This window comes from Hibiscus syriacus, unplaced genomic scaffold (assembly GCF_006381635.1).
Source record: "Hibiscus syriacus cultivar Baekdansim isolate YM2019G1 unplaced genomic scaffold, ASM638163v2 tig00013960_pilon, whole genome shotgun sequence".
Lineage (NCBI taxonomy): Eukaryota > Viridiplantae > Streptophyta > Magnoliopsida > Malvales > Malvaceae > Hibiscus > Hibiscus syriacus.
In genome coordinates this window covers 2,312,200-2,384,288 of record NW_024062312.1, presented here as the reverse complement: position 1 = coordinate 2,384,288, position 72,089 = coordinate 2,312,200, and the positions used below count along the sequence as shown (strand labels likewise).

Below are 72,089 nucleotides of genomic sequence, written 5' to 3'. Positions count from 1 at the left end.
ATTATATATTATATTATATAAAAAATTCCTTAATTAGTTTCTTAGTTTAAGTTATTAAATATAAAAATGTTAATTAATTTGTTAGTATCTTTAAACGTATATTAGGTTGTTTGTTGAAGTTATATTATAAAAAAAATTAATTAGTGCTTAATTAGTTGTTAGAAAGGAAAGGAAGAAGACACAAATACGCGGGTAATTTATTATTTTTTGTTGTCCATTTTTAGTTGTTGTGTATGTGTAAATTAGTTAGTTAGTAAGTTTATATTAGATAATTTGTGAGAGATAATTTCTGTTTAAAAAAATATTATGTTTAAAAATATTTAGTGTTGTTTTAAAAATATTTTGTTTAATTTATATTATATGTGTAAATTAGTAAGGAGTAAAAATTAATTGAATAAAATAATCCGGTCAACGCATTATCTCACGAAATAATTCTTTCGAGAACATTATCTCGACAGTTCTGCCTAACAAATTTGTTTGATATTTTTAAAAAATAAAAAATATTATCAAACTAATCATTATTATTAGTAATAATTACTAAATGATTAGTATCAAATATAAATCATTAAATATTTATAATAAATAATTATTAGTAGTCATGACTAAATCATATTATTATTAAATCATTAAATATCAAATCATTAGATTAATAATAATTATTATTAAATCATTATTAGTAATATTAGTAATCAATCAATCAAATTAAATAACAAATTTTATTTGATCATTAATATAATATTATATTATATTATATTATATTTAATGATTTATGAAATTATCTTATCTAATTTTTTAATTTAAATTAATTTATTTTTTTATTTGTAGAGAAAATGAGCAACAACTTTTTCACGATTGTCCATTATAATGGACATATTATGGAAAATGAGGTCGGAGTAGTTTTTCAGTCTGAAAAAACAATAAATATGATGTCCAATTTGGATATCAAGTAAAATATGGCAAGGTGTAGAATGCGAAGATGAAGGCAATGAAACTGACGTATGGAGATTGGGATACATCGTACAATGAGCTACCATATTTGCTACAAGCAATGAAGCGATTTATCCCAGGAACCATAGTGAAGTCTCAAACCATGCCCGCATATGACGAACAAGGTCAACTTTTACCAGGGAAGAAAATATTTCATAGTCTATTTTGGGCATTCAATGCATGTATTGAAGGATTTCCATTTTACAAACGTATGATCCAAGTAGATGGTACGTGGTTGTATGGTCAATATAGGCATGTACTTTTGATGGCAGTTGCTCAAGATGGTGAGTGAAATATCTTCCCAATTGCATTCGCCATTGTTGAGGGAGAGACAACAGAGGCTTGGGATTTCTTTTTGACCAATCTACGTCAATATGTCGTTCGTGAAGATGGAGTTTGCTTGATATCCGATAGAGGAACGAGTATTTTGGCGGCAATTGAACGACCAGGAAGTCGCTGGATATCTCCGTATGCATATCCGACATTTTGTATCCGTCATATTGGCAATAATAATATCGACCAATTTCATAACGCACACATTCGTAGCGAGATAGTCAGCATGGGTAAGTTTTATTTTCAATATTTGTGCATTTTTTACATGGTTTTTTTAATTGCGGTTTAACATAGTATATTATGAAACAGGATACGAACTACGTCGACCAAATTTTGACAAGAGATTGGAGAATTTGAAGGTATTTTACGATGATCAGCGTGTTTGGAAGTGTACTTCAAAAATACCGCGGGAAAAATGGTCGCAAGCATACGATGAAGGTCGGAGATACAGACATATGACCATAAACCTTGCTGAGGCCATTAATTCGGTACTAAAAGGTACACGCCATCTCCCAATTACGAGTGTGATGAAAGAGACGTACTTTAGATTGACTAAAGTTTGGTCGGGCAAAGGTAAAGAAATAGAGAGTCTCATAAATAGAGGTAAAACTTGGGCTCCTACAGTGGTGGAATCAATGGAAGCAAATGAGCGATTGGCAACATCAATGGTTGCTCATAATTTCGACCGAGTTGGTCATACTTTTGTCGTGTCGTGCATACGCCGTAACGTCGGAGGAGAAGACCAAACATTTAGAGTTGATTTACGACAGAAATGGTGTGATTGTGGTCGTTTTCAGGCATGGAAATATCCATGTGCTCATGTAGTCGCTGCATGTATGTATGCTGGTGTAAGCGCATACACTTATGTTGATGAGTGCTTTCACCTACGTAGGATATTAAATGTCTACAGCTATGCGTTCAGACAGATACCGAATGAATCATATTGGCCCAGAAAAGATCATGACGAATGGCTACCAAATCCAATGCTTCGCAGAAGTCTAAAGGGTCGACCTGAGTCCACTCGTATTCATACCAGTATGGATTTCCATGCTAGAGAGAGAGATCAAGCAAAGAGATGCGGATTATGTAGGTGTGAAGGTCATTCAAAAAACAATTGTCCTAATTTACCAAGATATAGGTCTCATCATTAGTAATGATATATGTATTTCTATGAATTTCTATGTATTTATAAGATTTAGTAATGATTAGTAATGATGAAATTATTATTAATATTTAATGATTTGATAGTAATGATTTAGTAATGATTAGTAATAATAGAATTATTATTAATATTTAATAATTTGATATTAATAATTTAGTAATGATTAGTAATAATGAAATTATTATTAATTTTTAATGATTTGATAGTAATGATTAGTAATAATAATTTATTATTAAGATTTAATGATTTGATATTAATGATTTAGTAATGATTTGATAGTAATAATTTACGACTTGAACAATGAACAATGTTTGGTTCAATTAACCATATTTTCGTTACATAACTAGTAATGAAATTATAATAATGATTTAGTAATGATTAGTAATAATGAAATTATTATTAATATTTAATGATTTGATATTAATGATTTAGTAATGATTAGTAATAATGAAATTGTTATTAATATTTAATGATTTGATAGTAATGATTAGTAATAATGAAATTGTTATTAATATTTAATGATTTGATAGTAATGATTTAGTAATGATTAGTAATAATGAAATTATTATTAATATTTAATGATTTGATATTAATGATTTAATAATGATTAGTAATAATAAAATTTTTATTAATTTTTAATGATTTGATAGTAATGATTAGTAATAATTAGTAATAATGAAATTATTATTAATATTTAATAATTTGATATTAATGATTTAGTAATGATTAGTAATAATGAAATTGTTATTAATATTTAATGATTTGATAGTAATGATTTAGTAAATGATTAGTAATAATGAAATTATTATTAATATTTAATGATTTGATATTAATGATTTAGTAATGATTAATAATAATAAAATTATTATTAATTTTTAATGATTTGATAGTAATGATTAGTAATAATAATTTATTATTAATATTTAATGATTTGATAGTAATGATTAGTAATAATAATTTATTATTAATATTTAATGATTTTATATTAATGATGTAGTAATGATTTGATAGTAATAATTTACGACTTGAACAATGAACAATGTTTGGTTCAATTAACCATATTTTCGTTACATAACTAGTAATGAAATTATAATAATGATTTGATACTAAAAATCATTATAAATATGTCGAATTTGTTAAGGTTTGAAAAAACTAGTCTAATTTCAATATTAAATTTGTAACAAATAACAAACTAGTTTACAATTATTGCCGATGTCGGGGTGTTGTTGAATGATAATGTTGGGGCGGACGTCTGATGCGTTGTGGCCGTTGCGGTTGCTCAGGAGTATGGTACTCATCCTCCTCATTCGTTGGAGGCATTTGAACTGACATGTGTTCAAAGTCATACGTCGACGAAAACATGGGAGAGTAGATGGATGCATCAGGCTGCACAAACTCTGGTATGTATGCATCGCCGAACGATTGTGCGTGCGCTATTATCCACATCGGTCATTTCCGTTTCAGGTTGTTGAGATGAACTCCCACTCCCACTTGGTAGAGAGTATTCAGCTTTACCAAATCTTTTCTTAAACCTCAAAAATTGTCGCCTCTCTACATTTGTTATCAAGAATGGCTTTCCATTATCCAAAAAAATAAGCAAGGTAAGCCGAAGTCTCAAAATTAAAGTTGTCGTCTTGAATGTCGTCAAGAGTTGGCATGAATGAAGCCCTATTGTTCCAAGCATTAATGTAGGTTGCATGCTTCTCAACCCAATTAACATTTTCTTTACGACGACCATCAAATCTGTGCAGCTGGTCATCCGTCTCAACCCAATTCACCTGACGACGACCATCTAAGATTTGGAGGAGGTCATGATCCCATGGACTCCGCGGAATAGGTTAGTAGAAGTGGAATTGCCTCAACACTTTATCCCCAAATTAGATCTCAACAAAAGCAAAATTGATCAATGGTGTAACATCACACCAATATTGAAACCCATCTAAAATATTGTGCGGTATCAACGCAAGTATTTCTTCATTCATGTATGGTCTCCAATTAAACTGTAAAATTACAAAAACAATAAAATTTATTTAAATCAAATAATATAGTTAATTTAAATAATAATTAAAAATAACAGATTATACATACCTCCTTTTTTGCCTTAATGTCGATCTTCAGCCTGAACTCTTTAATATTGTTGTGCACCAACCCCGTGCCTTCAATTTTATGCCTCCATCTGTATATCAATCAAAACAAAAATATGGTCATTTTTATTTTATAATTAATATTTTATATTAAAATAGAGAATTCATATTACCTTCCGACAAGCGGAAAGTCAACCGCAGTCCGACTAATTGGTGTCAGAAACGGAAGTTTATGCCAAGCCCATGACTGTAGCAACAACAGACATCCACCGATTTCTCCTGTATTATTATCATTCACGACTAATGACGCCTTGCACATCTCACGATACAAGAACGCCAATATCGCCGATCCCCAGCTATATTGCCTACTATTCTCAAAATTTCTTAAAAAAAGAAGATATTGAGTGTGAACATAACTACCGGATTTATCCGGCATTAAAATACCCCCAATTAACTGTAATATATATGCTCGTGTTGTATATATAATTTCGTGCTCTGTACTATTTGGTTGAAGCTGAAATTCATTCTTCAACCATGACAACCTCACACGCCACCCTTTACACTCTGGTGGTACGGGCGTTTTCCCAAGAAACAAGCTACAAAGTTGTGCCACATTATTAAACTCATGTGACATTACCACTGGCATCCCATTTGTTTGGACCCCGAGTTGCAATGCCACATCCTCCAGAGTTATCGTACATTCGCCACACGGCAAATAAAACGTGTGCGTTTCTGGTCTCCAACGCTCAATCAAGGCACTGATCAAACCTGGGACCAACTTGTAATCTCGCATAAATGTTACATACCAAAATCCAACCTCCTGCAAGTTTTCTTCTATCAATATGTGTGGCTTGGGCACTTTATGTAGCCGAAGACGAAGGACTCGCTGCTCGTCCTCCTGCAATTAAATATTTCAAAATATTTATCACAATCATAAAATAATATTCAAATATTTATTAATTATAATTCATTAAACAAATATTTTATTCACCATTATTCCCAAATGACTTGAAATATGTTCATTGTCAAGCCTCAACAGTGGAATTTGGTCAGCAATTGGATGAATCTGTAAAAAAAATTAAACAACAATATTTAAAAAATATTTAATATAATCTAATATAAACTAACTAACTAATTTACAACACTAAACTTTAATATAATAACTTATAATATAATAAACTAATACTAACAAACTAAACTTTTAAAATATAAGTTAAACGTAAACGCTAAACCATTAAACAACTAATAAAATATTCTTTTATATAACTAAAACTAATAAACTATTTTTTCATTGTAATATACTACTAATAAACTTACTAACTAATTTTTTATATAATATAAATTCAACAAACAAATATAACTTAACTATTTAACTACCACAACTAATTAAATAATTTTTTATATAACTAACGATTAACAAAACAAACTAATTAATTTTTTTAACTATATAACTATCAAACATACTAATTAAATAATTTTTTATTTATGTATAATAAAACTTAAACTAACAATCATATAACCCTAAATTAACAAACTAATTAACTGGTTTTTGTTTTACAATAAACCCTAAACTAACAAACTAAACATTTATAATAATAAACTAATTTAAATAAAAAAATTACCTCACAAGAGCCTTATCTCCCTTTCTTCTTCTTCCTTTCCTTTCTCCCTTTCTTTCTTTCTCGGCTGCAATTTCTTCTCCCTTTCTTCTGCTGCAATCTCTTCTCCCTTTCTTTGTTTGATGTTCTCACAATAATGCACACCCCATATATAATTAGGTCACGGCTGCCTCAATTATTTCACCAATAATGTCACCGGCTGCCTCAATTATTTCACCAATAATTGTACAATTGCACCAGCTGATTTCACGCTGCAATGGTTCAATAATTGAACCAATAATTCACGGCTTCACATGCATGCATTGCTGCATGAAGCAGGTGATTTCACGCTGCAGGCATGCAGCGGGAGCAGGAGGGGAGCACGGGAGCAGAGGGGAGCACGTGAAGCTTGGTCGCCGCTGGGAGTGCATGGCGACCTTGTAGGTCGCTGGGAGTGCTTGGCGACCTTGTAGGGGTGTTGGGGAATGCATGGCGACCTGTTGGGGACGTGCATGTGCCATGCAGACGTCCATTATCTCTGTGCAGCTCCCGGAAAGCTAGGCAACGTAGTAGGTCGCCCGGAAGGCATGGCGACCTACGGCCACACTGTTGATTTCGCCCTATTTCAGCAAATAATATAGGGAGTGCATTAGATTGTGAATTATTTATTTTGAGTGCATTATATCGTGAGTTTAGCCAATTCGAACAACTATATCTACATGTTGTGTGTATGTTACAACTTTTTCGACTTCACATGTTTCTTGGTGAGAGTTATTACATGTAGTGATTGATGTCTTTCGAATTCACGTATCTGTCTCCATCGTCATCCCACTTGAATACATCATTATCCCGTCGTAGGGGCAGACCCACGTGGCCCTATAGGTAGCAAATACATACCCATTTTCTTTGAAAAGTTATCAATAGCTAATGTATAATATTAGAAAAGAAAATTTTGCATACCCAATTTTTAGGTGTTGCGTTGTTTAAGGTGCATGAGAGTTTGTATTGATTCAAATATTATTTTCTTTTAAATTTGACATCATCCTTTCTTCAATGATGCACAACTATTTTTTGGGTGTTATGTTGTTTAACGTGAGTGAGAAACTTATAATGATTAAAATATTATTTATTTTTAGCTTTTACATCATCATTTCTTCACCCTTTTAATTTTTCACTTTTCTTATTTTCAATTCCAAAGCTTCTATTTTGTTTTTCTTCAATAAAAATTTACAATCTGCCAAGCTTCTGTTTTATTTCTTCACTTTCTCATTTTGCTTTAGTCTGAACCAACATATCAGCGTTATTCACCGGTGAACTTCCTCTCTAAGTTTCCTGCAAGTTAAATTTATTTTTTAGTTTTTAAAATTTTAAAATTTATTTTTTTAATTTGAGTGAGTTAAATTAAGAGATTAAATTAAATTTTAGATTCAATTTGATAGATTTTGGCCATTTTTGTGAAGAATATTTGAATATTGAATTGTGATACATGAAAATGAAATTATGAATATGTATTTTTGAGGATGAGAAAAAAATTATATTAAATTTGTGTAATTTAAATTATGAATATTTTTCTAATTAATAATTATTGTAATTTGTAAATTGTGTAATTTTAGTAGTGAGAAGATGAATGATGAAGAGATTAAACCTAAACGAAAGAAGAATAATGGAACGTTGGATTGGTTTATTCAAAAGTCTAAAAAGGATTCAAGTTCTTCCCAAGTGTCAATTTGTGTCTCATCACCAAATCAACCTTCAACAACCCAAACCGAGCAAGAATTTGCATCAAGGGAGATGGAGATCGAGAGCCAAGTTGATGCATCAAGGGAGATGTTTTTCTCCAAATCGTCGATGAAGTAATCATGAAACAATTTCAATGAATGAAAGCTTCTCGAGAACAATTGTAATTGTTTTTCAATAATAGTAATTTTTTGTACTTTTTGAATGAATTGTTATTTTGGATTCACTACAGCAAAATGGGTTTATAGCGGCATTTTTAGCGGCGTTTTTAGAACAAAAGCCGCTAAAGACTGTACTTTAGCAGCATTTTTAGAACAAACGCCGCTAAATACTCATACTTTAATGGCATTTTTAAGACAAACGCCGATAAAGACTGTACTTTAGCGACGTTTTTATACAAACGCCGCTATAGACTTGTACTTTAGTGGTATTTTTATACAAACGACGCTAAAGACTCGTTCTTTAGTGGCGTTTTTAATACAAACGCCGCTATATAGTCGTATTTTAGTGGCGTTTTTATACAAACGCCGCTAAAGACTCGTACTTTAGTGGCATTTTTATGTAAACGTCGCTAAAGACTCATACTTTAGTGGCATTTTAATACAAACGCCGCTATAGACTTATCCTTTAGTGGCGTTTTTATACAAACGTCGCTATAGACTCTAACTTTAGTGGATTTTTTTACAAACACCGCTATACACTCATGCTTTAGTGGCGTTTTTATACAAACGCCGTTATAGACTCGTGCTTTAGTTGGAGCCCCTATTGCTAGCAACTTTATGTTGTAAATACATTCTTTAAATTGAGAACACAATTGTCTTTTATTAATTATTTTGATATTTGCAGAATAATGGAATGGATCATGGCATTTTGAAATGAGTGTTTGTTGATTTACATTTGTTCATCTCGTATAATATAAGACATATATATAAATATTAAAAAATTACTACATTATTTTTTTGAACAAAAAGGAAAAGCCAGTGGTTTTATTGAATTAAATAAATACGATCCAGTTGTTCACCACAACCGTTTCGAACAAAGGAAAAATAATAAATGAGTTTTGCTGAAAAATAAATACTGCCTAAAAAATAGAAATTGTGGGAGCTGGCTTTTCATTCCCTTGCTTCCTCTAAAAATAGACGATGAGAGCTCTTCGGCAAAAGAAAAATAGAAAAGAAGATAGATCTGAAATACTAGGAAGAGACCATGTTTGAAAGTTTCTCTACGGTGGATCAATCCAACTTCGGTCTTTGAAGGCTCGAGATTCTACTTACTTAGGGTTTCTTTATCTCTAATTTGTTCTGTCGACCCTAAACTCCAATCAGTTGCTAAAAGATGGGTTATCTTGTTCCCTTCTCGTTGTATAAACCTAAAATAATATGCATGAAAATCCTGTACTCGTTTCTTTATTTCATGTATCATTGCACTAATCACCGAGAAATTGGGATCTGTTGATTGGAGTTTTTGGATTACAGATCTGGAATCACCTTCGATTGGTTGAGAAGGAAAACCAAGAATATGATGAGAGGGAGCGACAAGCTCGCAAGGAGAAGAAACTTGCCAAGGTTCTGTATATATTTCCCATACCTATTATTGAAATGCCAATGACCCTTGCATGCTTGAGCCCCAACATGTTATTCTCTGTATTATTTCTTTGGACGCTTCTGGACATTGTATGGTTACCATGATAATAATTCTGGTTATTTCATCGCTGATTGTTTATAGTATTAATAAAATAAGCCTAATTATTATCTGTTTATTGGATCTATTTGGTGTTCACGATATAGATAATATTTCATTCTAGAAAGGAAGAATAATCGCTTTGAGTTAGAAGACAAATTCTAAATTTTAAACGTGATGAATAATTTCGTATTATTCTGCGGCCAAACACAAGTTGATTTTCAAATTTAGTTTTTATTTTCTCGATTATACCATATAATTTGGAAATGAGATGTTGTTTGGATTGTAAATGCCTGATGTTTGTACTAATTTTTATGTGCTATAGGCAGAGGAAAAGATTCTGAGAGGTCCACACGAGGATCTTCAGAGCTATCTTGAAGCAATTGATCAGCTGAGAAGCAACATTCAGTATTTCACTAACCACAAAAGTTTTAAAAGTACAGCCGGTGTACTTACCCATGCCAATAATTTGCTGACAAAAGCTATCTCAAAATTAAAAGATCAGTTTAGAAATCTATTAACAAACTACAGGTTGGTTTTAAAATTATACTGCATTATGCTAATATGTTTGGTGATTATCTTATAATAAGAAATGTTAAAAGTGTTCTACATGTTGTTTGAACTTCAGTGAGGTGGTGGAACCTGAACGCCTTTTCGATGACCTGCCAGATTCATTGCGACCGTCAGCATCACCTGCGAAGCGAGGTGATAACAAGAAAGATTCTGACACCAAAAGAACTTAGAAAATGTTGTTTACACACCTCCTACTCTTATACCTCCCAGGGTTCTACCTTTGCTGCGTAATTTATCCCAACAAATGGTTCAAGTCGGCCACCAGCAACAGTTGTTCAGGATTTACAGGTGACACCTTTTCTTGATCTGATGCTATGATTTATATGTTTCTTCTCTTAGTGATTATAGCTTTCGGAACTTGACTAATTGGCTTTGGAATTCATATTGTAGTGGAATATCTGAAGTATTATATTATTAACTCTTCTCTTCTGGTCCAATTTATGCTTACTCCAAGAAGGGAGTCATCTGTGCAGATCTCAAAGACTGTAGTTTAGGGATCTATTTAAACCATTGATGTTGGTATTTTCAATACATATAACAGATATATCTGCACTTTTAACTTTGCACTAATTTATGCATAAGTTCCCTGTAGAAACTCTAGAACTTGGCTTGATAAAATTAACTTATGAAAAACGTTTCTTATTAGAGTTTTGCACATATGGTGAATCTTCTTTTTTAATTGGAAAGATTTTGAGTTTTTTTGGGTTTCCTTATGCTTCTCTAGAGTCCTGAATAATTGGTGCCAATGATATGATATTTCTAAATGCTAGGGATACTCGTGCTTCAGTATTGGAATAGAGCTTGAGGAAATTGGGTGTAGAGAGACTTAGTAAAGATGATGTCCAGAAAATGCAGTCTGTATGTCTGACAACTATTATTTGCTGCACTAGGATTTCACAACTATTACGATAATATATATATATACATATATATATAATGTAGAGAGAAATATTTACATGTTGGCTCATATTGCTATTAGTGTAGGCTTAACTTGTTATGTGTCACGAATCATGGATTGAAACTAAGATATTTACAGGTAAGGAAAATTTCTCAAATTCAATCATATGCATATTTGAGTTGATGCATGGGGGTATTTTCTTGATCTTATTGCATGTTTGTCTTGCCTGCATCATCTTTGTTTCCCTACACTGCATTTTATTTTATATATCACTTCAGTTCTTCATGATTAGATGATGAGTTTACTGAAAATATTTGTAAAATTATCTTTTGCCAAGACTCAAAAACCCACACTCCATGAACAGTCAAAGTAAAACGGAAAGTCAAATTTATTTACCAAACCAAATACTGTGTCAATTTTTTCTGGATTACTAAAGAAAAAAAAACCTTATTTATGAGGGAAAATAATGAATTGTCTAGCTTCTTAATATAATTTTATGAGATATATATTTAGTTTATCACTGAAACAGGTTGCTTCATTTCAGTGTGAACCTACTGGTGAACTGCTCTTCGAACTCGTATCACATTCAGTTTCCACCTTACCAGGAAATGACATGCAAAACTCTAGGTACTGCTTCGCTCTCCATACAAGAGTTTCTAGTTTCGGTTTCCAAACTTGCAGTACTGTTCGAGTAGGAAAACTGTTTCTCATGATAAAATTCATGACGCAAATAAATGTTTATGGTTTTTGTACTATATGATTTAGTTCATTTGTTTAGGATATTAAATATCTTCTTGTAATATATTGTCTCTGAATCTATTGTTTCATTGTTATTGAATTGAAGGACATTCCTGATGAAAAGAATCAACTGAAGTTGCAGATCAATACAAATTTCCATTAGAAAATTGTTTTTATTTGAGTGAACAATGCTTTTTAATTGAAAGAGAAAGAACTTAGACTAAATTCTAGTGAAATGTTGAACTATGTTACATTTTAATTTAAGTTTATAAAATTGATTTATTTTTCTGCATCATTTGTTTCGTAATTAATTTGTATTTTTATTGTTATTAGATAATGCTATAGAATATAAGTTTGCGTAATATAAAGTAGAATGATATATGCGAAATCAGTTAATTATAGCGGCGTTTGTAAATAAAAGCCACCAGAATTCAGATTCTTTTGCGGCGTTTTGTGAAGAAAACGCCAATATAAACATAGTTAATAGCGGCGTTTTTTTTACCACAAACGCCCCTAAATACCATAACATGTAGTGGCGTTTTAGAAAACAAACACCACTAAAGACAAGGTAATTTGCGGCGTTTTTCAATAACGCCGCTATAGATCTACTCTTTTGCGGTGTTTGTATCCAAAAATGCCACAATAGATCTGTCCTTTTGCGGTGTTTATATCCAAAAACACCACTAAATCTGACCTTTACGCGTTTGTATCCAAAAACGCCGCTATAGATCTCGACCTTTTGCGGCGTTTTTGGAAAAACGCCGCTATAAATCTTGATCTATTGCGGCGTTTTTTGTTCTCAAACGCCGCTAACTTTAGCGGCACTAGTCTCGCCGGCGTTTCTTGCGGCGTTTTTCCTATCGCCGCAAGTTCTTTTAGCGACGCTTAAAAACGCCGCTATAGGACTAAAAAAACGCCACTAAAACTCTATTTTGCTATAGTGATTGTGGATTATGTAGTTTTTTTTATTAATGAATATTATACAATTTATTTTGGACCCCCATTTTTTAATTTCTAGATCCGCCACTATTCCGTCGGAATCTTTCTTTTAACTCGAAACATAAACTTCGATACCTCTATAATCTTTCATCGTATTACGACCCGATGTTCTTCCCAACTCGAAAACATCTTCCTATTCACCCTTACCTCAAGTAAACGTAAACGAAACAACAAGTCGTTAAAAAACTTGCATTATTATCAAATTATTAGTTAAAAAAACTCGAATTCGAACCTTGGAATACCATTTCTTATTAAAATAAGTAAAAGGATAAGAATGAAAGCGATGGAGTGGTTTGAAACTATAATAGTAACGTAGACGACATTGATGAATAAACGATGAAAACAAAGAAACAAAATCTAAGAGTTTCATCGAATAGGGCATGGGTGCACATAGGATGACATATCTACGTGAAAGGAAGGGAGTAGGCCCCCAAAAGGATCCCCATTTGACAGCCTACCGGACTTGTGAAATTGGACCGACGTGTTATAAAATGCAGGGTGGTGATTGTTCTTAGATGGGGGAAGAAGCTCGGCACAGTTCGTTTTGGCCTAATGCTACGAGCCGCATGCAACTTTATTGCTTGTGAATTTTATACGGACGCCGTTGTTGTGTTGCTACGAGCCGAATGTTTGGTCGTCCTTTTGTTATCTATACAAACTATCGTTTCTGCATGAACATGTCAAATGCACAATTATTATTGTTATTGATGGTAATATTTCGTGTTACAATGATCATAGGCCAATCGTTCCTTTTGATTTGGGTAGAAAATCGGGATCACTAATTCATAATGTAATTTTTTAAGGAGAAAAGGGTTTAAGTCGAAGAAGATGAAAGAGGAAAAAAAGAGACCACATCTCTACAATCCTCTATATAAGTGAATATACTACGCATGCGGACTTTTGGGGATGCGAATGTAAGACCCATGTGAACACACCCTTGTAATATCACCAACGATCATGTGATCTCCTAATCCGAGACTTCACTCTCTAAGACGTCTAATCATCATTAGTGACACGACAACATACACCAAACTGACACCAATCCAGTGCATTATAAATACCCATTCAATGGAGAACAGAGGGGGACGAGCACACCTCTCCACATAAGAACCATACCGACATCTCAAAAGGCCACGAAACCATCCCTCTACCACCTTTCGCGATTGTTGATCAGTTTACCAATCAACAACTCTTAGTGTCGGTGTTAGATCTAAGATTATGATGGTTGTGAGATGAATGAATATAACAATTATATATTCTTCCACTTAGTCTACGGGTGTCATGTGAGTGTGCGTGAATGAATGTGACCCCTACTTTTTTTGGCGCTTGAAATGACAATGGCTGTCTCACCAGTTGCCAGGTCTTGCCCCCCCTGGTGTCATTGCCCAACCCAACAACCGAGATACGTAGTCCACTCCGCCCGCACCCTTTGAAATCCAATCCCCTCTGCTCCAAACAACAGGACAACCCACAAAATTCTCCGACACCCCCAAACAAACTTCTAAAATTCAAAATACCAATCAATAATTCCCCCTCTTTAGCTCTTGGCATGCTAATAATATAGTAATAATGGTGTCCATCATTGGATACTCATTACAGTGATCCATCCACAGTTGAGCTTGTCAATCAGGTGTCAAAACGATGTTTCAAAATTGTTTATTGCTAATTTGCTATTGTTTGTAGTAAATCCAGGTATATGTAGATACATATCTTGTGTGTTTTTATTGTAAAATGAAGTTTTAGTCCTTGAACTTCATAATTTTTTCCATTACTTTAGCTCATAAAACTTTTTTTTTATCTATTTTAGTCCATAGAACTGGTACGACATTGAGCATACACGAGCTTAAGAATTATAGTGAATTCATGATTAAAGGTGAAATTTTTTTGGCTGAATAATTTTTAAATGGAGCGGAAATACCCTCGAATAGAAAAAGGAAATAAATTAAAAATAAAATAAATAATAATGATAAGTGTTACAAATAGTGACGATGATCGATGGCGACCAATGGTGACGATGGTGAGTGGCTGTTAGTGATGGGAAACTTTGAATAAGTTCATGGGTGAAATTGATATTTTATATGAAGTTTAATGGTTAAATGATGTTATATCTAAAGTTTAGGGTAAAAAAGTATTGTATATAAAGTTAAAAGGTCAAATTAAAAAGGTATAATGCCAAAATTAACCCCCCAACGTTTACCATAATTAATATTTTGACCCTTATTATTATTTTTTGAAATATTTTGGCCCAAAATGTTTTATTTTAGGATAAAAAGGTTTCTATTATTTGATTAAGAAGTCACTTTGACCCTTTTTTTATTATGGAGCATTTGAACCCTAATGTTTCATTTCAATGTGAAAAACCTTTATTTTAGAGCGTTAACCATTTGCTAACTAATAATTTTCATTTATGGTTGAGTCTTTTACCTCAAAATGAAACGTTAGGAGGGTCAAAGTGCTTCAAAAAACAAATAGGGGACAATGACCGTTTTAGTAAACGTTACGGGCTATTTTTTGTATTACTCCAATTAAAACCCTTTTTAACTAACCTGTCACATTATACAGCTAATATAGGTTAACAGTCCAGTGACCAAGATTTAATAAGTCTATAACATAACTGACTAATACATAATTTTTATAAATCGAGTGAATAAAAATGTACAAATACGAAAGTAAAATGATCGGTCAAATAGTTTACCCTTTTTTAAATTTACCCAAAAGGAAAAGAAGAAGCAATAAGATAGAAGGGCAGAAGGGGGTAAGAAAAAGACTGATGCGGCTGAGATCTTTCATCGCAATCAGAGGGAAAAGTGTGTGTGGAAGAATGTGCAGTCTCACGTGTTGGGGTTGTAGTAGTAGAAAATGGTACAAGTAGTGGGGTTCGGAAGTAAGGACAAATGCCCTTCTTTGTTGGAAAGTTGGAAAATTTTATCGTACGATACCCTTAATATAAGTATAAGTTAAGATGTTATTAATTTTATTATTATTTTTTAATAAAATCGATAAAAAAATATCTAAAACATTATTATTTATATATAAAACATTCATGTTTTTTTAACATTTCTGATAAAGTGTCCAATAATAATAAAATCAGTATAAAAAAAATAAAAACCGATAGCGTTTTACGTATATTAACAAAACCGATAAAGCGCCCAATAATAACAAAACCGATAGAAATAATAATGTTTCCGATAATTTTTTACCGGTTTTATTAAAAATAATAATAAAATCGGTAACGTCTTTACTTTAACCTTATATTAAAGGTGTCGCACGTTAGACTTTCCCTGTCAACCCCATCCCCTCTCCCTCTAAATTATTATTTTAATGTTTCTTTCACTAAAATTGCACCCCCAAAATTTTTTAATTCTCAAAGTAACTCTCATTTTTACCACACACGATGCATGTGTGCCTTTTAAAACTCGAGAAGTTTTACTGTACAACTGTCTAATTTAAAGTTAAGCAGTGGTGAATATAAGAAATTTTTTTGAATAATATTAAAATTAGCCCTCAAAATTTTATTTTTGGGATGAAAAATCTCTCTGTAGATGAAAATTGTTAGTTAATAAACAATCAATGTTCTAAGATAAAATTCATTTTTACCCTAAAATGAAACATTAGAAGCCTAAATACTGTAAAAAAGAAAATAAGGGTTAAAGTGACTATTTAGTCAAACATTAGAGTTTTTTGCCCTAAAATGAAATGTTGGGAGCTAAAATACTAAATAAATAGAATAAAGACCAAAATGATCATTTTGATAAAGCTATAGACTAATTTTGACATTATACCTACAAATTTATCTAATATAATTTGTATATGTTTTTTTTTAATTTGAAAACATAATAATTATATATTTAATGTGAATCTAAAAAGTATATCAATAACCAATATAATTTTTTGACATAATTTATACATATTTTTTAAATTATATATATTTAATAAAAAATTATATATATTTGATATTTGGGACATGGGTGGGCCATGATCTAGGTAGGCCCACCCCTAGATATACCCATGAAGCTAAGGAACGACAAAAAATGATCGCAAACAATTTCGGTTGGACTTAAATTAAAATATTAACTTTTTTTCTAATATTCTCGGTTGCCAATCGAAAATGTTATGAAGAGAGTAACATTTTCGCTTCAACCAAAAATATTTGAGAAAAGTTAACATTTTAGGTTCCACACCAATGAAAAATCTTATAATTTTATCACATTTTTAATTGCTCTAATTTCTCACCGTTCTTTAACCTTAAATCAGACCGTTATTCCTTAAACTTTCCCTTAAAAGTATCTTCCCCAAGATAATGCCTTTGCTTATGTTGTAGGCCTATAATTGATGTCGGTGTTTGAAGAAATAACTTATTTAACCTATCACATAAGTAAATATGATTTCTTAAAGAAAAGTCTTTCAAAAACGTTATCACATAGGCGCTCCATCATCCTATGTGACAAAAATAAAATCATTCTAAGAAACATATTTTTTATATTAATTTAGTAAAAAGGATACGATAAACTATAAGTTTAGTACCTAAATCATTACTTTTGTTCAATTTTAGTACTATTTTTTTTAAAAATCACAGTTAACGTTTAGTTTATATTTTATTTTGGTGCCCATCGTTAAAAACTTAACAGTGATGTTGACGTGTCATCATAAGATAATTACGTATCATCATTGAAAAAAATAAAAAATATCAGCCAATAATTATGTTAATTTTTTAACAATATACTAAAATGAAAATTAAACTAAATATTAAGTATGATTTTGAAAAAAATAAAGTTTAAGTACTAAAATGGTTACTAGATGTGTAGTTACCCAAAAGAATAGAAATATATTGTTTTAATAATTTAAGCCCTTAAGGGTGCGTTTGGTTCACGGAATACAAGATTACCAGTGGAAATAAAAGATTATCAGAGAATATGATTACTGGGAATCTTGTATTTTGTGTTTGGTTAGTTTAGCAGGAATGTAAGATTACCATTTTGGTTAAAGGAATAAAAGATTATTGGAATGTATATTTGATCAAATTGTCCTTATTATATATTTGTTTTTTAACAAGTTGTAAAATATTTATATATTTTAAAAAAATTAAATTCATAAAATTTATATAATTTTTTTACAAAATTAAAAATATAAAAAGATTTAATGAAATGGTAAAATTTTATTTTAATACCTAAACTTCATATAAATTTTTATTTATAGATTTTTTTTTGTAAATCTAAAATAGTTTAAGGATAAATTTATAATTTAACTTTCATAGATTTTTTATTATTCAATGATAAAATAAGAATATTTTTGAAAGAAAAAAATTAAGGACATTTTAATCTAAAATGTCGGTAATCATAATACCTAAGGAAAGTGAAGTAATGACATTCCCGGTAATATACCCAAAAAATTCACTATTGGTAATATAAGATTTCCGGAAATGACATTCCCGACCAATCAAACGGGACAATATGAATTCTAATCTCATGAAAATCTCACATTCCTCTAACCAAACACACCTAAAAGACATGAAACTTTTTCACACCAAACTACCTGCTGCTGCTGCTGGTGGTGGCTGGCTAGCACTGTTGGCCTTTGCCTTTCCAATCCGAATCCAAATCTCCATGCGATGCTCGTATTTTATCTCATTAATGGACGGGTTCTCGTAAAACGTGTAGGCCTTTGTCTTTTGGTTCGTTGGCAGTGTGCAGTCAACTTTACGAGGCTTTGTATCATTCATCGCTATTACCACTGCATCTGCAAATTTTCTCTCAAAAAAGTCTAACCTATATCGCCTACGCCCTACCCTGCCGATGGGGATTGACTTAAACAACGCCGTTTCACTCCACACAAAGCTAAACCATATCACCCTACTTATCAAAATCAACAGAGCTAGTTTAAACGATAAATAATTTAATATTATTTAAGTATATATCTGATTTAAACATTTATATTTATATATATGTATATAATATAAAAAAAATTTGTCCTTTAAAATTAGGTATACGATGCAAGTTGATCTAAATTAATCAAATAAAACCTTATAATCAAAGGAAAATAAAAAAAATTACTTTTTATCCAATCATTAACTATTAAAATTGCAATATAATTCTCGACTATTAGAAGTTATAAAAATAATATTTTGACTAATTGAGAGGGCCGTCATTGTTTTTTTAATACTCGATATAAATTAATCGATCAATAAATTATACACCGATAATTATAAAAAAAAGTGGTGTTTTAAGTTAAATGCAAAATGTCAAACACTAGGGTTAGAGTTTATGGGAAGTGGGGGTTTGAATTGAATGTTGCTTAGCTCTCCCTCGACCACTGTGCTCCGCCCCATGTCCTTTACCTCCTAACCTTGACCTCCTTAAACTCTACTTTTTATTACACATTTCTCTCACAACTATTTGATTTGAATTTGTGTTTTTTGTTGTCTAATACAACGGGTGTTTCTATACCTCACTATTCTTCCCTTCTCTACTTTTCTTTTATATTCCTTTGGGTAAATTATGCGTCCACCATCTAAAATATTAGTTTTGATTTGTTTTAGTATTACATTTTTAATTTTTTTAAAATTATATCTAAAGTTCAGTTTTTGTTTCATTTTAGTACCCATGTTCAAATTCTAAGGTTAGATTTTGATTTTTTTTAAGTCTAGGGGTACTAAAATAGACCAAAATTGATAATTTAGGTATTAAACTTGTTAAGTTTTTTAAAAGTACGATACTAAAGTAAAATAAAAACTAAACATTAGGTATAATTTTGAAAAAAAATAAAAGCTTAGATACTAAGGGTATATTTGTTTGGGGGAAACCGAAATCCTGTGTTTGTTTCAGGTAATTCTTTTTCGGAAAATGTTTTCTAATGTTTGGTTGGAGGAAAATTGGTTGGTCAACGTAAAATATTTTTATGGTCAACAGAATTTCCTTTGTATTTTCTGGAAAATGACTTACGCTCTAATTTTTCGTAAGTCATTTTCTGAACTTTTCACTTCAAAAAATAAATACTCAAAATAATTTTATTTTATGAATTTAATATTAATAAAATATTTTAATATCATTTTAATCAAAATTTTAATTATTAAAATATTTATAATATATTTATTAATATTTATAATAATATAATATAATATTTTTAATATTATAATAAAATAATCAATTATATTATAATAATAAAAGATATTATGTTTTTATTTTAATAATATATAATAAATTATTAATAAAATTTATATTATTTATTAATTTCATAGAAATAATATTATTAAATTATTCTTTAAATTTAAATTTATAGGGATTTCAAATATTATTAGATCAAAAATTTTAGGAGTTGTGATTCTCCTTCCACTTCCATGTTTCAACTTTAACCCAACAATCTCTTCTAAATATACAATTAGACACCAAGTTATGTCAAGATGATAGTTTTAATAATTAAAATTATAAAAATTATAAAATAATGATTAAATATATTGAATTATTATAAAATAGTTATCGTGTGTCATAGAGTAATGATAAATTATGGTAAGTTTGAGAATTATTTTGTAATAATATAATAAATTTAATGATCATCTTATGAAATTTTAATAAAATTTAATAATTATTTTATGATCATTTGTTAAGTTTAACGAATATCTTATAACTTTTAAAACTTCAATTATTAATAATTATACTAACGGGATTTTTTCAAATTATAAACAGTTTGATATCACTTAAGTAAGTTTCGAGTTTAAGTATTTCTATATGCAATAAATCTCCGTTGGGAGACTCAACTACTAAAGTAGATGTATGACGCGAGTCCATCTGAATTAATCTGAGCTAAACCTTAAAACCGAGAGGACAAAAAAAATAATAATTGTGATAATTAAGGGGCAAAGGGGAAGTAAAAAGTTGGCAGGGTACCCTACAGTAATTTAGCCATTTCCCAATAATATGGACAGAGATCTGTGTAAAGTTTCGTTGACTATTTGTGTCTGGTAATGAATTAAACGGAGTTAACCCCCAAATGCAGTAATTAATATTGTCACTCCTTTTATTTTATTTTCTTCCCTAATATGTTTATATATTTAATTATTATGATTTATATTTAGAGTTTATAATTATTTTTAAAATAATATTTTTAAAAAATTTAAGCTTACTTTTTTATATAAAAATACGTTTTATTATTGCATTTAATGTTTAATAATTTGTTTTATTCTTATACACATATAATTATAAAAATCAGTCAAACTTAAAAATTAATTTTTTATTATTTTTTAACAAATATATACTCTAAAATTATAGGAAAGGGAATATTAATTATTACTTTATATATGATGATACCCACGTACATAAATTAGCTGACTCTTATTCTGATATGTAATAGGGTAAAGAAGAGGTAAGATAGTAGGTTGCTCCCAATACCAAGTTGAGAGCAATTTTCGTAGGAGACCTCCGAATTATAAAATGTCATTCGTGAGATTCAATCCCATGATCCTAAGATTAAGAACCTTATGTTCTACCAATTGAGTTTGATAATCATTTTTGATATACATAAATTATGATATTTTCTTTTGGGTAATAAATAATTGCTTGAGAGTGTGTAGGCAGTGAGAATAAATTCAAGTACCCACCCAACCCCATAGCCATTCTCCCTCTTCTTCATTATTTTCTTTCATCCTCTTCGCAGAACTCATAAATATCCAAAACCCCCTACGGCGTTTTGATGCATTAAACTATTCATTCGTTCCCAGTGTTTATCATTGAATGCCGTGCTGCCTATCTTGTTAACCCTGAGTTTAGAGGAATCCCAAGGCCGCTGTCTCTGTTCTCGTACCATTTTCGTCTTGGATATGCCCCCCATTGTTAATCATTAATGTATCTTCTTCTTTACTTAAATCCCATCAAGTGAAAAGCTTCAAGCTTGGATGAAGATTGACGATTGATTCGTTCCCTTGTTAATGGCAGCTTGTGATTTGGTGGGCGGGAATGGGAGCAACAGAAGGAGCAACGAGAACGAAGAAAACCCGGTGAGAAGCAGCGCCATGAGGAAGAGATTGGGTTCTGAGATTTCCGATTACCACTACCGGTTTCCTCGCCGGACTCATCTTGTTCCCGATACCAGCATGGCTTGTTCTTTCATGGCGGCGAATAACCCTAATCCACTCTTCAACTACTCCACTATGAATATGGATAATAATAATAATACTTGTGTTATCGGTTCTCCGTGTTTCTCCGCCTTGACGTCAGCCGGACCACCTGCTTTTTATCTACAACAGCCTCGAGTTTCTCTGGTGTTGGCACCGTGACCTCCACTAATCCTCAGCCCCCCGCCGTGTGTGGGTTCTCGGGTCTGCCTTTGTTTCCACCAACGGATAGGAATCGAAACGGAAACGAAAACGCTTCCATCACCGCCGTTTCCGGTAATAATACCGTTCCTGTTTCTTTAGTTCCCATCTCGAATTCCATGGATGACAATTCGGCCACGGCGTGGATTGACGGCGTTATACGGGACCTTATCCACAGTTCAGCTAATGTTTCCATTCCTCAGCTCATCCATAACGTCCGGGAGATTATTTACCCTTGCGATCCGAACCTCGCTGCTCTACTCGAATACCGGCTCCGTTCTTTAATGGATCCACTTGATCGGAGGAGAGAGGCTCCGCCATTGCATCTGCCGGAAGTGGCGTTGCCGAGGCACCATGGTCAGCAACAAGCCTCGTCTGGACTCACGCTTAACTTGGACTCCGCCGTAGATAATTACTCCACCGATTCCGGTGCCATGAATCAATATTTGAGCTGGGGGATAACACCACTTCCGATCTCTTCTAACAATCAGATTGGCAGTAGCTTTTCGGCGGCCACGACGACCCCGCAGATTCCTTCGTTCAATCAGCACCACCGGTCTGAGGAGCAGCCGTTGGTACAAGAAAATGCTCCTCCAGTCGAGAAGACAACGGCTTCAACGGCGGTGGCGACGGTGACTAATACTACGCCGACGTGCACCGTCCAAACGGTCCAAGCATGCAGTGGTAGAGACAGGAAAGAGGAGCTCCGGCAACAGAAGAGAGACGAAGAAGGGTTGCACCTCTTGACGTTGTTACTCCAATGCGCGGAGGCGGTGTCGGCAAATAACTTCGACGACGCTAATAGGATGCTGTTAGAGCTCTCGCAACTGTCGTCGCCGTTTGGGACATCGGCTCAGCGTGTGGCGGCGTATTTCTCGGAAGCTATATCGGCGAGGCTGGTGAGTTCGTGCTTGGGAATATGCGGAAGTCCGCCGTCGATTCCGCCGAGCCATAATCAGAAGCTGGTCTCGGCTTTTCAGGTGTTCAATGGGATAAGTCCATTCGTAAAGTTCTCTCATTTCACAGCAAATCAAGCCATACAAGAAGCTTTTGAAAGGGAGGAGAGAGTGCACATTATAGATCTTGACATAATGCAAGGCTTGCAATGGCCTGGACTGTTTCACATTCTCGCTTCGAGACCCGGCGGGCCACCGCACGTCCGCCTCTCGGGGCTCGGAACCTCCTTAGAGGCCCTCGAAGCCACCGGGAAACGTTTATCCGATTTCGCGGACAAACTGGGAATACCCTTCGAATTCTGCCCGGTGGCCGATAAAGTTGGTAACTTGGAACCAGAGAGGCTTAACGTAAACAAGACTGAGGCAGTGGCAGTTCATTGGTTGCAGCACTCGCTTTACGACATCACCGGCTCCGATACTAATATGCTGTGGCTGCTTCAAAGGTGACTAACTACGTCCTTATTTGCTTTGTTACTGTTCAATTACTGTTGATTTGAAGATGATTAGTGCATAATTATTGAGATTAATCATCATTATCTAACATGAATTAGGCCAAAGAATATGCATTCACACACTCATGTCGTCTTTTGTTATCACCAACATAAATAGAAGCTGTTTTGTTTGCATGTATTCATTCGTTGTCTGGAAACTCAACTGGCCTCACCATGCCACAAAATATCTGTGATTTTAAGTGGTGATTTGTATTTTATATAGTTGATTTAATCTGTGAGCTTTAAAATTTTAGAATAGTTTGATGCTAATCGAATTAGAACTCAAACAGTTTGTGTATGTATGTTTAGAGTTTATGATTCGAATTTTGTTACGATTCGGCTCGAGAAACCGACTCGAGAAACCGACTCGCGTAATTAAAAAATAAAAAAATTACGAGAAAATAATCAATCTGAGATGAATGTGGAGACTCTCAGGCTGAAGTTTATCACTGATTCCACTGATGGTGCGAGGGATATAGACCTTTAGTATGATATAGTTTTATTCAACTAGAGCGGCTATATATATATATATATTGATCAGAGTTTTAGGGTTTAATATACTCTTACAAGGTTCTCTTGTAGTAATTTTATTATACTACATTGCATTCTTCCCTCGTACGTGGTTTTTCATGTAAATGTGTAAATCTGTATGTTTTCAGAGATGGATCGAGGAGGACGGTTGGGATAGTTGTTCCCCTGAAAATTTTAAATTATCATATATTTTAGATTCTTTTTTTTTATTTTCTATTAATAATTTATTTTCGTCTATTAGAATTTTACAAGTTTGTCCCTTTCAAAAATTTAGAAGTTCGTTTTCTAACATAAAATCTTGAATCCCTCTTATTTGTTTGATATTCATTATTTCGATTATGATAATATATATATGTTCGTAATGTAACATAGCATTTAATCAAGGAATATATATGACCTAACTCGTGCTGTGTGTTTGATGATGAATATAATGATAACAATGTGTGTGTTTGGGATTTAGATTGGCACCCAAAGTGGTGACCGTAGTAGAACAAGACTTGAGCCACGGCGGGTCATTCTTGGGAAGATTTGTGGAGGCCATACACTACTACTCCGCCCTGTTCGATTCCTTGGGAGCCAGCTACGGCGAGGAGAGCGAGGAGCGTCACGTGGTGGAGCAGCAGCTACTTTCCAAAGAGATCCGAAACGTGTTGGCACTAGGCGGCCCCTCGAGAACCAGTGAGGAGGTCAAGTTCCATAACTGGAGGGAGAAGCTTCAGCGGTCGGGGTTCAGGCCCATCTCTCTATCCGGCAACGCCGCCACGCAGGCCACTCTGCTCTTGGGAATGTTCCCGTCCGACGGTTACACCTGGTCGAGGACAACGGTGCCCTCAAACTCGGCTGGAAAGACCTTTGCTTGCTCACTGCCTCTGCTTGGAGACCCTTTCATGCGGCCACTGCCACAACTCTACACCGCTAGCTTATTTTCTATATGTTACCATCCTCTTAATTTGCCATGCCCTTTAGCCATATATATATATATTCATATTTGTATGTCTTTGACTTATTGAGGAAATGGTGGTTGTGCTTCAAGGTATCCCTACTCTGTTGTGCCATTGCCCGTTTACATTTTGTATTATTATGAGATTATCCATAGGGTTTTGTTTTCTCTTTTCTAAATGAATTTGAGGTCATTTTTGGTTTAGTTTAGTAGAAATTATCAATCTTTCAAGCTATTTGGTAGACGGTAACAAATGAAGCATCCCCTACGACATACTAATCATAAGCCGAAGTTAAAATTTCCACTTCATCAAAATGGCAATGTTTTTGAAACTCTATGCTTTTCATTTCCATTTTTTTGGTAGTCATCATAGTATTCTGAATAAACTCGAACCAAACCCGAAATCGAATTTTTTTATCATTCATCTAAATAAATATGATTCATAGGTTAGAAAATGGACACATGATATAAGGGTGAAAGTTTTATAAGGGCAGGGGAACATGTGCACACATTCTCTAAGTTCGAACAGCCTGTATTTTTCCCAATTATGGCACCCTTTTGACTATGATGTGCTTGACAAATTTCACTAGCCCCCTTACTGCTCTTTCAACCTTTCCATCTACAAACCAAAACACACATTTACAACATGATTCTATGTGTGGCAAAACGACAACCATGTTTTTGCCTAAATCCCAGAGCAGTCTCACCAATTTCTCACGTCTTCACATACAAATATCATTGTCGGCCGTCGACTGAGTATTAATTCGATTAATATTGTTATTACCAAACAATCTGAAAATAATTAATTCGAATACATTTAAATATATGTAATCGATCTCCTCCAAAAGTTGTGAAAACTTCCTATTTAGTTACTTCAAAATGTGGACAAGAATAGGTTTCACCATACATGGCTCGTTCAACATGCACAAATATCTCAATAATGATAAAAACCCCAATCCATATTCGTTTCCGAACACGGATAACTTACATACACAAGTATCTCTGAGTATGGTTTATGTTGCAATGTCGCTGCTTTCGAATCGAATTGCAATAACACTAATAAATAAAGGGAAGCAATGAGTAATGCATATCTGGGAAATCAGCCAAAAGATCATTTCCTCGACCAAAACAAAACAAAATTTAATGAAATGGTAAATCCAAAAAATTAGAAGGGCTTAATACCAACCACACTCACCTGCCAGCAACGCTTATGGATGCATGCAGGCATTTTCTGGATTGCGAAAGGCCATTGAAATTGAAAACTCTTGGAACAGATGAAAATCACGCCCTTCTCTGTGTATGGTTATTTGTCAGATGTTTATCACATTAATTCATAAAGCTAGAAGGAAGCAGATAATGAAGCTCTTTCTCTGTGTGCATTCTCTAACAGTCACTTCAATACCCCAAAATCCATCTTCCCCTACCAACTGTAGCCACCTCTAGGGAACTCCATCCTATGGTTTATTTACTGAAAAGTTTCGGAATACACACGCACACATATATACCCATCGAGGTCATTGTAGCTACATTTTTTGTTGCCGTCTAATACCCTTTCAAAGTTCTAGCTCTGTTGTCAAAATTCTCACCATTGGTTCCTTAAGCTCTCAAGTTTTCCAAGGATTCATAGTGTTAAACCCCACCACCGGCTCGTTATGGATTTACATTGCATTCTTTCAGAAAATGATTTTCGCAGTTTAGAAATTTCTTCCAGTACACCTTATACTTGCGAATTCCCAGCTCGAGCCAAGGTTTCATATTTCCATTATAGTGCAAAACTGCAGCTTTCTTGATGCCGTGGATACTAATCCCATAGTCGTGACCAAGGCCCGATACAATCCACTCACTGTCAAGAGCGTAGATTAGGTCCTGAAAAGTAAGCATGCTTGCAAGCACGGTTGATTCCTTCTTTGTGCTCAACTGTTGTCATCATAAGAACTGAAAGTCAAAACTGTGATTTTCCGTAGTTTAATTGTTGCATCTCTGCATCGTTCTATTCAAAGGAGGTGCCGTAGGAAAATATAAATACTTAAAATGGATTTAGGTTCGAGGTTGAATACAGAGTTGTGCAATACTAATGTTGTTTCTAAACAGTGTATTGCACATGTAATTGAACTGATAAGAGAGAGTATCAACGTAGGATCAACTTACCTTTTTCACCAACTTCCAGTAGGTTTCAGAAATGCCTAGCTCTCTCCACCTGACCGGATCAATTTCGTTCAATCCAGACATCCACGAGCATGATCTTTAGTTGAAACTGCTTTCGCCCAAATAATTCTTCAGCTGACCCAATCCCACAGAGCACATTTGGACAGCACCCATCACTTTCTGTCCCATGTTAAGGTTCCAGAGTGTTGACAAGTCTTGCTGGACGACAACATCATCATCCAAAACCATGACTTTTTCCAAGTTTTTGAATATTTCAGGAAGAAGGTAACGGGAATGAGAAAAAATTGATAAGTATTTTGTTCTATTATGCATTGCTGGTGCGTTACCACTGCTGTAAAAGGAAATTCGAAACTCCAGAGGTGAGTTCAGGTGAGGTAGAGTTGTTTTATCGGAGTAATCTTGAATAAGATGATCGATATTCAGCACCTGAACTACAGCATCCCTGAATGTATTCCTGAGGAACCAGTATTTCATTGCATAGTAATTCTGTCCATCAGTCAGCACGTGAAAAACTCGGTTCATACTGTTCTGAAATGTTGCAGGATAACCAGTCAGTCCCACCACTAGAGCTGTGGTAAAGAACAATGAAACGATATCAAAGAAAGACTACGACATACCTTTGCATGCGTAACACTTGAGTTCAGGGTTTCAAATCACGGTCGCGGTCGCGTTTTCGGTTATTTCGGATTTACCGTGATTGCGGCCATCGCGGGCGCTATTGCGGCCGTCGCGGGTAACTCGGACGGCGGCGAAACCGCTATATTGTGGCCGAAATCGCGGTCGCGGACCGTTTTTTAAAACCCTGCTTGAGTTTATTACTACTGATGATGCAATGACGTTACCGGAGAATATAACATAGTGTTGTAATGTGGGATCAGAGTATTTTTCTGTCAGCTCTTTATCAAATGAATCGTCTCTGAAATATTCTACAGTTAATCTCATTGACAGGCAGTGATGGCTCTTAGGCATATTCTGGACTGCAAGTCGGTAGAGGAAGGCACTCTGCTTCATGTGAAAATTAGCTTCATCCTCAGTTAGGTCAAATATTTGTCTCAATTTCTTGTCAACATTATTACAATCTGCAGTGACTGATTTGGCTTTGGCTATGGCAGCTTCCATCCTTACTGACTTCTCTATAATCCTGATACCAACCAGTAAAATAGACTTGGTACTGAAGCAAGAATTATGAACATTCTAGCTATTCAAAAGAACACAAGTTTTCCGCGACTGCTATTTACTCAACCAATCTGCCAAAAGGACAGACTAGGAGAGAGAGAGATGAGAGGGTTTTTTTCTTTTTTTCTCCGCGGGGGGGGGGGGGGGACTGCGGGACCTAAGCACATAATATTACTCACAATGGTGTTGAGGTCACTCTGTGAAATCTTTAAGATTGAGAATTAATGATAACGATTTCAGGTAAACTGCCCACCGTAAAAGCTAGATTCAGAACAAAATAAAAGCTAGACTCTGAAATATTGTTCATGGAATTTTATGAAGTCATGAATAATGCACTATAACTTACCCCGGAGGAAGATCAGCTTTTGTAGTACTTTCATTAAGGACATACTCTAGTTCTTGAATATTTTGTTTCAGTTCCTGAGACAACTTGTTCTGGGCTGGCATTTTTGCGACACTGGGAAAATATGCTCTGGCTACAAAAAGCTGGTCCTTCAATTTTTTCACTGTGGAATCTTTCATGTCTTCCCTATTTTCTTCATGCCAAGTGCAGTAGCTTCCATATTTCAACTCACATAATCCCACATTTTCATCAACACCACGTTTCATTCCTGTTTTAAAAATATCTATACTAATCTGTTAAAGAAAATCAAATTATTTAGAGATGTTACATGGCACTAAAAGAATTTACTAAAGCACATGCAAACTTTCAGCAATATGCGTACATTTCTATTGCCGGATGGCTGCAGCACAACTTGAGGCGGAATTGGAAAATCCTGTTGAATGTTAAAAGAAAAGGTTCAGACTGAAAATTAATAAAAGGGAATGGTTAATTATCCAAGGCACGGTTAAGAAGAGTTCAACCAGACCTTTCATCTGCCGACTTTTACGTGTGGCATTTGTACTGCTGGTTTCATTTCTTTCTTCACGTACAAAGTGTTTAAGAATATCCTAAAGTGAAAAGAAAGAGTTAAAAACATGCATACATATAACCATAGGCTGCTGCAGTATGGTAGTAAAGATCATGATCAAACTACACGCATAACAGGTACTTTTATAAGTCTAAACAGGAGTCACAAGGCACTAGGATAATGTGCACCTTAATAACATAACAGATAAAGGTTCAGCACTAATTATTAAGGTGCTTCACTGCTAACCGTTTAAACAGGTTAAGGTGTTTACATTAGATTGCAAATTAATGGATAAAATGAGATGCTACTACAAACATGTGTTCAGTAGTTAGAGACTAAAATCAAGGGATCAACTACTAAAATGATAGAGACTACAAAATGAGAGTGATTCCCTTCTCTTAGTGTTATTCATGGATTACAGAACACAATATAATAATCAGAGTTATGTCAACTCTAAAAACCAATGTAGAACACAAAAAACCTACAACACACACAAGGGAATGGTCACTTGATCACCATTTTATAATTCCGTTGCAAAAACTCAAGCCTCATCAACACCAATCATAAATGATATAGGGAAAGTGCAAGAAGAAAAGGAAATGAAAGACACAGCATATTTCAGAAACAATACATACATAAAGAAGAGCCATGGAAAAACCAACCTTCGGCGGGGTAGGTCCTAATTTTCTGACAAGGTTATCTACATGTCTTGTACGATCCCCCTATCAAAAAATTGAAAGCACTAATTATTACTACTAAATTAATTTTTTTTCAGAAGATAAAATTTGATCACCTCATTTTCTACTTTAACTTATATGTTTCTTTCTCTTTTGGATAAAATAATACATTTTCCATAGAATCAGGAAAACAAACTGCTTACCGAAGGTGGACTTTGTTGAAGAGGCACAAATCCTGTAGGCATAGGTAAAGCGCAAATGAAAATGATAAGCGATAAGCCAACGAGTAGAGCATACATGAGTACAATGAGAGATCTGCCTCGAATTACTAAAGAAAAAGACCGAGTGAAATCTAGATCTACAAATGCAACTCACGATTGCATACAATGACCTGATCGAAAACAGATCTGAAAGAATAAAAGATTTTATAAGAGGTACCTGGAGAGTGGAATCCATTGTGTAGGCCAAGCAATAATCCAAGGTGAACCAGCATTGATAAAATCACAAGGCAGAGAACGCCAATTGCCAGACCTCTCCATTGCCGCTTCGCGGGACCAACTCCGCCACCACCGCCACCTTTCATTTCCTTCCTTCCCTCGCCTATAATGCCGCGATGGTTATTTCTTTAATTTGGAAAATTGGACCACAATGAAGATATTATTTACGGCTTTCAGAGGAGAAGCACAGAGATGGCAATGGTTTTTCGTTTTTCTTAGTAAATTTTGTTGCCTCCGCTCTTTGACGACTAACGGAAACCACTATTATTGAGATTCCGGTATCTCTGGCGGCTTTTCTCTTGATTTCTGATTGAGATTAAGCCGGCGGTGGTGCGGCTGCTGAATCCTCCTCAGCGTCGTGTACACATCTCGTATTAGTTTAGAACCAAGTGTAATAATAGTCCCAAATATCCTTAAGAGAACGGAAATTTAATTCTCTTAACTAATTGTAATAATAGTCGCCAAATACTCTCATGTACACGTCTCGTATTAGTTTAGAAATGTTATAATATGATTTTTTTAATGGATCTAGTTAAGTTATTTGAGTTTTTGTTTAAATTTAATTATAAATATTTATAATATTATGATATTTAATTTTAATTTAAACGATTTTCTATAATAATATATAATACACATGTTTATTTATATTTTTTCATATGCGATATATGTATATCATACAGAGCCGATGAACTCGACTGAAACCTGAAAATCAATCAACTGATTATTAAAAAATTCAAATCAAGTCGATGAAATTACGACTCAATGTTAATTATAATTGAATCAAATAAGAGAGATCAAATTTTAAGCCGAATCAAATTTTGTTCACCCCTACATAAAAACATCTCTTTATTTAAGTAAAAATTTAAATTTTGATTTTTGGTATTGGCATAATGTAAACAAATACCCCTAAAGTTTAACACTATATGCATTTTTGCCCGTATTATTTTTTTTTGAGCATTTGTACCCACAACGTTTAAATATAAGTCAGAAGTCCCCCGTTGGATGGAAACCGTCAGTCAACTGACGGTCAACGAGTCCATCTGACTAAACATTCACAGGTGGACAACGATGATGACATGACATTTCCACGTCACTATTATATGCTGACGTGGAATTAACACGTGTCAATCTCCTACTGGTACAAACTTTAATTTTAAATTTTATTTTTAAACAAAAAAAATGCTAACATGTCAATTCCTCGTGAACATATAATAGTGACATGGAAACGTCATCACTGTCCACCTGTGAATGCATAGTCAGATGGACCTGTTGATTGTCAGTTGACTGACGGTTTCCATCCAACGGAGGGACTTCTGACTCATATTTAAACGTTATGGGTATAAATACTCCAAAAAAATACGCGTAAAAATGCATATAGTATGAAACGTTAGGGGTATTTGTTTGCGTTATGCCTTTGGTATTTAAACAATTCTTCATTTGATGGCGATATCATCATGCACCATTATCACCTTCTATATAACCAATGTTCTATTTCTTTACACCACTTTGAGAATGGAACTCGACAGTCATTCTCAAAGTGGTGTCTAAGCAATCTGCCCCTTGATTTTCTTTTGTGCAATTTGACCTTGACTTTGACATTGATATACAATTTGACCCAGTCTACATTTTCTTCAGTCTTAAAATAATGATTACAATTTTTATTTCTAAATTACACATGATATAAAGTGTAAAGATTTATATTTTAAATTTTAATTTAATACAAATTTAAACGTTTAATTAAGGATAAATTTGTATTAAAAAATATTACGGGCCAAATTGCATATCAAAGCCAAAGACATGGGTCAAGTTGCCTCTAACAAAAAAGTCAGAGCAAACTGTAGTTTAAAGCCAAAATCAGGGGTCAAATTGCACCCAAAAAAAGAATCAAGGGACAAAGTATAGATCAAAACCAAAGTAATGGGCTAAAAGATACACTAACCCTAAAAAAATAAACAGATATACAGAACGGTAAATTGTGCTATGGTATGCTTTACGTCGCAAGGCCTTAAACTATGTTATTGAATGTGTCGGCTACGGTAAACAGAAACACACCAAACATAAACAGAAAACAGTATTTTCCCTCTCCGCAGATAACATTCATCGGTATCCGTTGTCGAAACAACAACGTTGCGGCCACTAAACGAATAACAGATAGTGTATGAAAAAATGCATCTACACTACGAGTCCGAGCTTCAGGTGTTGTTAACCAGGTCAGCACCAGTAACATAACTAGCGACAAATGATACTAACCGGAATGGAGCACCAATCAGGGGAGCATCGGTGAGTGGCACAGCGTTTTCTTCACCAGCAATACTCCGGGATTCCAAATTCCTTACATCAGTATCATCGAGAGGAATTTGCACGATTTCTTCCGAGACCTCAGGTTCTACATTGCGTGGAAAAGGAGCAGCAGGTTGCACATCCACATTCTCATGTTCGATTCTTCGTTCGTAATTGGAGAAGCTTCTGCAGAATCCAACTCTGGATACAATACAGAGCCATTCTCGAGCGATTGCGGTACAGGATTAAGCATCTCAATGACCTTAGAATGTCCCCCTGCCTTGCTTTGTTGTTCAAGCTTGACGTACAACTCATTCACCTGCAAATGAGTTGCGTAAATTCACAACATGGATATTAGTACTAAAAGGAAAACTAATAGAAAACGGTAAATCAGTCTGTTGCAGGCCAAAAGGCACCTTCTGAACAAGCTCGGCATTCTCCATGACCAGTTTTTCGACAAACACACTTGCTGCTTCAATCTGAGACTTAAGGTCCTCGTAGCCAGAAGCTAGCTACATAAGAGAAAACTGGTAAGCTAGATTGCGCTCTCTGCCTAAATTTCTTCAGATATATAAGCTCCAAACATTATAACCTTTAATTGCTAAGTAATTAATTGCTCAAACGTTTTCATATTTCGAAATTTCGATCAACTTTTGGCAGAACCACAGAGGAAACCTCCCACAACAACAAACATAGAGCCAAATCCAAGTATATATCATGAATCCTCATATATTGCTTCAACTAGAAACAGAATCGCCAAGACGCTAGAGAAAAGGGGAGCAAAATTGAAGTTAAAAAAGGAAGCAAACCTTGTTATTATTGCCTTCAAATGGAGGACTGGAGGTAATGTTCCTCTCGAGGTTTTGTATATGTAACTGCATGCTAGATATATTTTCTGCAAGGTGCTGATTTTCTCGTGAAAGCTCACTTCTGGATTCTTCCAACTCAACCACCTGCGAAGCTTTGTTTTAATATCCACATCAGAATAAAGAGTTGCACTGCAAAAAAGGCCGACTTATCTGCAGCACTTAGTTGTCTATACTAACAATTGAGAATGAATTTATATTAGTAGTGTCAACCAAATACAGGATTAATCGTGCCACCGAGTCCAATAACCAGTAAAAAGAAAACAGAAGCCATTAAAGCATGTGGGTGAAAATACTGTACCTGCATTTTTAGTCTTGTAATATCACGATTGAGGCTAGAAATCGATTGTTTGGTAGAATTCTGTAAACATTGAATGTTTAAAATAAGTACAACCAAATTGACTATTATGGTCTAATGATGCAGATGCAGATGAAGAAAACAAGGAATGGACTTCCGCTGCAAACAAAAGAACCTAAAAAAGGATTCAAAAGGGAAATTGTGTAAAAAAGAGTTTGACACCATTCATACTTCAATCGAATGTTACCACAAGTTGCTTAACACCCAACGAACTATGTATCAGTTACTAGTGTTCCAAATCGCAATTTGCTTGTGATCCAATTAGATTACTTTAGCGATCCTATTTAGTTTTCAAAGACTAGTCAACTGCTCAATTCTAAAGCTCCACACTAAGGGCTGGTCAAACACTTCATGACCAACTTCGATAGTTTAGACAACTTATGCTTTGCCAGTTGGCAGTTGCATGAATAATTTGATGTCATTGTGTTAACATTTATATTAAATATTATTGGTTATTACGTAGTATTTCATTTATTGTTAAATTTATGAAAATTAGATATTTTATCTGTAAATTGCATAAATTTATATTATTTTTAATTAAATTAAAATATATATTATATAATATAAACAATTATTGTGTTTCAATAAGTCATATCTCGTTCCTACTAAACAAACTAAAAACTTGTATTTCATTCCTACTAAACAAACCGAAGGAGACTATCCCTATTGAATTACGTACCAAACAAATAGCGCCTTACTTTCCGGTTTTTGTTCATCATAAGGGACCGATCGCGTTCCAGGTAACATAGGTTCAATCCAATCTCAAGTATAGAATCCAATTAGATCCCAGGAAAATCATATATGCAGATCACACAAAGGCCTTGACACAGTATATAATCTAATTAGATTCCAGGCTCTTACTTCCAACAGATCACCATCTACCAATAAAATGCATTATTGACACTATTATAAGAGTAAAATCTACTACCTCTGTCAGAATCCAAGTGTATTTCTCTTTCTCCAGCTGTCTAACATTTTCTTCCAAGTTTGCCTGCACGTATTAACCAACCGTTTTTAAGATCCCAATCACAAAGTTGTAGGAATGACTATGCCTATACCCATAAAACATTCAAAAACTAAAAGACAGGCATAAAACAACTAATATGAGAAAATTTACCCTTTTCAGATCCAGAGCAGCTTTTTCATCCAGCAAGTGACTGATTTTCTCTTCTAAGCTGGCCTGCAAGTCGCATGACATTGAATTACCAAATACATCACAAAATATCCAAAAATCCTCCAAACAACAACGATAAGGATTCAGAAAAAGAAAGATGCTTTATTGGAAGTTCATTTGTCATTAAAGAACAAAGATGAATAAGGGAAAAAAATTTGAAAGATGTCATCCTTAAGTAATAATCTATCAGCCTAAATTACCTTTTCTTGAAGCCAGGATTCTTTTTCATTTTGAAGTCCAATGACATTCATCCCTAAACCAGCCTGTAAATTGTCTCATGAGCTATAGCAGTTACCAAGAGAGAAAGGATACAAGAAAGGAATAAGAACATTTAAATAAAAGTAGGGAAATTGTTAGCCTTCTACTAAAAAGTATGCAATTTTCAATACATTTTAACTTTATAATGTTCTATATTGTACCCTAAAAAATGAAAAACAGAACTTTAGTATGTTACCATTTCTGCATCAGTGATTCACTTTCATGTTGTAATTGTTGGATTGTCTCCTCTAAAGAAGCCTGCAAGAAGACAAAGGATTACTTTGTGCTTCAAGATAGAGAAGTTTAAACCACAACAGATTTTTTTTTGTATAAAGACATCTATATAGAAAACAGGTAAAGCCATCCTTTATGTATGAAAAGGTCACAGAATTTTAGTGGCTAAAACCTAATTATCTCTTTCCTTAGGTGTGAATCATTTCTATGTTGTAAATTCTGGACGGACTCTTCTAAGGAAACCTAAAAGAATAAAGAGTCACTCGTACTTCACAGAAAGAGGGGGGAAATCACAACAAATATCATAACATAATCAAACTAAACAGCAATTTTCTTTTATACACACACAGAGAGAGATGAGTGCAATTTCAGGGAACAGTTTTCAGTTGATACATACAATTAGATTTGTAACACATTACCTCTTTCTTTAGGTGGGAATCAAATTCATTTCTTAACTTCTTGATTGTCTCTTCTAAGGTAGCCTATACAAAAATAAAAGAGAGGGACTTCATAACACAAATGAAAGAAAAAAGGGAAACTTTTTCAAGTTTAAACAAAACATTTCCTCCGAGATAACATCGAATTAACCTCTTTCTGTCGGTGTGATTCATTTTCATGTCGCAAGTGTTGAATTCTCTCTTGCAAAATAGCCTGTAGAAACGTTAAAGGTTAGCCTGTGTTATGGATGACAATCAAAATCAAGGCAAAGACACAAATGAAACATGCAGTGCAGATGAAAAGAATAGATGCTTGTCTAATGTCTATTACCATAAATATATGACTCAATATTACCTCTTTCTGTACAAGTAGTTCTTCTCTTTTCGTAGCTCATTAATCATCTCGTCCGCAGAACTCTATAAGCAGAAAACAATACATCACCAAAAACATCATCCTATTTTTCTTTAGGATTATGTGAAGATCTATGCTCAATATATTACCACATTACAACTCCTAACGATAAAGAAGATTATGTGATGACAATCAAACATGTGTTCACAATAGAAATGCCACAAAATATCAATATTCTTAGCAAATTTGCAAGCTCAAATTCGAATATAAATTAAATAGCAATAGAAATGAAATTTGGACCATCATTTCCTAATAAGAAAAGGAAAAAAGAATTGAGTATTAACTAATATAAAGAACAAAAAGAGGATTCACTGACGGCAAGAGCGATATTAGGCTGATGAGTATCCAGATCCAGAGCATTGTTGCCGCTGCTCTGGCCGTTGCTGACATTATTACTTTGAATCTGATCTGCTTCTTCTTCGGTGGTTTTGCCCTGCTTGTTCTTCTTCTTTTTGTTTCTCTTCTTCTTCTTCTCTTCTTCCATTTTCCCTTTTAGATACAATCCAACGAAGAGAAAATATTAAGTTTTATTGGGATTTTTTTTAAATAAAATATTACAAAGGATGTTGAAATTCGACAGTGGAAATTCCTCTTGTCTTCTCCCCCTTAGGGGTTTTGTTAGGACCAATAACTCGTTTAGGGATTTCAATCGCGCTTTACAAAAAGTATAAACTACTACGTATCTAATATCCAAACTATCAATTTTAATCCGTTTTAATATATAAACTTTTAATTTTTTAAAATCATATCTAAAGTTTAGTTTTTATTTTATTTTAGTACCTCACCATTAAAAACTTAATGTGTTTAATACTTAAACTATCAATTTTGATATATTTTAGTACCTAAGCTTTCAATTTTCTCCAAAACTTGACGTTAAATTTAAATAGATATTAAAATGAAACAAAAATTAAATTTAGATATGGATTTGAAAGATATCAAAAGTTTAGATACTAAAATAAACCAAAACTAATAGTTTAAGTAATAAATACATAGTTTATCCTCACAATTGTTTTAGTAAAGTACACCCAAATGGTCATTAAATTATGTTTCAATGATCTTTTTATCATTTAAGTTTCATAAATTACAAAATAGTCATTACACTTATCAAATTATTACAAAACTATTACTCTTTATGATAAAATAGTGATTAATTTTGATAAATTTAAAGACTATTTTATAATAATTTGATAAATTTAATGATCATTTTATAACTGTTTGAGAAGTTTAATAATTACTTTATAAATTTAAAATATAATTAAATTCTTATTCATATTAAAAAAATTAATGTTACTTTTAGCTTAAATGCCAAGTGACATATATTAGAGACTACATCATTTAGAAATCTAGAGTCATGTATAATAAAATCAGTATAGCTTGTTTCAAATTTGGAATGCATGGTAGAAATACTAACTCAAGTGCAAACCAGGTTCTACTATGCTATCCATGTGCTCGTCGTTCTGATCCAAACCCTGAATGTAGAAGAACGATCGGGCCAAGTACGAAGCTACCACACGCAGCTGGACCCAGAAGTATTCGATGGGTTGATGACGATTATTGTGTAAGAATGCCTATGCTTTTTGTACGTCGTCGAATGTGTTCTTTGTCTTATATTTTGTTCCGAGAACAACGGGGATGTTTTCCTAAAGGAAATTGTCATGGTGTTTATACTTCAGACACCCGAGATACAGTTTATAGGGCACCTTGCATTCCAAGAAACTTACCATGATTGTACCAGAATCTGATTCTTGAAATTAATCGATTTGCGATTCAATAAGATGATTCGATCCAATTTTAATTGTGAAGCAGTCTTTGACTTGTTTGGTCTGGTCTAATCTGGGGGTCTCAGGATGTGATTCTTGTAGTGGGTCTGACGATCACTCCGATTCTGACCAGCATGTCGAGTTTGTTAGCGAAAATGTGCAGCCTACGACTTCCAAAGAGGATTGGGATCAGAAGTTGTCCGAAGCAAAGAGAGATGGCAAAATTTTAAGTGATTTCTTATCGCTTTCTTTGCAGGCAAGGTATCGGGGCTGTAGGCCTGTAGTAACTCTGGTTTGATGAATCTGACCACCATTTCTCAAATGTCCCTTTGCATTAGGTAATTGCAAACTTCAGTTCAGCGTGGTGTGGACCTTGTCGAACGGTGGCGCCATCTTACCGAGAGATCCCAGAGAAGCATCCTTCTCTGATGTTCTTGTCGGTGGATGTTGATGAACTAACTGTAAGTACAGAAAAGTGTACTGTGACCTCCTATTTGTTACAATTGTGCGTGATTTGTGTATTGCTATTGCATTCTTAGAAGCTTAAGAAGACCTGAAACCGAAATAATTCAATCCTGTAATAATCCGACTCCGAAAACCTGAGCCTCAAATCCGAAATGACATGAATCCAAATCTAAAGCGACTTAAACCCCTACTTGACCTCAGACAGAAATGATTCAATCCTGTAATACAGGAACTCAGCAGTGCATTGGATATAAAAACGACCCCTACTTTCTTCTTTCTTAAAGACGGGGCAACAGATCGACAAGCTCATCGGAGCAAACAAGCCGGAGTTGCAGAAGAAGATCAACGCCATTTTAGATTCTGTAAAGTGAAATTGTGATGCTTCATGTTTAATAGTGCCTGGTTGCATCAATGAGCAATGGGTTGTCTTTGTATGAATAAATAAATGAATAAATGAAGCAGCACTTTCTTTATTTCAAGGCACACCTAACCTAATATATCATTATAAGTTTGGTACCACAACTCATTAGCCGTCTTTCATATATATACACCACACATACAACTGTCTCACTCTGTTTCTCTGTCCCACATTCTGCCAGCTTATTTCGATCTTTGCCATATTTGATTCGGATTAGTAGATAACGGAGCGGAAACTAACCTTATTTAGTAGATGTATAATGAAGAAACGGATATATGGTTTATAAATGAATTGTCAATGCACAATTGCAGGAGACTATCGCTTGAAATGCAACATATACTCTTCAGGAAACACCTGACATTTGATCAAAACAAATATATGCTAACAGATAAAATGAATACAACAAATAAATAAATCGATTCCGATGATGTCGAGTAACAACAACGAGCATATTTGTCGTATCGCCGTTGCCGGCTCTGAATTAATGCCCTTTAGGGTTCATGATCTGTGAGAAAACGGCACTGGGTGTTAACCCGTCGGAGTCTGTACTAGCAAGGCTTTGACCTCCGATGCTCATACTCATTCCACTACTCCGAGTATCCATGATGTTACCATCGAAACCGATGGATGTGTTACAATCTTTCTTGCCTTTACATGTTATGTCGTCGTAGGCCCCTTCCTCCACATCGATTCCACTGATTCCCTTGACACTTTCTTCTGCACTCTCTTGTAGTTGCAAAGCAAACTCCAAGTTCCACAGAACGTCGCCCATCGATGGTCTGTCAATTCCCTGATCGACCACACACTTCATTGCGGTCTCGGTAAACTTTTTGAAGCATTCCGGTGCTATTTTTCCTTTGAGATAAGGGTCCATGATTTGATCAAGGATGCCTTTCTTGTGACAATGAGGAGCCCACTCTGCAAGGCTCACTTGCTCATTTGGCAGTGTGGGGTTCAACGCTGGACGAGCGTAAATGATCTCAAACAGGACGACACCGAACGAGAAAACATCGGACTTAATGGTTAGCTGTTGTCGCCTGAAATACTCAGGATCCAAATAACCGAAGCTAACCTTCACGACGGTGCTCACATGAGTATGATCCAATGTAGGGCCAGTTTTTGACAAGCCGAAATGTAACATCCCAAATCAGGGTCATTGACTAAATTACAAATTTTAAAAACTATGTGCTCGATTTCGAAATAAGTTAAAAGTTCATGGATTTAATTGAAGAAAGTTGATGTTGGATTTAATGGTAAAGTTTGGAAATAACAAGGGTATTATGGTCTTTTCCAAGAGAAGGTTTTTATTCTCTTTTTAAGGGATATAAAAACCTGGGAAAGGAGATAATTTCTCCAGAGTATTCTTCAGTCTTCTTCTTCCTCCTCTCCACCGTGAAGCCTTGTATAAGATTCAGAGCCTAATCAAGTTCCGGAATCATTGACAAGTAAGATCGATCAAGGGGAAAGATAAGAGATTGAAATTGACTAGTGAGGCCAGGTGAGGTCATACAAGTTAGTTTATGATGTTTAATGGAAAAAAGACTTGCGCCAAGCCTATTTCCTATATTAGAAGGCCTGAATGTATGATCATATGCATATGTTTGATTTGGGTATATGTGATATATATATTATAGTATGTATTAAATTATTTGTGTGAATGCATGCAGCGTGATAAGTTATAGGAATTAATATGAATGATCTATATGATTACATGAGAATGTGAAATAGGTTATATGATAGGTGACCATACATATTACATAGTAAATGTGATCAATTATAAGAATCAATATAATAGATTTATATGAATACAGGAGAAGGGTGATGAGTTAAATAAGATTAGACTATAGAGTAATATGAGAATAATATATTAGTGAAGGGAATTGAGTATAAATGATGATGTCAAACTATAAGATAAGTGTTATAGAGAAGAAGTATATTTAAAGATAACTATGGTATATGATTTAAGTAAAATTTAACTAAATAAATAGATTAAACTGATATAAATGGAAAATGAGACAAGTTAGGTAGCATTTACCTAGGAGATAACATAAGATTATATGAATAAGTAGCATAAATGACATAAGAAAAACTTATGTGTTATATGATTTAAGCATTGAAATGAACAAAAGATATATTCAAGTGAAGTTATTCGGTGATATGAGTGTATGCCATTATTATACGGTTTAGATGAAATGCTATACATGAATAAATGTGATTATATGTTATATGAATACAAGAACCTGAGATATGTAACATGTGAATTATATGGAAATAATCTACGTGTAAGTGAACTATGTGACTATGTGATTATATGAAAATGTGATAATGAGCTATGTTCAAAAACTATGAGACTACGTGCCCAGGTAATATGCATATGTGAACATGTGAAATGACATAAATGATAATGCCCATGTTATGTGTCATGAGAGCTAGGGGTATAGTTGGCATGCCAAGAGTCGAGGGTCTATGCAGTCCTTCGGGACATATATATATTCTTTGGAACATGTGTGAAGTCTTGTGAGACACATACTTGATCCCTAGTATATGTATATGATTCTTAAGGAATGATATGTGGTCCTTATGGACATTATTATATGGCACTTCGGTGCATTTCTACGCGGCACTACGGTGCAATTCTACGTGGCACTTTGGTGCATTTATACGAGCTGTGGTGACAGCATTAGTGCACAACCTCTATAGACTCACATATCTATAGTTCTCACATATGCATACGGTTTAGATGAAATACTATACATGAATAAATGTGATTATATGTTATATGAATACAAGAACCTGAGATATGTAACATGTGAATTATATAGAAATGATCTACGTGTAAGTGAACTATGTGACTATGTGATTATATGAAAATGTGATAATGAGCTATGTTCAAAAACTATGAGACTACGTGCCCAGGTAATATGCATATGTGAACATGTGAAATGACATAAATGATAATGCCCATGTTATGTGTCATGAGAGCTAGGGGTATAGTTGGCATGCCAAGAGTCGAGGGTCTACGCGGTCCTTCGGGACATATATATATTCTTTGGAACATGTGTGAAGTCTTGTGAGACACATACTTGATCCCTAGTATATGTATATGATTCTTAAGGAATGATATGTGGTCCTTATGGACATTATTATATGGCACTTCGGTGCATTTCTACGCGACACTACGGTGCAATTCTACGTGGCACTTTGGTGCATTTATACGAGCTGTGGTGACAGCATTAGTGCACAACCTCTATAGACTCACATATCTATAGTTCTCACATGTGTTCATGGGCTAATAAAAATAATAAGATAAATAAACTTGGTATGATTATATGTTTATTTCGTTGTGAACTGATATATGTGCTATGATGTGATAATTAAGGATATTATGGATAAGAGTATAAAATTATAAGGACTAATGTACAAATTGATAATAATAGAAATGATTGTACATAAATATGTATGTTTTGATATAATGATATGCGTGTTTCTCGTGACATGGTACAAGTGCATATATATGTTGATGTATATGTAAATGAGCTATATGATTTGATAGCATAAAATAATCATGCATGATTAGTGCGTATGAATTTCATTAGATGTGTTTTTTATGCCTCACTAAGTCATCGACTTAGCGTGTGATTGTTTCACACGTAGGTTACAGAAGCGAGAAGAGAAGCGAAGAAGAGCAAGACAGGTCAGCACCTCCCTTACAAAATTTCAGATCAAAAAATAGAATATTTAAATGATTTTAGTTATTTTGAGTATAGTTGGCATGTACTAATTGGTTGAATTAGTTATGCTCTAATTGATTTAGGGTATTGTGGTCAATTTATGTAACTAAATCGCTTTTACTTTAATGAAAGATTTAAATTTTCTTTGAATTTTGTTAAGACTCAAAGTTTGAAAAGTCAATGTGACACCTCAGACTCGTATCCGGATAGGGTACGGGTTGGGGGTGTTACATTTAATGGTATCAGAGCTAAGGTTTAGCCGATTCTCGGCATAAACCGAAGTCCAAAGTGTCATAAAATGTGTACATGCCAACATAAGGTGAAAAAATATGATCTGATAGTGTAAGGAGTGTGTTGTCTTGCTAATAGAATTAGATTGCTAAGTTATAATAGAAGTATGATTATAGTAATTTCGAAGTGAAGTAAAAGGCGATATTCCTGATTGTGATAGCAATTCACCTGCCCTGGTCAGGCAGGGGGAAGAGCGGACACCTTAGGAAGTGCTTTATAAGATCAAAGACTGATTTCAGAAAGTTGAAATCATATTAGAATAGTGATAGTAAGTTTTCACAGGTCTGAATCGGGAAAGTGATATGAAGTATTCTTATTATTTCATGGATACGATTGAATATGGTGAACAAGTGTCACCATAAGAAAGTTAAAAGATCTAAGGATGTGGCTAGAATTGTAGAAGAGTTCAAGAATAAGTGAATCAATGACCAGTTTATAAGATAAATGCAATCAATGTGATGAATTTGAAACAAAGAGATAGTACTGTGTATAAGCCAAAATGTGGATATTATAAGGGTTTGCATTCTAGATGAAAAGAGTTAGCGTTAGCTAACCAGATTATGTGACGAAAAGTGTATTGGAGTTAAAAGATTTAAAGATATTGTTAGGATAAGTTAACCGAATATGAAACGGATATGGATATAGTTGTGTATCTCGATCATGTAATTGTGATGTAGTGAATAAGATAAGGATTCGTATGGTTAAGGAAAGTTATAAAGTAATAGAAAAGTTTAAGAATCAATATATCAGTAATCAGTTTATAAGACAGAGAAAGTTAGAATGCTTGAGTTTGAAAACAGATAAATCGTAACGTGTAGGGATATGAATGTAGTTTGATAAGTCGAAGAAATTGTTGTTAAGTTAGTTGAAGGAAAATGATGTATGTAAGTAAGGTATGGAGGGTTTGTGCCTAGACGAAAAGAATATTAAAGATCTAGAGAGATCTCAGAAGAATTAAGAGAATTCGTATCTCATAAAAATCAACACTATCAAAGAGAGACATAGATTATGATTGTTAATTACAGACTCGATTTGAATTAGTTGTATTCCATATCAAAGGATCAAAACTTGATGAAAGACAGATACGCTTGAATAGTAGAGTCTGGTACTGGAAGATTAAATAAGGAGTTAAGAATGAATATGAAGTTAAGTTAGAAGGGAAAGTAATGGATTGGGTTAAAAGTTCTGTTAGAAAATAGGTAAAGTAGAATTATTTAAAAAGGATCAAGTGATATAGGTATTGTTTTTCAAGGGTTTAAGAATAGGTGCATTGATGATTGATTTATAAGATAAAGGAAATTGTAATGCCTGAGTTTGAACCTAGGAAAATTGCATTGTGAATGAGTAAGAATGTGAGTTGAATGAGTCAAATAAATTAATGATGAGTTAGTTTTGACTGGAAAGAGTAAAGGATTAATATGTTTGAAAGAAGTCAAGTATATGTGTATTATGATTTGAATAAGGACTTTACGAAGAATAAGGTATGTGCAAGGAGTGTTGATTATCAAGTTATGAAGAGATGATAAAGATTAGTAATCAGAGATGAGCATAAGTGAGAGAAAAAGAGTATGTGAGCATGAAAGAAAATATATATGATTTGTGTATAAGGAGATTTTGATTTTTGAATGAATAAAGGAATAATGGAATAAGGAAATGAAAGGAAAGGAAAAAGTTTAAAGAATCAGATGTGATAAAGGTTATGTTTATTGGTCAAGGAGATTTAGTCAGAGGAATAAAGAATAATTTATATGTATTAAGGAAGTTTAAGAAGTAATTAAGCGATGATGGAATAAAAGTTCGTTATTACTGCAAGGTAATTAAAGATTGATAAGGAATTTGATTGATTAATGATTTTGAGTGATAAGAACTGATGATATTGGTTATATGATAAGTGACATGATAAAGATGTATAAAAAAGGGGTAGTTTAAGAACTAAGGGAAAGAAAGATTAAGTAAATGAGACAACATGAGAACATTAGCAGACATGTTCTTATCAATGTGTGCAGTGAAAATTCGAGGACGAATTTTCTTTAAAGGAGGGGAGATTTGTAACATCCCAAATCAGGGTCAGTGACTAAATTGCAAATTTTAAAAACTATGTGATCGATTTCGAAATAAGTTAAAAGTTCATGGATTTAATTGAAGAAAGTTGATGTTGGATTTAATGGTAAAGTTTGGAAATAACAAGGGTATTATGGTCTTTTCTAAGAGAAGATTTTTATTCTCTTTTTAAGGGATATAAAAACGTGGGAAAGGAGATAATTTCTCCAGAGTATTCTTCAGTCTTCTTCTTCCTCCTCTCCACCGTGAAGCCTTGTATAAGATTCAGAGCCTAATCAAGTTATGGAATCATTGACAAATAAGATCGATCAAAGGGAAAGATAAGAGATTGGAATTGACTAGTGAGGCCAGGTGAGTGCATACAAGTTAGTTTATGATGTTTAACGGAAATAAGACTTGCGACAAGTCTATTTCCTATATTAGAAAGCATGGATGTATGATCATATGCATATGTTTGATTTGGGTATATGTGATATATATATTATAGTATGTATTAAATGATTTGTGTGAATGCATGCAGTGTGATAAGTTATAGGAATTAATATGAATGATCTATATGATTACATGAGAATGTGAAATAGGTTATATGATAGGTGACCATACATGTTACATAGTAAATGTGATCAATTATAAGAATCAATATAATAGATTTATATGACTACAGGAGAAGGGTGATGAGTTAAATAAGATTAGACTATAGAGTAATATGAGAATAATATATTAGTGAAGGGAATTGAGTATAAATGATGATGCCAAACTATAAGATAAGTGTTATAGAGAAGAAGTATATTTAAAGAGAACTATGGTATATGATTTAAGTAAAATTTAACTAAATAAATAGATTAAACTGGTATAAATAGAAAATGAGATAAGTTAGGTAGCATTTACCTAGGAGATAACATAAGATTATATGAATAAGTAGCATAAATGACATAAGAAAAACTTATGTGTTATATGATTTAAGCATTGAAATGAACAAAAGATATATTCAAGTGAAGTTATTCGGTGATATGAGTGTATGCCATTATTATACGGTTTAGATGAAATACTATACATGAATAAATGTGATTATATTTTATATGAATACAAGAACCTGAGATATGTAACATGTGAATTATATGGAAATGATCTACGTGTAAGTGAACTATGTGACTATGTGATTATATGAAAATGTGATCATGAGCTATGTTAAAAAACTATGAGACTACGTGCCCAGGTAATATGAATATGTGAACATGTGAAATGACATAAATGATAAGGCCCATGTTATGTGTCATGAGAGCTAGGGGTATAGTTGGCATGCCAAGAGTCGAGGGTCTACGCGGTCCTTCGGGACATATATATATTCTTTGGAACATGTGTGAAGTCTTGTGGGACACATACTTGATCCCTAGTATATGTATATGATTCTTAAGGAATGATATGTGGTCCTTATGGACATTATTATATGGCACTTCGGTGCATTTCTATGCGGCACTACGGTGCAATTCTACATGGCACTTCGGTGCATTTATACGAGCTGTGGTGACAGCATTAGTGCACAATCTTTATAGACTCACATATCTATAGTTCTCACATGTGTTCATGTGCTAATAAAAATAATAAGATAAATAAACTTGGTATGATTATATGTTTATTTCGTTGTGAACTGATATATGTGCTATGATGTGATAATTAAGGATATTATGGATAAGAGTATAAAATTATAAGGACTAATGTACAAATTGATAATAATAGAAATGATTGTACATAAATATGTATGTTTTGATATAATGATATGTGTGTTTCTCGTGACATGGTACAAGTGTATATATATGTTGATGTATATGTAAATGAGCTATATGATTTGATAGCATAAAACAATCATGCATGATTAGTGGGTATGAATTTCATTAGATGTGTTTTTTATGCCTCACTAAGTCATCGACTTAGCGTGTGATTGTTTCACACGTATGTTACAGAAGTGAGAAGAGAAGCGAAGAAGAGTAAGACATGTCAGCACCTCACTTACAAAATTTCATATCAGAAAATAGAGGATTTAAATGATTTTAGTTATTTTGAGTATAGTTGACATGTACTAATTGGTTGAATTAGTTATGCTCTGATTGATTTTGGGTATTGTGGTCAATTTATGTAACTAAACCGCTTTTACTTTAATGAAAGATTTAAATTTTCTTTGAATTTTGTCAAGAGTCAAAGTTTGAAAATTCAATGTGACACCTCAAACTCATATCCGGGTCGGGTACGGGTTGGGGTGTTACACGAAATCTGAGACTTTCGCTACCCACTTCTCGTCGAGAAGAATATTTGTCGTCATGACATCACGGTGAATAATAGTGTCTTTGGCACCGGTGAGGAGATAATGCAAACCGCGAGCAGCCTCGATGTATATTTCGAGCCTTTGCTTCTATGGAAGAGGTGGCTTTTGTGTTTTGTATAGATGTTCACGCAATGTTCCATAAGCCATAGAATCATAAACCACGATCATTTCGCCTTTCTCTTCACAGTAACCGATCAAAGAAACAAGGTGGCGGTGGAGGAGCTTGGAAAACATTTCTATCTCGGTCTGGAACTCATATACACCTTGGTCGGATAGTGGGTTGCCCCGTTTGATTCCGACTTTAGTCATCCCACCATCAATTTTACCCTTGTAAACTTTGCCAAAACCTCCCAACCCAAGGAGCAAAGCATCATCGAAGTTGTTCGTGGCAGCCTTGATCTCGGCCAACGAGAAGTGGCGGCAAAGGTTTGAAAGCAGGGAGAAAGCAATACTCCCCGTGGTAGTCATATTTGCCGAGCCTGCAGAGTGCGAATTTCCATATAATGAAAGAGGAAGCCATCCCGAAGGATCATCATTCGTGCTTGTGTCGTTCCCATGCCTACGACGACGTAAAACAACAAAAACACAGAAACCGATTACAAGCAACATGACCACTCCACCACCGACTCCCCCGGCAATGATCCCCGTCCGGTTCTTCAAACTACCTGTATTAGATGGCTGAGCCGATGATGGATCCACTGTTTCTTGTTCCGAACCAGGGGACGGATTAGGCCCTGCAAGGTTGTTGTTCGGATCATTTATCTTGAATATCTCTACACCATTCAAGATTGCATCATAATATTGAGGCTTGTTAGTCTTGTCTGGAATTCTGGATGCAATGCGAGCCAAAGGTCCTGTTGGGAATTGCTTCCCGGAACAACCACGACGTAATCTTTATACATCGGAACATCAACTTGTTCTGCCATGCCGATCACATCAGCCCCTTGTTCGGCAGTTTGATTATTGAGGAACACATCAAACACTCTCTGGTTAATCTTAGTGACGTTATCAGTAAATTCACAGAAATGTAACCTCACCAAGTAAGAGAATCCAGAGTCAATGCTGAACAACCATGTCAAATTGTAGTTCTCGTTTATTCGAGCATCCGGCCCTATCGATCTAGCCGTGGTGTAAACATTCGTCGGAGCGATATACGTCGGCATCGTCCAGTAATCGACAGTGACATTCGGATCAGCAGATGCTGGAACACCAAAGACTGCACCAAAAAGGTATGGTTGATCATCGTACCATGACCGGAAAAGGCCGGTATCACTGGACGGTGAGATATCGCTCCCAGGGATTTAAATAGCGTTAGCGGTCACGTTTTCGGTCGCGTCGCGTTTATCGCGGTTGCGGATATTACGGATGCCATCGCGGTCACTACGGGTGTCGCGGTCGTGAATTTTTTAAAATTTCACACAACTTATCTTAAAATAGAATAACAATAATTATAATTATAAAGAATCATTTTTAATGTTTTTTAGAATATTTTCTAAACGAAAGTGAAATATTTAAAGAACATAAAATGGAATTAAAATAAAATTGTAAAATTTAAATATTATAAATTTTGATTACTCAAAATATGACTAAATTAAATGAAAATTAAATTTTACAATCAAAATTAAGAATTAAATTATAGAATTTGAAAAGGTGAGAGATATTAAAATTATAATTAGGATATTATAAAATTTATTTTAAAAAATACGAGGTGGGAGTGGGCCAGCAATGGCCTTCAAAAATACCCAAATCAACCTTCATCTTCATATCCTCATCAAATTTCTTTACAGTTTCACAAAACAAACGTTTTCATTGTTTAACATTCACTCACAAACCCAAAACTAAGCTTTCTAGCTCCCATACTTTTATTTCCTGCAAGATCCAGTAAGATAACCACGAAGATTCCTCTTGGTACTACTTAGTTTCCTTGGACATAACCCCTTTCTTCCTTTTACTTTCTTCTTCCTTTTTACTTTCTTCTTCTTCTTTCAACCGTATAAATTTCAGGTCGTCGTGAGAAGAGAAGAACACAATTTTTTTCTTCTAATTTCTAAACCTAGATCTAGTTTCTTTCAGCCGTAGAAATTTCTGGTCTTTTGATGATTTTTGTTTTTGTTTTACAATCACGGTGGAATAACGCTTATAGCGTCTCGTTATCGACGCTTTCAACCCGTTAAATTACGGGCATGATAGACCGTTATTTACGTGAATTCATTACCTACCGCTAAAATCATTAATACCAGTTTCGGACGGCGACGCTATCACAAAATTACTTTTCGATCCGCTATTTAAAACTCTGATCGCTCCCACCGACATTCGGCCGATAAACATTCTCCAGAGCTGTACTGTTATCAATGGTGAACGGAGCTTGTTGACCGACGACCAGAACTCCGTCGAGATTACTGTAAATATCAGGCATCGACAATACCTCGATCCCATTCACAAAGGCATACGCATTTGGAGAGGAAGAGGGACTAAATGTTAAGTTCAAAAACTCACCATCTACGTTAATGGAGTACTCTTTGATAATGAAAGCATAATTCAGAGCTTCACTGGTTTGAGCGGCGCTGAAATTCCTGAGCAAAGGAACCGCTGGTGACGGAAAGCAAGGCGTTGGTTGCATTCTGACCGTCGTATGAATTAGCGTAGAAATACAGCCTTACGAATTTCCGGCCGGCGACCACCGGGAAACTGTAGGTGAAGTTGGAGCGGAAAACGCGGGCCGTCAAATACGGAACTTCGGGTACGGCGGGATCTTGCGTGGCGGCCCGGGAAACGACTGATTTCCCGGTTCCGACAAGGAACTTGGAACCGATATCGGGTGTCCATTTCCGGTTGTCGTTGTCGGGCAGCTCGGTTTTTTCGCCGCAATTTAGGAGGATTTTCTCAGTCGGCAGCTAAGACAAGTTGGGAGAGGAACAACAAGGAGACGAAAATGGAGACCGGCGCGAGAAAAGTCCGTGTAGCAGCAGAGTTCCTCATTGACTCAGTGAGTCTAGAGAAGGAAAATGTAGGATCTTTGAGATGAAATGGAAGAATAAAAGGAAACCCAGATTTTTCCTTAGCTAAAAGAGATCAAATCCAAAGATCTGTCTTCTAAGAAGCCTGAAAAGACATCGGAGAAGAGAGAGGAGAAGCTGAACCTTTGATGTTTGTTAGTTGCATTTTACTATAATTTATTGCAATTATTCAACGTTCAATTTAATCATCGAACTTGATTAAAACAATTAATTTAATCATTTTATTATGTATTTATTTATCGTGAATCGGTACGTCAATATCATAAATGAACACATTAATATTACTCCAGCTAATGTTTGATTTTGTCCGTAAAAGAATATTAAAAAACCAAATGTCTCAAATATTATTAAGTTTGAAATTAATCAATTTTATATAACATAATTTCACACAAATCAAATGGCATACATGATAAAAAAAATTGTTATTATTTTTTAAAAATTTAAATTTAAATTTATAAATACTAAAAATGTGAGCGTTCAGTATTAAAAGACAGAGAATTTGACGAAGAAATGACAGACAGATAACGCGTTGGTTAACAAGCTCCCTCTTTCTTTTTTGGGGTCTGTTTCTTTCACTCTCGACGCCAAAATACAAAAGAAATGCGTTTATTTGTGTGAGCGGCTGGAGATTTCGGTTTTCGGGTCCAAATGGAATATTGCACTTAGGGTGATTTTTGGTTATCGGAATGTAAAATTATAAGTTAGAATAAAAGTTTATCAGAGAATAGGATTACTGAGAATGTTATATTTTGTGTTTGGTTGGTTTAGCAAAAATGTAAGATTATCGTGTTTGGTTAAAAGAATAAAATATTATTAGAATGTATATTTGATCAAATTGTCCTTATTATATATTTGTATAATATTACAAGTTGGTAGGCCTGTAAACGAATTGAACGCACACGAACGGAGGTATGTTCATGTTCGTTTATTTAATAAATAAACGAACATATTTTTTTGTTCATGTTCGTTCATTAAGGAATATAACTTGTTCATGTTCGTTCATTTAAATGATAAACGAACATAAACGAACGTAAACTAACAAAAACGAACGAACATAAACGAACGTAAACTAATAAAAACGAACGAACATAAACGAACATAATAAATGAACATAAACGAACACAACAAACGAACAACACAAACACAAAAAATAAACTTATTCGAACATAACTAATGAATGTAAAAAAAAGTAAACTACAAGAATAACAACTTAAAATTCATTAATATAACCTGCAATTTTAGAGTTAATTTGTTCGAATACGACAAAAACATACATAAATAATAAATAAGCTATATGAACATAATAAAGTCTTAAAGTTAATTTGTTCAACAAAACAATCTTCTTGAAATCCAAACAACTTCAATAATCTTCGTAATATATTCAACTTGCCCTCAGTTCGAACATAAATTAACGAACATAAACGAACATATAATTGAACGTTCACGAACGTAAATGAACGAACGAGCCCTTGTTCGTGTTTGTTCATTTAACTAAACGAACGCAAAATCTTGTTCATGTTCGTTCATTTAATAAATAAACGAACATAAACGAACTTCTCGTCGCACAGTTCATGAACGGTTCGCTGAACGTTCAGTTCATTTACAGGCCTACAAGTTGGAAATATTTATATATTTTCTTTAAAAAATTTAAATTCATAAAATTTGTATAATTTTTTTACAAAATTAAAAATATAAAAAATGTTTAATGAAAGGGTAAAATTTTAGTTTAACCCCTGAACTTCATATAAAATTTTAATTATAGATTTTTTTGTAAATCTAAAATAGTTTAAGGATAAATTTATAATTTAACCTTCGTAGAATTTTTATTATTCAATGACTGAAAAATGATATTTTTGAAAATAAAATTTAAAGACATTTTAGTCCAAAACATCGGTAATGTTACAATAAATTTCATCATTCAGTTTTATTCTTTCTCTTATTTTTTTCCGTTAAACTTTTAATTTTTTCATTAAACTTAACACGTTATTTTTTGGTCACATAACTTTATTCTCTCATATTTTGATCATTTTGTCATTAAATAATTAACTGTATTAAAAACAATGCATTTTAAGAAAATAAATTTTTCATCAAAACAATGTCGCTTTGGATACGTATAATAGTTTTCGTTAACTATTTAACTTGGCCAAGTGGCTAAAAAAACTTAATGTATTAACTTTAGTGAGTAAATTGAAAAGATTTAAAGTAAAATGAGTAAAATAGGAGAGACTTAAAGTTTACTCACCAAATTTGTAATTTACCCTATTGCATATGGAAAGGGTGGCCTTGAATCAACTTGCAGCCTGGAATTATTTATTATCCACTCATTTAATCTTTTGGTTAATTTAAATTTCACTCGATTCCTTTCTGTTAATTTAAATTTAATCTTTTGGTATAAATGATAAAGAATTTATTGTTATTTTTTAAAGATCTAAATTTGAGTATTATAGATGTCATGGGTATGAACCTTTAATGTCAAAAGTTTGATGGTACATTTGATTCACGGAATATAAGATGACTTTTGAGAATAAAATTATCGGAATGTAACATTACTCCAGGATTATCGTATTACCTTGTTTGATTTCCTTAGAAGGAATGTAAGATTATAATATTTTGTTAAATAAATATAAGATTACTTTGATGCATATTTTATCAAATTATCATTGTGATATATATATATATATATATATTAACAAGTAAAACTTTAATATTAAATTATAAATATTTGAATGAAAAATTATAAAAATATTTTAATTATTACACTATCTAAGTTTAATGAAAAAAACACATTTAACATGTATAATTAGTATATGAAACTTATAATTTTAAATAATTTTCGTAAGTATTATATTTATTTATATAAAATATAATATAATATAAAAATAATATTATGACATTGAGTGGACAAATATATTAATTTTTAATGTATAAGATCAATTTTTTAATAAATCAAAATTAAATATTATTTTAAATAATTACATTTTTACCTTAATAATATTTTCACCCTATAAAATTATAAAATAACTAATATACTAAATATTAAAAATATAAAATAATTTTAACTACTCAAACTTATTAATATTTTATTAAATTAAACTATTTGTATATTATTATTAGTAAATTAATAATTTTGAGTAAAGTACGAAGAATAAGAATTGAGAATGATTCATATGAAAAATTTATTATTTAAGGGGTATTTATACCTAAAGTGGTGAAAATTGTTTATTACCTAAAAATTTGACAGTAATGACATTTCTACCATTTTAACCCAAAAATATTACTATCGGTAATAAATTATTACCTGATAATGATATTTTTCGAGAATTTGAGAATACATTCCGAAAAACCAAACACTTTTGAATAAATATTATCTTATATTCACTTCATATTATTAAAAAAAATTAATCTCTTTAATTTTTTTTTAAATTAGATGACTCTGTTTTTAACATGAATATTAATTAAATGGTTAATATTTCATGCAACGTGATGTAGAAAGCTTATGTTCTGCATATTTATTCAATGACATGGTACAATTTTATTCTTATAGGTAATACAGTTCTACATTAGCAATAAAATATACATAAATTGTATACCTGGGTTTTCAAAGCTGCGCCTCGCGACGGGAGGAGCGCCCCGCCTGGGTTGGGACGAGACGGTATACGAAAGGCGCTGGGAGGAGCAACGCCTGCGTGCTTACGGAAGAGGTTTTTTTTTCTTTTCATAATTTAATATTTTAATAAATAATAATATAAGAAATAGAAGAAGAAAGAGTTGCAGAAGGTCGGAAGAAAAACAGAAGAAAGGCAGTAGAACATCACAAACTCTCTCTCTCTCTCTCTCTCTCTCTCTCTCTCTCATTCGCTTAAACCTAGCAGCTAGCACATATTAAAATACATGTTCTATTAATTAGCCCAACTTTAATATTTTTTATTTATAACAAGCTGATTTTAATCAAAAGTAAAATACTTTCATAATATCTTTATGTTTTTTCTTAATTAATTTATGTAATAATATATATATATATATATATTTAATTTTAAAATAATAAAATATTAAATTAAATAATATTTACTAAAAAAATGTATTAAATATAAAATTTATTTTTTTTATAATAATTTAGAGTTATATAATATTTTAATTGATAATAAAATTAATTTTTAATATTTAAAAATAAGAAAAATAATTGAATATAAATTATTGTTCCATGATGACCATATAATTGTCCTATATCCATGTTTTCTTATCAAAATTAAGATAACCTTAACTCTATGTTGAAATACTTTAGAAACTAGGGTAAATGAGTCTTGACACTTTAGTGAAAGGAAAGGGTGTGAAGAGAAGATTAAGGGTCTGTTTGTTTCCGTAATTCGAATTACGGAATTGGTTTTTCCCGAATTTAAGTGTTTGTTTCACGTAATTCGTTTTCTGGAAAATGTTTTTCCGTGTTTGTTTCACGTAATTCGTTTTCCGGAAAACGTTTTCCCGTGTTTGTTTCACGTAATTCGTTTTCCGGAATGTAATTCATTTTCCTAGTAACACGATTTCCTTTGTGTTTTCTGTAAAATGACTTACGGATTCATTTTCCGTAAGTCATTTTCTGAACTTTTCACTTCAAAGCAAAAATACTCAAAATAATTTTATTTTATGAATTTAATATTAATAAAATATTTTAAAATCATTTTCATCAAAATATTAATTATTAAAATATTTAAAATATATTTATTAATATTTATAATAATATTATATTATATTTTTAATATTATATAAAATAATCAATTATATTATAATAATATAAGATATTTTATTTTATTTTAATAATATATAATAAATTTTTTATATATTTAATAATGAATAATATTATTTATATATTTCAATAATATTTTAGTAAAGATATTTAAAATATACTAATTAATATTTTTAAAATATAATATAGCATTATTACTTTAATAAATAATGTTTAAATAATATTATTTATTATATTTAATATTTGTAATAAATAATTTTTAAAAAACTCTTCAACTAGTGAAAAAAAATGTTTAAATAACATCTTCCAAACATCATAAAACGTTTTTCAGATGTTTTCCAGAAATGTAATTCATTTTCCAGAAATGTAATTCATTTTCCAGAATTCAAATTCCAGTAATTCATTTTCCAGTAATTCAAATTCCAGTAATTCAAACTCCAGTAATTCATTTTCCGGAAAACCAATTACAGCCAAACAAACAGACCCTAAGTGTTTTAGGAGTGAATTAGTGGGTAATGGGTGTGAACGTACTCTAGAATAAATTATTTAACTTACTAACGTAAAAAGTGTGCCTCGCTTACAAAAGGTGCGCACCTAGACTCCAGGAACCTTTTGCACCTAGCGCCTTTAAAAACCAACTAGTATACATGTTGTCATGTAAAGGTCGTGACAAAATTATCTTGAAAGAACTTTGGAAATATTTTTCAGGTTGTTTAAGTTCAATTCTAGAGAAAATTATTTGAACTCGAATTTATAGATCTATGCAGAAAAGTGTAGGTTTATGGAGAGCCTCTACAAGTATCCACAGTCACCCCAAGTTTCAACCATTTGTGAGAGTAGTGTAGAGCTTATTTGGACTTAGACAAGGATTCTAAAGAAAGCTAAAAAGCTTGAATTCGATTTCCATGCAGGTCTCAAACCCTTTGTGGAGTTCTAACCAACTGAGCTAATAGGTTATTTGATATTTAACATTGCATTTTGTCATTAGTTCGAATTCGGAGGCAGGATCATAACAAGAACACAATCCGTAACTAAGAAAACCACAGATGATGTAAAGGAGAAACCATGGAGATGAAAAAAAATAATAGCCATTGGAAAAATCAAAGCACGGTTCATAGCAGTGTTATTGGTACATTAGAAATCAAGAAGGCCTAATTCTACCACTACCATCTGATAGGGTCATGCTGAAACACAAGCCTCTGTTCCTTTAAGAATGGGAGATATGGAAGCACCTAAGATTTGAAACAAGCTGAGTTATGATTTCGGCACAATCATTCCTCAAACACCTAGTTATCCCTAAGAAAGGACCTATTGCAGTGCAGATAAATATGCATTCAAGTAAACTATTATTTAAAAGTCAATCCACAAACAAAGATAAACAGAATGAAGCTTCCGAGATGATCGACCTTACACCTTTACTGCATGAATGACGGGATCTTCAGATTCCACTAACAGAATTTCCAATGATTGTTGCAGTTTACGCATGTTACATACGTTGTCATAGGTTCATCTGCACTCCTGGTCTGCATTTGATAGTATGTGGTCTTGCGTTGACCACATCGCCCGCACTTGAATTGATCTGTCGTGGCCTTTGGTGCACCACCACGCTCACAATCAAATAGAGCCTTATCTTTAATTTCTTTATTTTCACGTTGCCTCTCGTCACTGGCCATTTCCTCTGGGGTCATGGTAATGAGTCTTTCCGGCTTCACTTCGCCCAGAAGAACCTTCCTCCTCAAATCTGGATTATTTGGATCCTTAATGTTGAACATTATAGATCTGTACTTAAACTTTTGGGAGCCATTTGATTTGCCCATCTTCTCAAACATCACAGATTCAACAGATACAGCAACCCGAATAGGGTCAGCAGCATTCACTTGATCCAACATGTCCTGATCAGCCTCGCTGGCAACTTTAGACAAGGCCTCTACAAGAATCTCCCGGAACTTGTCACGCAAAGGATCATTACATTTGACCATTGATGTCAACTTTGGAGGACCAGCAAGCGGCTGATATGGTTTCTTGACATTCAACGCTTGTCTCTCATCCTTATAAATTGTTTCAACCTTACCTCGATCTCTCTTCTCAGACATTGCAGTATCTCCATTTTCCACCTTTTTCTCAACTCTGACGGAGTTTACAGAATCACCTTTAGATTTCTCAACCTTTACAGATTCTGTACTGGAGCGCTTTTCAGACTTGACAGCAATTGGCTTCGGAAGCTTCTCTACCTTGACAGCGCTAGTGGTGCCAATTTTCTTATTGGTAGTCTCCTCAATAACAATTTTCTTCCACAACTCAAGCAAGTCAGAAGCCACAGTTTTGATTTTCTCTCTAGGATGCTTCGTGAGTGGCCGCAGCTTTTTTCCAACCTGTAACATATATGGGAATTCAATTCTTTGTTTTTCAATGTATTCACCAACATGCATGAAATGTCGGAAGATGATGATGCCTCAGGTATGACCAACTAACAGATTGAAATATGCCACCGTTATTGTAAAGTTGTTGTCAGTTCTGACTATAAATACAAGGATTTCATAATTGAGTAACATCTTCATGAAGTTTTAAAGCAACAACTACCTGCAATGATAGTTGTAATTGCAGGGAATCATATGAATTGGTCACGTACCAAAACTGTCATTTTTTTTATGTTAGCATGGGAACAAACATAATACAATTTTTCATGACAACTCTACGTATGAAAAATAAATTAAATACTATGCCATGCTTCAATTCATGAATAATTAAAAAGTTACAAAATACAGAAAAAAGAAAGCTTTTTAACATGGTTGGTTGGGAAGAAAATGAGATGCTCAAGATGTGGATGGAAGATGAAGGAAAGAAACTCTTTAACTTACTCTGTAACAAAGAAAATTGATGAAAGAACAAAATGTGATGGATGGATATTACCCACCAACCATATAATAGGGAAAATGAAGAAGGTATAAGACAAATATACATTTTCCTACACTCTATTTCTCCTTCCTTTCTATTTATCCAATTCTCTAACATTCCTTACGGTTAGTAGTCAAAAATCATACCATAACAGGAAAGTCTTGGGAAAAAACATAATACATTTAAGCATTCCAATATTTATCACTAGATTCACTGCAAATTTAACTGTCATAAGAACCTAAAAGGCAGCATTGTCAGAAATTAAATTGTATTTGCAGAACCAAAGAGATTCAGGAAATCTTTACTCCACCAAATATATATTATTTATACTTCAACACATGCCAATCAACTAATCAATTGCAATGAAGTTTATGAACTCGACTGCTACTATATAGAATTAATAATTAATAATCCTATCTGTCGATATATCTGTTCGTCTATTAATATTATATACATTCTTTACTTCAATTTAAAGGGGGGAAAACCAAAGGTTGATCTCTCAACCAAAAGAAGAACAAAAAATTTCGTAAAAGGAATATAATTTCCTCCTAATCGTCACTCAGAAAATTCAACACAAACGAATTAAGAATCTATATGTAATATTATTAATTCATCATAAGGGGAGGAGGAAAGAGAGAAACGAACCTGAGAAGAAACAAGAGAATCGTAAGTGACGGGGAAATCCTTGAGCCGGTTCAAGGCGTCGACGCATCTGGAAACCTCGGGGGAGTTGGAGGAAACGGCGTCGGAGGTGGCCAAATCGGCCGCTTTCTTGGCGGCGTCGAACAAATGCAACAGCTCCTTCTCCATACAATTAACCTAAAAGTATAAAAGGAGATCTGGTGGATTTCCTCTCCTTCACTATTTTTTTTTTGTGAGGGATGTTTTTGACGATAGAGGGAGGGGTGGGAATGAAAAAGGAGATTTTGTTTTGGACCGAATTTCAAATATACGGATAGGAAAGGGGTGATTTTGGAAATAGGCAAATAACAGAAGTACCACAAGATGAAACGGTTATTGTTGTTATTGATCAGTGATCGTTGATCTTTGATCAGAGTGGAGATGAACGGTCTGTGATGTGTGATGTACTGATCGTATATTCATAATCAAGTCATGCTGCTTTCATTTCCTTCAGTTGGGAAATTGGGCTTCGTTATGGGCCTTCTTTGTGGGCCTTTATATACATGTTTCATTTTAAGCTTTGTTTTTTTACGGTAAACTCACTTGTAGCACCCATCTATTGCATTGTTTTCATTTTTAATTTACTCACTAGTGTTATAATTTTTTTTTATTTTAGTCCTTTCCATTAAATAGTGTTCATTATCAAATGATTGAGAGTATTTGAAACATATACTATTTTATAATCACCTTAACTTAATAAAACAGTACAATCAACGACTGTAGCGGGGTGATTAAGTGTTCATTATCTTGTTCATGCCAGATGCCCCATTGTTCTCCTCGTTGATCGCAGAGGTATTTCTTTAACACAAAATCACATGAATGAATAATTCGAATAATCTGAATCCGAAATGTTGTGGCAGACTGCTTCTTCGCCTTGAAGTCATGGCAGGCTGAGAGAGCTGGAGCTGCCGCTATTCTTATCGCCGATGACATAAACGAGTCATTGATTACCACCATGGCTACCCCTGAAGATGGACAAGCTCACGGCAAATACGAGCATGATATCATCATTCCGTCAGCCTTCATTGGTAAATAACTAGGCGACCGTATTAATGAGGCACTTTGTAACGGGGACGTCATTGACATACAACTTGACTGGAGGGAGGAGTCCCTCCTATGTCCTAACGAGCGAGTCGAGTATGAGTTTTGGACGAATAACAACACTACGATTGCGGTCCATCGAGAACTTCAAATGAGTGTGAGAATGATGCCATGGAGGCTGAGAGTGATGAAAGCTGGTAGACTGAGATAACAAATGAAGGAGGAGGAAACTTAAAGATAGATAGATGACAGAATGAAGTTTTTATTGAACATTGAAGAAATACTCTGCATACAACCTAATACAAGTATGGCTTATATGGCCCAAGTAACCGACAACCATAACAAACTAATAACAAACCATAACAAAATAATAACAAACTAATAACACTCTAACATTCACTCAACTTTTCAACCTTTTAATTTTCTTCAAAATAAACTTGCTATTAGAGAGTTGATCAAACAAATAATGCAAATTTAATAAGCTGAAATTCAACCGTCTTGTCGTCTCGATGAACAATTTACCGGATAAATTCTCTTTCACCTAAAACATCTTCTTTCTTCAACTTTCCTTGGCTTTTCTTCTTCTTTTTTTCAAGAGTTGGTTTTTATCTTCACAGTTCTTCCTCTTTACTTATTGGGACTTTCTTTTTGTTGGAAGCAAAGCGGTTAAGCTCCGAGCTCCCGGATGCATTCTGAAGCCTCTTTTGGGCAAGAAAATATCCTATTTTGTATGGTTAAGGAATGCAAGGCTGTTAAACTCTTAACCCTCCCCAAAGATTTTCTTCTATGGTAACTTGGCTGTTAAGCCTCAAAGTTCCATGTCAAACTTTGGAGAAGAAGTAACAAGTGATGAAAAATACTCTATGAACATTTTAAAGCTGCTGGTTGAATTGCACATATAGCGTTCTTCGTCAACACACACAACATGGAACAAGGAAGAACATCGAGCATAGTAGTAACGAGAGTTCTCCAAATGCAGCAATCTTTCACTAATCGCCAATCAGCGGGAAGGGCACTTGAGGCCACATTTATGAAAAATGAAAATGTTCGACACCAATGAGAGGAATTGAGTTTTGGAGGAAGTGTAACTGGGAAATTATGAATCGAACATCTCTAGCTTCTTTGGCTTTCTTCTCTCTTTCAGCAAATGCTACGACCCCTTCTAACCTTTTGAGGACAGCTTCTCCTTCCCCGCAACGATCCATCAACAAAACGTACTCGTACAAGGCCACGTAAGCGAACGGATCCGACTGAAGGATTTCATCGAACAGTCTGAGTGCTTTCTCAGTTTGACCCATGTCGCTCAACAACCTTCCCAACAACAATTTCCAATCAGCAACATCCGGTTATGCAAAAACCAAGCGCTTCAGGGTGATAACCGCCGCTTATTCTTCTTGGTTTTCGAGCTTCATGCGTTTGAACGCCTTCATTACCTCGACGGCTTCCGCATCCGATTCAAGAAATGCAGAAATCGATGAAGTTTGCTTTGGTTTCGGATCTTCCGCTTCCTTTTCTACCGGCAAAGCAGGTTCGTTTTCAACCACTGTTACTGGTATAGGGTCGGGTCAGGCAAGGAAGTCTAAGAATTTCCCAATTATCAAAGCCGTGGTACCGATCAAAACACCGTCTTGGCGAACGATTGAAGCTTCTGGGCGACGAAATCAGGCTTTGCAGAATAACAAGCCCTGAGTCTGAGGGGCTTGGGTGAAGGAAAAGCGAGCAACGGGGCCGACGAAGAAGACGAAGGGAGTTATTTCAGGGGGAGAACAGTGGTACAGGGTGATGAAAACGTGGCTAGTGTTGGATTCATGGATGAGAATATACTTTTTTCTTGGTTTTCTCAAGGTTGAAGAAATCAATGGAATGGCAACACCGGAAGAAAGATGAAATCAGGATCTTTGGCTAATGATACCATGTGAGAATGCTGTCATGGAGGCTGAGAGTAATGAAAGCTGGTGGACTAAGATAACAAATGAAGGATGAGGAAACTTAAAGATAGAGAGATGGCAGAATGAAGTTTTTATTGAACATTAAAGAAATATTCTGCATACAACTTAATACAAGTATGGCTTATATAACCCAAGTAACCAACAACCATAATAAACTAATAACAAACAAATAACAAACCATAACAAAATAAGAACAAACTAATAACACTCTAACAAGGAGATGCTCGAATACTCGTGCAGAAAGGGTACATTCGTTTCACCTTGCACTACATGACTTGGTATTGTCCCCAAGCTTTTGTTTTCAGCAAACAGTGCATGTCGCAATGTATCAACCACGGTAGGTACTGTGCACCAGGTCTCGACGAGGATACTACGGTAAAGACGCGGTGGTTCAGAATCTTCTCCAAGCCTGCCTGTTCAAAGTTGCCAATGAAAGTGGACAGCCATGGCTATGGTGGGATTACGTTACGGAGTTTGCGAACAGATGCCAATCAAAAGACAAGTATACCAAAGAATGAGCAGATAAAGTCATCTGATCTCTCGATATCGATCTCGTTAAAATCAAAAATTGTATCAGAGATACCGAGGCCGATGTGGAGAGCCCAGTTCCTGAAACAGAACGAGATGCACGGGTCATGTTACTTCTTAAACTTCATTAGTCATCTTTGTTGTATTTTGGCATTGAGAGCCTAACACTAAAATATGTTGTGATTTCGATTTCAGAAAGGCAATGGCTGCCATGGAGACATTACTATACTGCCAACTCTTCTGATAAACAACACACAATACAAAGGATCGAATAAAAATTTACGTCGGCAGCGGCGACGATATACGATTGCATGAATTACCTAATGTAAACTTTTTCTGATGGATTCAGGGAAGTTGGGGAAATGAGATGTTCTCAAGGCAATTTGTGCAAGTTTTCAAGAGACAACACTGCAATCATTTTGTTTAAATGAAGGTAATCATCTACTACATGCATGCACTCGATTTACGAGCATTTTCTTCCTCTGGCCACCACTTTAGATCATATAAGAATCATACATGAAAAATGTTAAAAACTCAACCAAGAGACTAAAATAAATACGAATAAATCTGATTGCATCAGTAAACGAACAACAAAAAGAAATTAAGCGATTGAAAGACCACCGAGAGTTGCATATTATAGCCGAAAGTCGTGAGAAACTATCAACAAACGCAAAATCACGTACCCAAATTCAATCTAAAGGTTCATAGCAGGGAAGATCAACAAGATTTCGAACTTGATCAGTTGTGGCATCGTCAAATCCAACCCTGAGAAAATACAAATAAATGAACGGACAAAAGACCAAGAAAAAAATTGAAAAACATGCCACAAAGGCAGGGATAAACATACAACACATGCGTAATTATTTTAATTAATAAAATAAAGAAAAAAGATAACCGACGATCGACAACCAACATTAAAGTCGATGTCGTCACCGACTAAAGAAAATCAAAAAAAAAATTGATCCAATCTATGAAAAACGATACAATTTTTTTTTTTGAAAAAAAACAAAGGATGAAAAGAACAACTAAGAAAAGAGCGAGCGACTAGGAATGGAAACGAGAAAACTATAAACTATTTGTGTAAACGTACAATGTCAAATGGTTGACAATTATCATAAGCAAGAATCGAATGACTTTAGTAGTAAAATAATTGTTATTATTCCTTGAGACCTCGGGTTCAAGTATCAGTAATGTTAGGGGTGTAAACGTACAATGTCAAATGGTTGACAATTATCTTTGAACATATACTACATTGTATTTACCTTATATTAATAAAAAATATTTACTAACTTTTAGTATGTTACTAAATTACATTAACAATTACGAATAATTTTTATTTATGTTTAAATAAATACTACCAACAAGAAAAAAATAAAAATAAAAATAAGTTATAAAAATAAGTTTTTATTCTTTATGAAAAAAATAATTACTTTTTTTTAAAAACCTTTTTAGCACCTCTAATGGATTTTTATAAAATCTCTCACACTTGTTTTACGATCTTTATATCTGAATTTTTTTCAAAGATAGATTCATAATCTCCTTAAAACATAAAGGATAATGTCATCTTGTCTTTATTACGAGTTTTTTTAATGTTTTTTATCTCTTTATTAGATAAGATTGTTTATGTTACTACATTTTCAGATTCGAGATACCTTCTTTAATTATATCTTAACAATCTTACGAACTAAATAAGTCATTCGTTTAAATTCTTCAATTATCATAATTTGGCTTTGTCAATCTTGAAATTTATGGTTAAAATGATCTTTTTATTGTTTAAGCTACCATATGTTTATGAATGACTTTAATGAAGTATACAGGCCTATTTTTCTTTTGGAAGGGATGTTTTGTACTGTATTTGAAAGTACACATACAAAACGTTATATTCGTATTGATCTCGTTAAAAAATCTCCCTAATCAGTGGTGGATATATATAGAGCCTAGGGTGGACACGTATCCTTCATGAATTTCGAATTTATTTATGTTAGTTGTTTATTTTAATGAAAATGTCTATCCTGAGATTTTATTTGTGCTCACTCCGTACGAAATTTTTTACTAGTAATATATATGTGTTCATCCTGAAAACTATTTCTGAATCTGTCGTTGACCCTAATTCTAAATGGAAAAAAAAGAGTATCATGCAAGTATAGAATGAAATAACAGCACATAACCAATCAACGATCCGAACCGATTATGGCAAACAAACCGCAAACCAGTCCACAATTATGGGAAATAAAGCTCCCTGAGCCAAAACCAACATACTGTGTGACTAACATCACCTCCTTAGAGGAAAGATAATGAAATTAAACTTGATTAATGCATACGAATGGCAACAGGCCGGGTTCGGGCCGGATATTGGTCCCCTGTCTCCGTTTAAAAAATATGTATTCATCCCCGCTTAAAAAATCATAGGAATTTAAACGGGGATCTCCATAAGATAATCGGGGAAAACCGCAGGGAAACGAATATCCCCGTTTAGCATAAAAGGTTATTTAAACGGGTATCGGGCCGAGTATCGGAACGGGTATATATATATTTAAATTAAATATATAAATATTATATATATATATATATATTTAAATTTAAATTAAATTTATTAATATTATATATATACTAATTATTTTTAATATTTATCGGGCCGGGTATCGGGGCGGGGATTACCGTCCCCATCTCCGTTTAGCATAAACGGTTTTTTCCCGTCCTCATCCCGTTTAATTCAGTTTTCGATTTTCCCCGTCGGTTTCGGATTTTTTTACCATCCCTATTAAAGCATGTTATTTCATAAATATTTGTTTATAATTATACATTTTCAAGATGAACACATGAGTATAAAATATTTCAATAACATAATGTTTGATAGTCATGAAAGGACAAAAGGAAGACATTCTATTTAAGGGTGAGCAAAACTCGACTCGACTTGAAAAACCAAAAGTTTGAGTCTAGTTCTTGGACTTTGTATGATATATGTACATCATGTATGAAAAAAAATATGAAGAAATGTATTTGTATTGTATATATATGGTTATAGAAAGTCACTTAAATTAGAATAAAATAATATTAATATTATAAATATTTTCAAATAAATTTAAACATAAACTCCAAAAATTGACTCGATTCGACTCGAATTTTATAAACTTGACTAGAAAAAATTTCAAATCAAGTCCGAGTTGTAAAAATAGGACTCGTCAACTCGAATAACTCAAAACTTTTTAATTCGACTCGATCGAACGCTCATCCCTAATTCTATTGATTATGAAATATGCTTTAATTTAAATATCCGATAACCTTATAAATTTACTTATTAACTTAGTTGGTATGTAATATGAACGGATCGTTATAAAAATTGTTCAACGAACCTCTTGAAAATGACTTAATTATTAGTTGAACATGTCAGAACGATCTTTAAGCTTTTTAGAGTTAAAAGGGGATCAAACTAATTTAATTTTAAAATTCAGGTTTTAGAAAATAAATTAATTTGGAGTTACCATCGACAGTTGGGTTAGGTAAGTTGAATATATAAAAATATTGTTTTAAATATTTTTTTAAGAAAAATTAAGTTAAAAGATAAAAATAGTATGTGTTTAACCAGAGGTTCATTTTTTAAGAGTTCGGGAGTCGGTTACGCATGGGAAATGATGAGCATCCCTACAACGTCCAAAATTGGTACCTACGCGATTATACGTCATCTGAATATTGAAACTTATAAATTCAAATATACTTTTAAATTATGATCCTTTTAGAAAAATTAAAAGGTGCATCATTTTGTACGGACATTCTTAGAAACACCTTCTTTGTCAGTCAAAGCGTATTTCTATAGATTCCTTATACAAAATAATAATGCCTTGATTTTTTAGAAAATAATATATATATTAAAATATTATTTTAATATAAGAAAAAAATATTATTTTGTTTGAGCAATCCTCAAGAACATAATCCTTCTTAGTTAAGAAGTGTTTTCATAGATTCCTCTCATAAAATAATATTGTCTTGTCTTTTAATAAATTACATATATGCGTATAATTAAAAATAATATTTAACATGGGAAATATATATACAAGTTACATATAAAAAAAATAAGGTATAAAAATATAAAGTATAGGGACTAAATGGGCATAAATATAAACATGTTAAAGAGTAAAGACTAAAATACAAATAAAGTAAACCACATGCACTGGAAATGAAATAAAGACCATTAATAACATGAAGGGCTAAAATAAAATAAAACATAATATAAAGCTCAAAATTAAAAATAAGCAGAAAAGTAAATGTTGGATTCTGGAATTTAAAAGGACTGAATTGTAAATGTTGAAAATTTAAAGACAGAAATTTAAAGTGTAGAGATAAATAAAATGACAAAAAATAAAATTGAAAAAAAATTAATATTTAAAATTTTAATTGAGATGGTAATAATGAGAGTCGTACCCAGGACAGGTCAGCGTAAGATCTACAATGGTTCAAATACGAAGAATAAAAGTGAGTGGTTAGTAGTTTTAAAAAATAAAAAGTCAGAAGTTAGTGGTTATTAGAGTTAGAATTTTAACCCTGATCGCAATAACGCATATCGTATCTTGGGATGGATCATTACAAGATCGTATGATTGATTCGAACACAAAAATAAAAAAAGTTAGTGGTTAGTTGTTAGAAGTTAGAAAAGTCAGTAGTTAGAATAATAAAAATAAGTCCGCATCATAATAATGTAGGTCATATCCCAAATCAGGTCACCACAAGATCACATAATAGAAATGGTGACTATTTTGTAAAAACAAGCCTAGAGTTAAGGGGGTTATACGTGATTTTTCCTAAAATTTTTCTAATTACCAAACTTGACTTCACTGCCTCTCGATCAAACACCTCCTTACTCATTTGAAATGTTGTTGCATCAAAACCTCTTATAAACTCGACTTGATATCATTAAGATAAGGGGTAAGTAAAACTCGACTCGATTCGAAAAATTAATTTTTTTACTTGACTCGAGAAGACTCGGATTGAAAAACTTTCAAGTTCAAATCGAGTTGTAAAATATAACTCGAATAATTCGAATAACTCAAAAAATTTAGTAATTAGTGAATTGATTTTAAAATTTGAATTGAGCCCCTCGAATATGTATGATATATATATAACACATATGAAAAAATATATATGACATGAATAGGTTATAAAAAATCATTTAAAACGGAATAAAAATATTATAATAGTATAAATATTTACAATTAAATTTAAACAATAACTCAAAAATTCAGCTCAACTCGAATTTTATAAAATCGACTAGAAAAAATTGCAAGTCAACTTCAAGTTGTAAAATAGGACTTGACAACTCAAATAACTCAATTTTTTGACTTAACTCGATCGAACACTCACTCTTAATTAAGATAACAGATAAGATAATACAAGAAAATGATTAAAAATTGTATAATAGATGATGTAAGAATTAAGCTATAATAGAGGAGTAACGAGACATTAAATCAAAATTTTAATATCGATTTGGAATATGAGTCAATACGAGTCCACCTTAAAATTTAGTGTACAAAAATATCAAAAATCTTAGTAATTTAGTTATATTCTTGTAACGATATAACTAAATTATTTTAGTAGTTAAAGAGATGATTATTGCCCTTATAGATTCGAGTTGAAACACCAATCTTTGGAAAAAAAAAAGTGTTTGATTGTTGTCAAATGATTCAGAATTTTTACAATAAATATTAAGTGAAATCGAATTTGATTGAATAGTCAATAGGTAGTGCAAATAGGGGTGGGCATTGGACCCGAACCCGACGGGTTTCGACCCGATTCGATCAGATTGAGTTTTTTTTTTAAAAAAAGGAGGTTCGGGTCGGGTTTTTAAGTGAGATGTTCGGTCAGGTTCAGGTTTAGGGTGAAAAATACCCAACCCGACCCAAAAAATATAATTTATCTTATATATTTAGGAATAATTACAATAATACCCCTATATATATTTTTTTCAATTAAGTCACTGTTTTTATTGAATAAAAATAATATTTTTATTATTATTTCGGGTTGGGTCGAGTCGGGTTTCTAAGTTATATGTCGGGTTGGGTTCGGGTCGGGTGAAATTTTGTTTTGGTCGGGTCGGGTCTCGGTGGAGGGTCCTTTATTCTCGGGTCTGGTCGGGTGGACCAAAAACCCGACCCGACCCATGCCCATCCCTAAGTACAAATCCATGGGGCTTGCTGATAACTGGGCTTTTACTCGAAAATATATCTATTATCAACAATAGTATTTTTTTGGTTAAAATAGTATAAATAATATTTTTTTCAAAATTGCATTCTCACGTTTGATTTGTCATCATTTCTTATCTTGGTGCATTTCTGAATTGTTATTTGTAGATTAGATTTTGGAATCGTTTCACACACTATTTTAAGTATTTTTTATTAAATTTATTAATTTATGTTTATATTAAGTTTTACATGGTATTATTAGATTTATCATATACTAGAAAAATCAAGTAAAAAAATCTAACAAGTTTAACAAGCAATGAGTCGAATAAGTCGAGTCAAGCAGTGACTCGAGCAACGAGTTGAACGACAAGCACAATCGAATTTTTTTTATCAAACTTATTAAATATCAATTCGAATTAAACAATTTCCGAATTGAATCAAAACTTCTTAACTCGCGGTCAAATCGCTTGATAAACAACCCTATGCCCCATCCTCAAAATCAAATGCCATCGACTCCTTTTCTCTATAGAAGTCTTGTTTCTGGTAAGATGAGAGTGGTGATTGAATGGCGCGTAATTTTAGCATGAAATCTTATCCGTTCATTTGCTAGAGATCCGGTCTGATGGTGAATTTGGGGAAGACAAAGGGAGGAGGTGTAGGAGACGGGCAAACGTAAATGTTCATGCAACAGACAAAATTAACGTACTAGTCTCAGTTGCTTCAAATGGTACCATCTAGGATGGATGGAAATTTCAAAATCGATACTCTAGGTACTTAACAATGTTGACGAAAAGAATTCATCGATTGACTTCAATGGTAAAAAAAAATATTATTTTCGTTAGAGAATCTAAATTCGAACAACTACATCTACAAATATATGTACGTTGTCAATTACTAAGAAATATTGTTAACAAATACTACATTATGATTATGGCAGACTATTCAAAAGAATGTGTTAGTGAAGTGGCCACTTACTAAACCATGATTCTTGAGCTTCTTCCCATGCCAGAGTATCATAGCATGATGCAAGACCCTTATTCTATAATCAAAAGCTATTCTATTCTGACCATTCAAGAGTTACCCCAAACCTCGAAAACTCGAAAATAGACCATAAAACGGACATGGAACATGCTCGGAAAAATAAAAATTGCGCTACGATTGCCTTTTGGTGATGATGAATGTAACATTTAATATCAACATGAAAGGGGGTGTCGAAGACGAGGTTCGGTCAAAATACGTATCTAAAATATGGTGTGCGTTGGCACGAAAAAGAAAATTTTGTTTTTCTTCAAAACTTCAACCTCAATGAGAGTTCCTTGTCTTCTTGGCGGTGAACAATTGACGAAGGAAACCAAACTTACCCTTTGTTCGAGAGGATAACTCCGTTATGGCTCCGCTACTTGTTTCTGCAGTCTCGCTGGTGTCGGATTCGGGTACGGAAGGTGAAGGAGGTGTGAGCGTGAAGAGAAATGCATTCAGCATACGCATTATCTGGCTGAAACTGGGCCTCATGTTAGGGTCCTCGACCCAGCATGACTGTAAGATAAACGCCAGCTCGGGGGATATATCGTCTGGAAGGCTAGGTCGCTCTTGCTGCACACTCGTACGGCATCAAACTGATTAGTTATCGGTGATTTTGAACAATTTATCATGCATAACAGAATATGCAATAAAGACTTGCACCTTAAAAGCAGCGGCATAAGCTGCCTGTAAATTCGACATGCCCTCGAATGGCATTCGATTGGTCAACAGTTCCCATAAGACGATTCCGAAGCTGTAGACGTCAACTTTGTTATTGTAATGCTTTTTCTCTCCCCGACGCAACGTCACCGTGCTATACAACTACAATGACACGAACCGAAAGAAAGACCAGAGTTAATTCTACTAATAGAGATTAAAACAAACGATAACCACGAGAAGACGACGAAGAAAACTGCCCGACATTATTGTCAGTTGTATGTCCAAAGCTCAAACAGGCGTTGAAGAGGTTAATGAGTACTTTTAATTCTACTAATCCGGCCATCTACTGAATATAACACTACCAGACAATCCATGAATCTATGGCTATTCGATTTATAAAAAAGACTTGAGGCCTCTAAAGAACATTCAAAGACTTGAGTATCGAAAACAACAAGATGAAATCGAAAACAAACAGATTCAATTTTCATTGTAAATAAGTTTCTTTTTCCGTTTTACTAATGCAATAATGGCACGAACCTCAGGGGCCATCCAACGATAAGTTCCGGTCTCTGCAGTCATCATCTCTGTCACGGTTTCTTCCCTCGCAAGACCAAAATCTGCGAGTTTCACAGACCTCTGGTTTGCAGTAAGCAGCAAGTTGTCTGTATTATTAAATTTCCAAGTAAGGGTTCAGTCAAAGGACTCGAGAAATCCACACTGAACTATGAACAATGTATTACATCAACGAAGAAGGATGTTCAAGAAATACCAGGCTTTAGATCCCTATGTATAATCCCATTGGCATGCAGACAATCCATGGCTCGGGCGATGTCCAGTGCAAAATTCAAAGCCATGCGGAGGTCCAAAGCCTTCGGACGGATGCTAACCAAATACTTCCGGAGGGACATTCCGGGTAACAGCTCGGTTACTATAACCATCAGCGGGTCCTTACAAGCTCCAAAGAACTGCCAAGGCAAGAAATCGATGAAAACGACAGATTCTATCAAGTCGTATTTAGCATTTCAAGCTTCGAACAATCACCTTGACAAGGTTAACGTGTTTCACTCGAGACATCATGTTAACCTCACGAACGAAACGACTCTCGAGCGCAGCCCTTTCCTCGGCCGTCCTCCCACGGTGAAGAACTTTAATCGCAACAATCCGTTCACCATACCTGGAAAAATATTAGACTCACCCCTATGTAACTAGAGAGCAACCCTCGATGCACAATCTAATTTTTTTTTTTTTTACAAATTTCCATCACCATCATTCATTTCCAAAAACACAATAAACAAGTTATAATTTCTACGAAATTCTTACAGAAACAATAACAATGTTCTTCATATATTGACTGTTCCTGTTACATCCACACAAGCATATACATATACATACATATGAACTCTAAAAGATTGTTTTTTTTTTTTAATTTGGGATAATTGACAACAAAAGTTACCACTAGGTGTTTTGAAACTGACCTTCCTTCGTAAACTTTGCCGTGAGCTCCTTCTCCGATTTTGGAGCCGACGAATAACAATTTCGGGTCAATGAGCAAATTTCGATCGATGGTCAACTCTTGAGCAGCCGTCATCGACCCGTTGGAAACGACGACGTTTCCTGTTTCTTCTTCGTTGCAACTCATAGTTTCTAAATTATTCCAGAACTCGTCATTTCAACCAATAAAATCTTTTTTTTTTTGCTAAAAAAAATATTTCTTTCTTTCTTTCAATCTTCCACATCAGCTTCAAAGCTCAAACCACCGAACCTCATAACAATCCCTCTGATTCCAAGCCATCCAATTATGCTCTTTTTATATAATATCCTTCCTCTTATTTTTTTTCTGGAATTTGGGTCGAGCTCAGAGGTTCTGCCTTTGAAGATAAT

The 72,089-nt window shown here is 33.7% G+C and overlaps 3 protein-coding genes, 1 long non-coding RNA gene and 4 pseudogenes across 6 annotated transcripts in view; 3 read left to right on the top strand and 5 right to left on the bottom strand.

Annotated features, from left to right (window-relative positions):
* The first annotated feature begins 9,356 nt into the window (after positions 1-9,356).
* On the top strand, positions 9,357-10,437 carry LOC120206561. Its single transcript, XR_005524127.1, has 3 exons — positions 9,357-9,466; positions 9,907-10,112; positions 10,210-10,437. It is a non-coding gene; the product is annotated as an uncharacterized LOC120206561 (long non-coding RNA).
* A 10,957-nt stretch (positions 10,438-21,394) lies between these two features.
* Positions 21,395-25,003, top strand: LOC120206776 (annotated as a pseudogene).
* Positions 25,004-26,378: 1,375 nt separating this feature from the next.
* Positions 26,379-30,784, bottom strand: LOC120206779 (annotated as a pseudogene).
* Positions 30,785-32,453: 1,669 nt separating this feature from the next.
* Positions 32,454-37,059, bottom strand: LOC120206777. 3 transcript variants are annotated; one of them, XM_039206371.1, is made up of 13 exons: positions 36,774-37,059; positions 36,401-36,462; positions 36,197-36,259; positions 36,028-36,090; positions 35,789-35,851; positions 35,571-35,632; positions 35,317-35,379; positions 35,060-35,122; positions 34,871-34,933; positions 33,886-33,945; positions 33,528-33,671; positions 33,135-33,230; positions 32,455-33,037 (listed from the first exon to the last, which is right to left on the bottom strand). In XM_039206371.1, the coding sequence occupies exons 6-13, from the start codon at positions 35,571-35,573 to the stop codon at positions 32,825-32,827; spliced, it is 705 nt and encodes a 234-aa protein (XP_039062302.1). In that variant the 5' UTR covers positions 35,574-35,632; positions 35,789-35,851; positions 36,028-36,090; positions 36,197-36,259; positions 36,401-36,462; positions 36,774-37,059; the 3' UTR covers positions 32,455-32,824. The 3 variants fall into 3 exon arrangements, with proteins under 3 accessions (XP_039062304.1, XP_039062302.1, XP_039062303.1); XM_039206373.1 differs by lacking the exon at positions 35,789-35,851 and having other exon boundaries at positions 32,454-33,037; XM_039206372.1 differs by lacking the exon at positions 36,028-36,090.
* Positions 37,060-37,847: 788 nt separating this feature from the next.
* Positions 37,848-39,074, top strand: LOC120206621 (annotated as a pseudogene).
* A 404-nt stretch (positions 39,075-39,478) lies between these two features.
* LOC120206775 lies at positions 39,479-50,586 on the bottom strand (annotated as a pseudogene).
* A 5,745-nt stretch (positions 50,587-56,331) lies between these two features.
* LOC120206774 (transcription elongation factor TFIIS-like) lies at positions 56,332-59,060 on the bottom strand. Its single transcript, XM_039206370.1, has 2 exons — positions 58,802-59,060; positions 56,332-57,633 (listed from the first exon to the last, which is right to left on the bottom strand). The coding sequence occupies exons 1-2, from the start codon at positions 58,964-58,966 to the stop codon at positions 56,710-56,712; spliced, it is 1,089 nt and encodes a 362-aa protein (XP_039062301.1). The 5' UTR covers positions 58,967-59,060; the 3' UTR covers positions 56,332-56,709.
* Positions 59,061-69,581: 10,521 nt separating this feature from the next.
* LOC120206773 (serine/threonine-protein kinase STY13-like) overlaps positions 69,582-72,089 on the bottom strand; it is a 2,679-nt gene continuing 171 nt past the window's right edge. Inside the window, exons 1-6 of the mRNA XM_039206369.1 lie at positions 71,684-72,089; positions 71,250-71,382; positions 70,978-71,173; positions 70,746-70,870; positions 70,212-70,370; positions 69,582-70,121 (exon numbers count right to left, since the gene is read on the bottom strand). The exon at positions 71,684-72,089 is cut by the window's right edge and continues 171 nt beyond it. Coding sequence (XP_039062300.1) covers positions 69,831-70,121; positions 70,212-70,370; positions 70,746-70,870; positions 70,978-71,173; positions 71,250-71,382; positions 71,684-71,847 — 1,068 coding nt within the window. The 5' untranslated portion in view covers positions 71,848-72,089 and the 3' untranslated portion in view covers positions 69,582-69,830. The remainder of the gene's footprint in view (positions 70,122-70,211; positions 70,371-70,745; positions 70,871-70,977; positions 71,174-71,249; positions 71,383-71,683) is intronic.

Excerpts from the sequence above, each read along its gene's own strand:
- LOC120206774 (XM_039206370.1), bottom strand. The coding sequence starts at position 58,966 with ATGGAGAAGGAGCTGTTGCATTTGTTCGACGCCGCCAAGAAAGCGGCC. Across the intron at positions 57,634-58,801 it reads ATTCTCTTGTTTCTTCTCAG|GTTGGAAAAAAGCTGCGGCC; the intron begins GTTCGTTTCTCT and ends TATATGTTACAG.
- LOC120206777 (XM_039206373.1), bottom strand. Across the intron at positions 34,934-35,059 it reads CTGCTCTGGATCTGAAAAGG|GCAAACTTGGAAGAAAATGT; the intron begins GTAAATTTTCTC and ends TAATACGTGCAG. Across the intron at positions 33,672-33,885 it reads TTACAAGACTAAAAATGCAG|GTGGTTGAGTTGGAAGAATC; the intron begins GTACAGTATTTT and ends AAAGCTTCGCAG.